Source organism: Triturus cristatus, chromosome 6 (assembly GCF_964204655.1).
Source record: "Triturus cristatus chromosome 6, aTriCri1.1, whole genome shotgun sequence".
Lineage (NCBI taxonomy): Eukaryota > Metazoa > Chordata > Amphibia > Caudata > Salamandridae > Triturus > Triturus cristatus.
The window spans coordinates 852,727,145-852,799,233 of NC_140589.1; positions in this window are offsets into that span (position 1 = coordinate 852,727,145).

Consider the following 72,089-nt stretch of genomic DNA (forward strand, 5'->3'; position numbering starts at 1 on the left):
GTTTTCACATTAGTGCCAAAACGAAATTTCTTTGCCAATTTGAAAGCACACTTACTGCTCTTTTTTTTTTGGGCCAAGTGAAAATCTCTTTTTACACTTTGAAATCACTTTTACAGACTGACACATTCTGAAACCTTTTTTTTAAATTTATTTAAATGCACATGTCCAAGCTGTTTTTTTTTTTCAGACCACCACCGTGTGTATTCTCTGTGACTGCCTACACTCCAGCAGGGGCAACCAGCCTTAGTGATGCTGAATGTATTTGCATTACAGACTTAAACCTGAAAACCCCACTCGCTTCTAATTACTGTGCATGACTATACATGGCAAGCACATGGGTGTGTGCTAAGCCTCTGCTTCTTCCCCCAAAAATTCGCTCCTCTTTTCCATCTACTGCAACTGTGAAATCACCAGAGCAAGACGCAATAAATTTCTGCCTATAATTCTTCTATGCACACAGAGTCATGTTTTCACATTAGTGCCAAAACGAAATTTCTTTGCCAATTTGAAAGCACACTTACTGCTCTTTTTTTTTCGGGCCAAGTGAAAATCTCTTTTACAGACTGACACATTATGAATCCACCATGTGTAACTACAACAAAAACAATTCCCATTTCTATTATTCATTTCTTAAGTTACCACATACATCCCCTCTCAAACTGTAAACTCACCTTTAAAATTAGTTAGTTGTGAAAGAAATGTGACACTCAAACAGCAGATTATCAGAGCCAGGATCTCTGTTGTGTTCACCTCTCTCCTCTCAGCAGAACCAGATAATGGCAAACTTTCCCTCTATTTTTCCACACATATACATGTAAGTTTCAAATCTCAGTGCTTCCCCCTTATTTTCAAATGTAATGACACATTTCTATTGGTTGAAAACCAACCCTTTTCCAAAAGTACCCTGCCCCCAACTTGACTTCTGCCTAGTACCCTTCCCCCAACTTGACTTCTGCCTGCTACCATAGCAACAGCTCATGGAACACTGCTGTGTGCAGTTAGGTCAGAAGTTCGACACACAATGTTTCAATTCCACAGAGCAAGAGTGCTTGACTTTTCAATCCTAACAGCAAATCCATAGTACTGTTCTTTGGTTACACATTTTTTTGTACCAATACAAAACATGCTTCTATTAATTTTCACATACAGCCTAGTTTTTTTTCTAGAATGGTATGAAACAGCCAATCAGTTCTTTTTGTTTTGTAAAAAATATGTATGCCTCCATTTCCAAACTGTCTTTCTTTTCATATTGCCATTCTACTGAAAGACACCTCCTGAGTGCATCCAGTTCTCCTTTGAAGATGTTCACAGTGTGGATTGTAGGGCACAGCTATGTCTTCTGGAGTGAAAAGTTTGCAGAGAAAACAGATATGGTGAGAGACCTTGCTTTGCCAAATGTAGACATTAAATGGATTGGTCAGAGAGGGTTAAAGTGGCACCAATTGATGCCATTGGTGAAATCCTTCATGCAAATCCAACACCCTGACCTCATAATAGTGCACTGTGGTGGCAATGACCTAGGCACTTTGACTGGGGTAGGTCTGGAAATGCTTATGAAGGACACCTTTGCACAACTGTTTACACTTTTCCCTAAAACTGCCTTTGTGTTTTCCAACATATGCCAAAGGCAAAAATGGAACTGGTCCAATCATTTCTGTCCACAGATTGACAAAGCAAGAAAGCACGTCAACAAATCTGTTTCTGCTTTCCTCCGTGACTATGGTATGGGTGCCATTTACCACAACAACTTGCGTTACGACATGCAAGACATTTATAGAGGAGATGGTGTGCACTTCAATGATGAAGGGAACAGAGTCTTCCTCTTGAACCTTAGACTCTGCATCGGTACTTACTTGTAGGTACCACTAAAAAAATGACTCCATAAACACAACAGCTCTTTTTAGAGCTCCCTAATTTCTAAACTCTTAAATCTGATTTTCATTTATTTATTATTTTTTTTTACCGTACGCTTACCGTAAGCTTACCGTACGCGTACCCCGTGATTTTTTTTAAAATCATTAAATGTTTTTTTTGTACTTTTCTGTCCTTCTTTGACCCCCTTACAATTGTTAGGGGGTCTGTAACTCTCCTCATTGCCCCCTTTCCTTGTTTTCACTCTTTTTTTTCAGAGTGAAATACACAAAATGGCGGCCGCCGCTTCCTGGTTTCGGCCGATTCGAATGTTTACTAAGATCTAAGAGCCAATCAGAATCGCGCTCGCGCACGCCACCGTACGCTTACCGTAAGCGTACGGTAAGCGTACCGTAAGCTGGCTCAGATATATATATTGATTTAAAGGCTATTTTCTCAGGAACTACTGAACAGATTTACACCAGACCTACAAAAGGCACTTCCTTGACCTAGGGACTACCTCTCTGCCAAATTTTGAGTAATTCTGTTCAGCCGTTCGGGCTGTAGCTCGTTCTAAAGGTCCTATGGAAAAATGCATGGGAAAAACGCGTTTTTGGACCCCCCTTTTATCTCAGCCCCCGCTTGACGAATCCCCCCGAGACTTTCAGGGTAGGAGCGGAGCGTAGCGCCCCACCTATTTTGAGAAGGATTCATTGACCGGCGCCAAAGTTATTCAAAATAGAATGTTGAGGTTTTCCTATGGAAACGTGGTCCTAACTATAACTACCTACTGGCGACCGCCAGTAGGTAATATATATATATATATATATATATATATATATATATATATATATATATATATATATATATATATACATACATATATAAACATTACGGGCCCGATTCACAGAACTAACTTAAGACAAAATCCTAAACTTACTACCATTTTGGTATTCACAGAAGGCACTTACTCATTTTGGTATTCACAGAAGGCACTTTCTCATTTCGGTATTCACAGAAGTTAGGAGTCATAACTTTAGGACTCCTAAATGCCTTCTGTGAATACCGAAAGTATTAAAATTAGGATTTTCTCAGTTTAGTAGTAGTATAGTTAGGACTCCTAACTTTAGGACTCCTAAATGCCTTCTGTGAATACCGAAATTCTTAAAATTAGGATTTTTCTCAATTTAGTAGTCCTAAATTTAGGACTCCTAACTTTAGGACTCCTAAATGCCTTCTGTGACTACCGAAAGCCTTAAAATTAGGATTTTTCTCAGTTTAGTAGTAGTATAGTTAGGACTCCTAACTTTAGGACTCCTAAATGCCTTCTGTGAATACCGAAATTCTTAAAATTAGAATTTTTCTCAATTTAGTAGTGCTAAATTTAGGACTCCTAACTTTAGGACTCCTAAATCGCTCCTGTGACTATCGAAAGCCTTAAAATTAGGATTTTTCTCAGTTTAGTAGTAGTATAGTTAGGACTCCTAACTTTAGGACTCCTAAATGCCTTCTGTGAATACCGAAAGTCTTAAAATTAGGATTTTTCTCAATTTAGTAGTCCTAAGTCTAAATCCTAATTTTAAGACTTTCGGTATTCACAGAAGGCATTTAGGAGTCCTAAAGTTAGGACTCCTAACTTCTGTGAATACCGACATGAGTAAGTGCCTTCTGTGAATACCAAAATGAGTAAGTGCCTTCTGTGAATACCAAAATGGTAGTAAGTTTAGGATTTTGTCTTAAGTTAGTTCTGTGAATCGGGCCCATATATAATCTTCGTATCTATATAAATACAAATATAAATGCATGCATATACATATACATATATGCATACATATGCATGGTATGTACATGAATGTTTGAAAAACACTAATAAAAGCAAAGTTAGAAAGCCATCTAATTACAAACAGAATTGCTTTAACTTAGACGAGGGCGAGACCTATTGCATTTTCAATGCTTGTTTACTTTGGTTCCATCAAGAAGGCATTCAGATGTGTCACACATTTGCCATAAATTCAGAATGTTAGCACTTTAGTTGCTGATTAGATCACTGTAGTAAAGCTACTGCTCACCAGGGAAGTCTGCTGCTGGTATTCAAAGTGCATGTTTCAGTCTGCATGTCAGAATTTTTTCATGAAATAGAAGAGGATTTGAGAAATCACTCAAAATGTGCCCTAATTCTCTTTCTGCAGCATTAATCATACTTTCTATGGCAAAATGAACCCCCTCATTGTGTTCCTTTTTAAATTAAATGTTTTAAGAGTTACCATTTTATTCCAATCAAGATGGCTTCAGGTGTGCCATACGTTTGTCATAAGTATGACTGTTAGCGCTCTAGTTGTTCTTTAGAACACTCATGGAAGCTGCAGTAGAACACAAAGGAATCAACTGACACTCTCTATCCTTGTTGGATGTACATATTTTACTGAGAATGTCAGATTTCATTCTCACATGACTGAGAAAGATAATGTGAATTTACAGAAAATATGCTCTCAGCTTAGCTTATAGATCACCTTCCAAACCTCTGTGGGAAAAGCATAAGAAAATATTTTTCTCTCAAACATGATTCATGATATCCCAGCAGAAGACATTTACACATGGTAAAATCACGTTAGAACACACCAGAATTCCTAAAATGAGTATGACACCATCAACAAATGATTTATAACGTAACTAAAGTCTTAAAACCTTCTATTAACTGCAATGCTTTTTGATGAGGTGCTATCATGTATGTTGGTCCCAAGATGGCTGCCAACACTTCTTGGATGAAGTGCTGACAGCAAATCAGATCTCACGATGCGATGTGTGGTTAGGCTCCGCCCAGATATATATGAGATTTTGATTTTGATTTTCTCAAGAACTACTATAGACACCATTTAAGCAAAAGGCATGAGTCTGAACTGAGGACTACCTCTTTGCCAAATTTGGTGTAATTCTGTTCAGCAGTTCGGGCTGTAGCTGCGGCTAAAGGTCCTATAGGAAATTGCATTGGGAAAACACGTTTTGGGACCCCTCTTTTTTCTTGGCCCCCGCTACAAGAATCATCCCGAGACTTTCAGGATAGGAGCGGACCGGAGCTGGCCAAAAGTTTTGAAAATTTCGCGAAGTATCGTCAATCGGCACAAAAGTTATTGGGAATAGAATGTTGCAGATTTCCTATGGAAAATAGGTCCTAACTATAACTACCTACTGGCGACTGCCAGTAAGTAATGTGTGTGTATATATATTTTTCTTTCAACGTACATGAATACACAGTAAATTTAGGTATACTTTATACTTACCTTCAAAATATGTTAGCCCAAAATGTTTAGCCAAAATATTATGGTAGCATGACATTTCAGAGTTCATATTAAGGTACAATACTGCTGGGAAGCATGTGTTCTCAAATGGATTCATGGTGGGTGTAGAAGGACAATGAATGACTTTTATGTTGGAGATTCCTTTGTATTGCCAAGGAGCATTTGGGAATCCAGCCAGACCAATTTTTATCTATGTCAACTTGACACGGACTGCTCATCTGAAATGGAGGACTTTCCTCTTTACTTGAATAAACACTTTCATAGAGCTACATACTACATGCCCTCACAAGTGGAGGAAGGGTGCTGTTGGCATTATACCATGCATTGTGTGATGCTGTATCTAGGACACCACTATGGACGCAAAATAAATGGGAGAGGGTCCTATGGCATTTTATGAATGATGTTGAGTGGAACATGATCCTAGGGTACCATAAGGAGGCTACAGGTGATGCTAGGTTTCAATGCAGCCAAATAGAATTTCTAAATAGAGCTTATTATGCTCCTAAATCTTTCATGGAATTTAACCATCACAATAGGTGCACGGCCCCAGATGTCAGAACAGTGATGCCAATTTTGTGCAAATAATGTTGAAATGCTGAGAGTTAGGAATTAACTTAAATGCACTAGCGATCCTTCTCAAGAGTCTCTTTTAAAATATTTTTACACTTACACCAAAATACTGTTTTGAAGGGGGTGCACCAGAGAACAAAGTAGGGAAGAAATGCAATGCAGAATAATCAAAAGACACATTGCTTTTCACTGGATTCATGAATTCAGGCCTTTGGCTGATAAAGGAAAGAAAGGTTAAGATATCTGAATGAAAGCCGTTCACAGAGATTATAAGCTGTCAGAAGATCCACCTAGTTGGAGGTTTAGCATGATAAAACATGGGAATAGGAGGGCAATGGTAAGGTTTGAAAAGTCTATGAAGACATATATGCTGGTCTTTAAATGCTCCCTTTTGACCCCCTTTTGCGTCTTTGTAAGAAATTGGGTTATGAGTTGAGGGAGGTGTGAGTCCCACTCAAGTAATAAACACAATTTTTGTCAGCGTGAAACACAAAAGTCACTAAATAAACTGGTACTTACCCCTATGGTAGCTTGGCACAAAATCAGTCAGGCTTAACTTAGAAGCACTGTGTGAAGTATTTATGCAGCACTCAAGCAGTAATAAAGTGAAGACACAATGCAAAAATAAATCCCAAACAAATTTAAAAAATATAGTAAATTTTAATAAATAAAACAACACCAAAACAAACACCAATATCCAATAAAAAGAACCAGAGTTATGAATGGTAAATGTTTTACATTGAATTTAGCACCTAGAAGCACAAATTGCCAATCGCGATCATCTAGTCCCACGGGACTGGGTCAAAGTCAAAAGCTCAGCCCGACCACAATGCAGTGTGTGTGGCATACAGTGGCCAGGTTTGTCCCGATGGAAAATTTACCTTCTAGCTCAGTCGAGTGCCACATGAGGGGCCTCAGTTGGAGTGTCACATTTTGAGGGACTTCAATGAGATTGTTGTCAAAGCCTGTCAAAGTTTGGCCTCAAGGAGATAGTTGTTGGTACAAAGAGCTGGTAGCCAGTCAGAGCTTTGCATTTGCGGGAAAAGTGGGGCAGTGGTTGCCTAAGCGAAGAGCACCGTGGAGGAGAAATCCAGAGATTGTAACCAGATACGTCTTGTTGATATTGTGAGACTATGATGGCTCTGGTGTTGAATACGCCAGACTCTCCACACCCTTTCAAAAGAAAAACTACAACAGACACTGTGGGTTTCCGTCGTTTTTTGATCCATTCTACGCAAACTCTTTTACTCTTTTGCTCGTTCTGGTAGGACCACAATCCGTACATTGATCCTTTGGGGTAACCTATCTACATTTTCAATGGGACCTCTAGTCTCCTTACACACTGGAGGCCCTTCAAAGTTGTATGCAGCTGGAAAGTTCATTCTCTATTTCCTTAGCTGCAGTTTGCACCTTGTGGGTGTGACAAGTTTTACATGACAGCGTAGGCCAGGTTCAGATCCTATACGAATGCATTAATATAGCCTTATAGCCCGCTGCAGCGTTAAAGGCCCGAGCCGAAGGCAAGGGACTTTAACAAAGCAGAGGGACTTTAAAAGCCGGTATAGCCCTGCTACGAAGGGCTATAAGGATGTTAGAACATTCTGCCACTAGAGGGCAGAATGTTCTAACGAAACAAAGCCTTCAGGGAGCGCGAGGGGATTCAAATCCCCTCAGGATCCCTGAAGCCTTTGTTCACAGCCAGAGCTGTGAACAAAGACACATTGGAATGTTGGTGCTCCGGGCTTATACCAGCCATTATAAGCCTGGAGCGCTCCATTGTTTTCAATGGAGCTTCCAGCATCCCAATGTTCTAATTTGTCTTCCAAGGAGGTCCTGGAGTCCCCAGTGAGTGATCGCACCTGTAGATTATGCAGCATTTGAAACGAATGAAGTTGTGTGTGGTGATTCTACCTTTTGGCGAAACTTCTTGCATATTTATAAATTGTGCTTGTTTTGGTTACTCCACAATTCAGGGTGCCCCTGAAAGCACTTTTGTTTTAAAATTTCAGTTGTCGTCCAAGCCATAAAGTCCTTTTAAGTAAACCTTGTGCTAGCCTAATAAAAAAAGCCAATATTTAAATATAGTGAAGTTTGCAGTTAAGTTCACTTTTCTCCATTGTGACATTGAAAGTATAAAGCACTACTCAAGAGAATATTCCAGAAACCTGCAGCATCAGACAGACCTTTGTTTCCGTGTTCGACAAGATGATGTGTATGTGGACACAACAAGAGAATGGTAATGACACAAATGAACAACAATCTTTGTGAAGCATGGCGCACTACTTTATTTCTTTCTGACAAAAAGGTTTAAAGTGAAAAGTCTCTGAGAACAGAGCACGAATCCAGTTCGACGGGCAATCGATAAAGACTGAAATTGCAGTTTGTCTCAGTATAACAAGGGGCTAAAGAGAAGGCTTAATGGCTGAAGAAATGTGGTGGGTATTAGTGAACCACTGGACCTTTCTGCGCGGGATCCGGACCTCCTTTTATATCTGCTCACCGCCATGCACGTTCTCTCCTCTAAATTAAGGCGTTAGGGATTAGTAACCTGTGAACTGTTTGTTTGTTTGGAATTGCATTTTGAGTTTAAAATAGATGGGAGTGGATCGCTGCTCTTCGGTACCAAACAGTAAAAAAAGGAACTGGCCATGAATATAGCACAGTTTTTGCAAGTCCTGCGAGAAAGAAAATGGCGTTGTACACCTCAGAAAATGCAAGAGAGCGGTCGAAGTAGGGAATTGTCGATAACTTTAAAACCATCGTGAAAAAGGGTAATTTGAAATTGACCTGACTTCTGAACATGCAGAGAATTATATATTTTATCAAAGTTCAAACTTTGATTGAAGTTGAGTAAATAGAGAATAGTTTCTTCTAATCAGCGAGGTTTTCAGAAGAACCGATTAATATAGTAAGTAGCACTTGCTGACTCATAAATATGACTCTAATATGATTTGAAGGTTATATCCTTATTCATTCGCCATCTTAATTCACTTGCTCTGCCCTAAAATGGCCTGGTTGGTACGAACAGTCATGGCCGTCTCTAAATCATTATACAGCAAATGACAGCTTTCTTTAGAAGAATCCATTACTTTAAGATATGGAATGAGACTGTTTCAACATGTCTGTGTGAGCACTTCATTAGAATGAGAGACTTCCTTTCACTCTTTGAAGACGAGGCCTCGATGAGGTTTTGAACCTGGTTTTCTTCATTTACCAAGAAACAATAAATAAAGTTAAGCTGCGATTGGTTTTACATATGTAGGTACGGAACCTAAAGTCGCCGAGCTGACTCCCTGGAACCTGGAGATCGAATTGCTTTAACTTATACAGTTCAATTTAGTTTGAAAGATGGAGGCGGCGTTGACCTTGCCTGGATGGAAATGTCTGGCAAGGGAACGTCCGACTCACAGATGAATCTCATGAGCTGCAAATATTTACTTTGTTTGGATTGCGGAGAATTATCAGGGGCATCCTGGGTACTTAGACCGGAATTTCTGAAGTTGGAAAGGTTGGCTCCTTATAAAAGATTGAAAGTGAGATTCTGTATCTTGTACTGTTATATCATGCAGTAGTTGGAGAATTACATTTTGCTGATGTATGCATGGTACAAAATAACTAGCGGTGGGCGATAAACTCCGCTCTGCCGGCGGACTTCGTGGAGTTTGCCCACTTCACATCCCACTTCAACGCGAAGTTCTGGCAAAACTCCGTCAGCCACAGTGTCGCAGAGGTTTTTCTTGCAACGTTAAGTTGCCAAGCATGAATTTGCGTCCCCTAGTGTGATTTCTTGGCTGCTAGAAAGCCACCCAGCAAGATTTTCTCAACGTGGGCAGTCGCAGCAGGTTGCGTCTGTTCGCATTGAGAAAGCTGCCGCTCGAGTAGAAAATCTACTTGAGCGGCAGAAAGAAACAGCACCTACAAGCGTGCCACATGGTCCCATTCATGCTAAGTTTTAACGCAAGACAAGGTTCTGACGCTAACATTCAGAATTTGTATGTAACTCTGCGAGTTCCGCCCACCTCTAAAAATAAGACTAACTTTTGGTGCTATGGTGGTTAGGAGGGCAGCAGATAGTAATGGAGCTTTTCTTAATGTGACTAGATTTTAGGGTAATTTGAATTGATGGTAAACGTATACATTGTTACACAGTTTAAAATAACAGATTAAGTCGATATGCAATTTATACTTATGTGGTCATTTGGTCCCATGATTCAATGCTAAACTATGTGTAAATAGTATTTGTTTTTCATTTATGCAAAGTTTAGCAGTTGGCCTTATTAAGAGCTGATTGGAAATTGCACTTACTGTTGTTTTTATATCTCACCTAAAGACAGCTTTAGTTTTAACTGCCTGTGTCAAGGACCTGTCCTCACTCACTTGCTCATCATTAGAATGCTATTTTGTGTATCTCCATTCGGTGCTTCTGTCTTGATGGTTTTTTCGCTTTATTTTTGCTTTTCTTTACCATTATTTTATGGTATAATCAGTATCCTTTCACTGCTAACACCAGGGAACTCGTTTTCCATATATTTCAAATTTGTGTAGCACTCCTAGGCAGGGTAGTGCTTTCCTCAGCCTCTGTCCCCTTTCTTCTTTCAATGCTACATCCTTCTTCCCAACGCTCACCTGTTGATCCCCTGCTTCATTGTTTCATTTCTTTCTTTTGCTAGGGTCTGGCAGTTATACGCAGTAAATTGGCAGCTCACTCATCTATTTCTTACCGACCTCTCCCTTTCCTGCCTCATGTTATTTTCTTTTAATATTACTTTTATGAGGGTCCGATAGTTGTTCACTGCAACTGGGCTGCTTTTTTCCATGCTCATACACTTCTCCACCACCTCTTCCATTCCCACCCCGCTTTTTGGGTGTTTTTACATTTCTAAGAAAATATTTTGCAAAGGCATGGAAACTGCACTTTGGCTCTAAGCAGCTCACCTTTCTCTATTTGAGTAGCACCCCTTGCATACTTTATTTGTGAACAAAAGAATTACCTTCAAGTTCCTCATGGATGCCTACAAATCCCTTAACAATGCTGGACCTGCATACCTCAACAACCACTTCTGCTTCTACACACCCACCAATCATCTCCGCTCTCCCCAAATGGCCCAGGCCACCATCCCATATTTCCGCAAGACCACTGCTGGAGAAAGATCCGTCTCCTAACTCCTGGAACTCCCTGCCTTTGCACCTCAGGTAATCACCGTCATGGCTGCAATTCAGGAAGGACCTCAAGACCTGGCTCTTAGATTGAACCGCAGACCCCCTCCCCCCCCACTCAGTGCCTTGAGACCCTTACAGTTAAGTAGTTGGACTTCATAAAAATACTGATTGATTGAAGGCAATGGAGCGGGGAAGAAAGGCTCAAATCTTATCACTTCAAGAGAGACTTGCTTTTGACTTTGGTGAGTCCCTATATATAAGAGATTTTCATGCACTATAATAATGCAAACACAAGCAGATGATGGATGGAGCGCTGAGACTTTTCAGACACTCACCCCCAGTCACAGATCTGGATTGAATCCATCATCATTCTTTCGCTCACTACACCATCCCAGTTCAAACACGGCTATATGTAAATCAGACTTGACCCTGTGTCTCATGGGAACAGTCCAGCCCCAACTGCCAAGCCATGTCTTCCATTGACCGGAAACAAGCATCCTGGGACCGGTTTCGCGCTAACAGCCCTCATCAGCCAGGCTAGCTTGCATCCAGTGGCAAAGTGAGAAAGGGACCCACGTCTGGGCATACCCTTCCAACTAAGGGCAAACAAAGCAAAGACAAGGAGATGATGGACGGAGCGCTGAAACGTTTCAGACACTCACCCCCAGTCACAGATCTGGGTTGAATCCATCATCGTTCTTTAGCTCACTTCACCATCCCAGTTCAGACCCAGCTATATGCAAATCAGTCTTGACCCTGTGCCTCATGGGAACAGTCAGCCCGAACTGCCAACCCATGTCTTCCCTGGACCGGAAACAAGCATCCTGGGACCGGTTTCTGGGTAAAACCCTTCATCAGCCAGGCTAGCTTGAATCCAGTAGTAATAGTAGCAAGTCGCATGGTGTCAGTCATGGAACCCGAATCACTTAAAGAATTATACAGTCGCGTGAGGACAGGGGCGAGGACAGGGGTCAGCAGTTTATAGAATTCTGGAGGGTAGCCATCGTGCCCTGGCACCTTCCCATTCGGTAGGTGGGATATTACTGTGAGTACCTCAGTTAAGCATATGTCTGTCTCCAGCATGAGGGCATGTTGGTGGTCTAACTTGTCTATGGGGGTGTGGTTCAAGTATGGTTCTATGTCGGCATTCGAGAGTTTTTCTGCTGGATATAATTACTTATAGAAAAGGTGGAACTCTTGAGCTATCAGCTCATCCCGTTCCAGGCTCTGCCCCTGGGCATTCACAATTGCGGACACCCTCTGACTGTTAGTCCATGTGTGAAGTCGCTGAGCCAGGAGGTGTCCTGACCTGTTCCCTCCCATGTAATACTTTTGCTTTAGCCACAATAAAGCATATTCAGCTCTATCCATATCCAGAGCCTTAAGCTCTTTCCTCGCTATGTTTAATCTGTGGCACACCTGGTGTGACCCTGTTCTTTTATACACTCCTTTCAGTTCCTTGACCCTCCCCTCAAACACATACCACTTCTCCCCCCCTATTAAACCGGGCCATGATGCTAATAATGTGTCCCCGCAGTACTTCTTTCAGAGTGTCCCATAGGAGTGCAATTGGGGTGTCCGGTGTGTCAATTCCTTCCGAGAATGCCTACGGGGTGCCTCCTGTACCTCATCAAGGACATTTTTGTATGTAAGTATTTTAAGGTTCAGGCGCCAGGTGCGTTGTTTGGAGTGTGACGTGGGGAAGTGTAGGTCAATGTAAATGGGCGTGGTGCGGCAGTGCTGCCACCACGATCTCCACTTCTTTGGTGAAAGGTTTGCGGGAGCTTGTAGTGAGGAATAGATCAATTCTTGCGTGCGAGCAATGTGCTGCTGAGTAGTGGTAGTAGGATCTATCTGTAGGGTGTTGTTTACGCCAGGCATCCACAAGGTTATATGTAGCCATCTGGTGCAACCCATGTGGCGGTAGTGGGCCTGTGTTGCCCACCCTTTGTGCTGAGCGATCCAGCACCACATTAATCACAAGGTTAAAGTCCTCCCCATGAGGATGTGTACATCTATAGTTTCTATCACTCACCCTATCACATCTAAAATAAAGGGCTCTTGATGGTCATTGGGAGCAAAGACAGAGGCAACCGTCAAGTAGTATGACCCGCATGTAATACGAAGAGAAAGGAGATGCTCTTGGATTTCCGCCTGTGTACTGATAACTTTACCCTCAAAGTGCGTGGTGAGAAGGATGGCCATCCCACCTTTCACCCTCCCCCGCTGAGAAGAATTGGCGATCGAACCAGCGAGAAAGCAGTTGCTTCCAATCTGCAGGGAGCAAATGCATCTCCTGAAATAGGCAAATATCACATCTGGATTCCTTGAGTAGAGACAACAAGGCCAACCTTTTTGCTTGCGCATTCAATCCCCTGAAATTATAGCTAACATTTCTAATCATATCCCACCAGTCGTGGTAAGCTAAGGGAAAGGCAGTGCGGTGCCATCCTGCGTTCCCCCTCTAAATGTGCGCCATACGGAGCCCCCATGAAAAACAATTAGGCACAATAAAAAATAACTGAATAAGAAGAAAGAGAAGAGAGAAACATGAATCGTAAATTATACTCATCAAAAACTGTATATACATTCCCCCACTGAATCGTCCATTGCATGAAGCAACAGGAATCATGGATCCGGCGTGCAGCTCAGGGTACCGCAAGTTCTCAGTCCCTGGGCCCCGCCGCCCAGCCAACCATTCAGTGTCTCACAATGGTGGGGGCATCCTCAGGTCAACACTCCTGTCCAAGGAGAACTGTGCGTGTAGCTCCTTCTGCTCATCTGCAAGTAGGATCCCATTTCTCCTTAGACGCTGTTTACTTCCTCCGGTGCCTCCTGGTTCTGCAGTTGTTTCAACAGCACTTTTCTCTCTGACTGGCTCTCAGAGTCCGTCGGCTTGCTCAGCTTTCTCCCTGTCAATCGGAGGGATTGCGGATTCTGGGGTTTAGGTGATTTGGCTCTCTCTTTATCTCCCTCTGGGGCATCACCAGGGTCGGGGGGCATCCACCCCCACCAGGCCTTTTGCATCGTCCAGGCTTCGGACAGAGTGGGTTTCATTGGCCCACAGGAAGACGAGGCAAAAAGGATGGCCCCATTTCTATTGGATTCTTCTGTGAGGGGTTTCAGCTGGCGCCTTCTCTGTAGTGTGAGCGGGGATAGATCCTGGCACAACCCCTACTTGAGGCCCTCAAACTCGATTGTGGCACAAACTCTGGGTGCCTCCATAATGGTTTCTTTTTGAGTGTAGTAGTGCAAGCATGTACAGGTGTCTTGCGGCATCCCCGGCGTGGTAGCGGGTCGGCCAGCCCTGTGTGTGCAATCCAGGATAATATCTTCCGGTGCCAGGGCAGGGGCCACATGATGGAACAGTCTGCAGATTAATTCCTCTAGTCCCGTGGCCGTAGCATGCAACAGAACTCCTTTTATATGGATGTTACCTCTCCTGGAGAGGTAACAACGTCTTTCATCCTGTACTGGAGTCCAGAGTTCTGCTCTTGCAGGTCTAGGTTCTCTTTGCGATGAGCGTCCAGTTCCTCCTCTCTTGTGTCACCCATATGCTCCAGTGAGTCCACTCTCTGGCCGATATCCCCCACCTCCTTCCTGATCTCTTTAAACTCAGCCACTATGTCTTGCTTGAGAGCCACAAAGTCTGTCCTCAGCACTCCAAAGAGGGTTTCCAGGAAGGTTCTAGTCACCGGAGCTTCCGCCTCCTCTGGGTCTCCTATCTGCTTATCTGGGCTAGTATCTCTCCCCGGTTGTTTCTTGGGGGTAGGCTTAGCGAGCAGGTCCTTAATGCTGCCGTCCTTCTTGGTGGACTGCTTTGAGGTCACCATATCCTTCTTCAGGTGGGAGGTCGGCACACGCTGTCCGCTCTGGCTTATAGACCCCCGCGTAGACCCAGGCGCGCCAAACTGCTAATGTGGGCTTCTCACTTTTCCCCTGCTCCAGGAGGAGCCGGTATGGGCCCCCCTGCAAATGCACCAATTGCTGGTTCCACCATCTCCCACCTGGCACAGTTCAGTCTCTCCACCTCTCACCCCCCTGCACATTGCACTCCCTGCAGACGTGAAGAAAAAGAAAGGGGTGAGGGGGAACTCCCGAATTGCTGCCGCAAACCGCAGACGTGACCCTCACTTCAGATGCTTCATGAGGGCCCTGAATGCTCACCGGCCTTCCCCAAAGTAGGCCATGTAAAGGCGTGGGCCCTACACCCCTCTGCTCACCACCTCACATTTATAGGTGCATCTGGTGTCTATCCGCTCTCCCCGGGGGTCAGTTCAAATACGACCAAGCTGGCATCATAAAGCGGCTGTCTCCAGCACCGCCGGGTCAGTTTTCACTGCGGCCATTCAGTGGACCAGAGTCCTGCGCCGAGGCCCACTCACCACAGCTCGGTCCCACTTCAAAGATGGCGGGTCCACGGCGCCTCACAGCTAGGTCCGCTTGCCATCCTCACTCCTATTGTCCCTGACCACCAGCACTGGAGAGGGCCTGGACCACATCGTCTGCCAATTCCTCCGGCCGATGCTTTCTCCCTTCACTCCCGGGGCTGGCGGGTCCTCTCAGCCAGCATGGGCCACCTACTACCGAAGAGCGCCATTTCCAATGTGGCCTCCTGCAGCGATCGGGGTAACTGCGTGCCTTTTGCCGGTCACATCCTGTGAACTCCGCCTCCGAGGACCCCTACTGCCTCCCAGGAAACCGGAGGGGCTCCGCTGATGCTGGAGACTCGAGGACAGCCACTAGCTGTAATAAATCGGTGGAGGGCGGCGGAGCTCACAGAGTTTGCTACTGCTCAGCTGCCATCTTGGCCACGCCCCTTTATTTCTTTTTATAGTGCTGCTCATCCGTATGTAGGGTTTCAGAGCACTTTAGATCACATGTGCACATATATTGACAATAAATCATGAGTGTGTAAATCAATGTACAGGTTGTGTTACATAAGTGAGTGAGGGTTACAAGGTTTAATAGTTGCATGTTGTTTATAGCTCACTGTGCTATATTAGAAGGAGTACAATTTATGAACTGTAAATAACAAAATGAGCATTGTGTTAAAACCAGTAACCCATTTATCCAGCTGCATAAAATAAAACTCTGTCAACTGCATAATACATGATCGACTTTGCACGAGACATATTAGCCATTGCAAGTTTATTTAAATGAACTCATGAGTTATGACACTAGATCTGCAAAAAAACTGTGCAACATGCTAAAATAATTTAAAAAGCAGCATATTTAAACAATGCAAACATTGCAAAAATAATTTAAAAGTACAATAAAGAATATTTCACACTTCCCTTATAAGGCTGCTTCTGTCTTAGTAAGTCAGCCGATTGATGGTGTCAATGCTGGATGCTGGCTGCGCCTCTCCTGTTGCTGTCCTGTCCAGCTTCAGTCCAGAGCAGCTACTGGTTCAGAGGAGCTGAAAGTGAAAGCTCTACTCTGTGCAGGATACATCATGTGACTCCACATCACAGGGTCATGAGTTAAGTCTCATGACTCCATGACATAAGAAAAAATGCTTAAAGCGTTAAAAAAAAAAGTTACTACAATAATCAGTGCATTGATTATTGTAATAACAAAAAAAAGAACCCTACCTTTCCCAACTCGTTATAGAAGTGGGTGGGGTCAGTTATGCTTGAACCCACCCCATCCAGTGACGAGTGTTCAAAGGGTGGGGTGAGGGTGTTGTCATTCCTTGCCCAGCTTGAGCTGAGCCTGTAATGCCGCCTCGGGCTTATACTGTACCCGCCCGAGGCTGCTGTGGAATTATGACGTTGCCTGGAGTCCTTTGTGGGCGTGCCCCAAAAGTGCCAAACAGTGACTACCAGGCTTGCACCATGTCAGCCCAGTTTGTTATTGTAGTTTTGTGACACATGCGCAAAGTAAATGTGTCACTAATGAGCCCACAAATTGTCTGAATGACTCCAACTGTCTCAGGCAGGCAAGCAGCAGGACTTGGCAGTCGGGGCACGCTTCTGCATTGGATTTAAAATGGTAAGTAACATTGCTGTTACTTAGCATTTTAAATCAAATACGCAGTTCAGATGCTGGGGGACCAACGGTGCAAACCGCCACTGATACATACACACGCACACACGCACAGACTCACGCACACACAATAACAGGTACACCTTTGTTTTGCAAAGCAAGTAAATTGAGTAGATCTCACTAACACATAGTTATAATAACAACGATAACAACTCAAATGTGCTTATATCGACACAACTAGCATATACTTGACTGTGATTCTGTACTCCTTCATTCCCATGCACACATTTGATCGTAAACCTTAAATTAAATACATGTTAACAAGATGGAGCAGGATAAAGATTAGTCCCCTCTAAAAGTAGAAGTTGTAGTTCTCACTGGAGAATATTTATCAAAGGATGGACTAAATGTAGAAAAGTACATCTTATAAAGCAAATGAACTACAAAATGCACACAAATAGAATAATATTTCTAATTGGTGAGGGTGAAGATCACACAATTGTAAATGGAGAATGTTACTTAATTGGTTGCATCCTATAAAAGCCATATTTAAAAAGGGCTGGACTAGGGCCCATGGCTCTAGCCCCTTGGTAGAACAAAACCAAGACCAGATGTACCTATGCAAGGGCATTCATTGGTTAAATTAAAAACCCGCTTCTTGTCCTTTGAATCATTCTTATAAGTAGATTCAAGCATTTTCATGACAAAACGGATACTTTGTGTCCCAGCACATGGACTTACACACAACAATAGCTCGTTCAAAAAGCAAAATTAAGTTGCGCTATGTGTGCCAACTTTTATCAAACTTATCTAACATAATTTAATTGAACAATGAACATAGACCAGGCAATGGGCTGCTAAGGTAGTTGCCATTTTTCATAAAAAAGCTGTAGGTTATCCTACAACACATCTGCAAAATACACTGGGAAGCAGAAAAATTACTCAATGGAGCGGGAAAAGGAATGCCAGGAGGACAGGGCTGCTCTGTCCTCCTGGCATATCTTTTCCTGCTTAATTTTAGCCTGTGGTTTCCTGTGCTCTTTATTGCTTTCCCATGCCTGTAACCAAACGATTCACTTGGGTTTAGTCACTTTTTGGAAGGTTAGTACTTTATTTTGTACATTCTGAGTTGACTCTTTTTGTTTTTTCATTCCGGTGATCTGCACCCGCACTTAATTGCCTGAACTTAAATGCCTAAACCTGCATTTATGGCAGCAGTCGCATGGTGGTGCTGTTTGTGTACTTTAAAGATGAGCAGAAAAACAGTTGTTAATTCAATATACAGTAAAAACAACCACTACCTGCCACTCAATCCAATCTTAAAGCTTTGGCGGCCTCAAACAGTCTGAATTGTCATACTTGCAGCAGTGTGATGATTAGTAGTCATGTAAGTACAGTGTGTGGTGCAAACTGCGGTGGCCTCCAGACAAGGGCCCCGGATTTTTTTTTTTTTTTTACAAATTGTAAACGTTTGCAAACGAGCAGTATTCCTAGCAGTATGCTTCAAAATTTGAACCAGGCTCAGGCTTCTAGAAATAGTACTTGGAAATGCATGCATAATTTTTAAGACTAGCCATTTTCCTAATGTACAATTACACTGTGGAAAGGCAGCCCAATATGTAAACACATTTTTCTTTGAATCTCTATTTTCCATGTAGACAAACCACTTTACCTACAGCTCCAGGGCAGCAACTCCCCATGAGGGTGAACTCCCTTTGACTCCATGGAAGAGAAGTCTCTTAGACCCTTTTCTAAAAAGTAACGCTGATCATATCCTGTGTGGGGATAGGTTTGATAGGAGTTTGTTAATGCTAACTTGCTTTTGGCTTCGTGGGCATTCACAATCTGACAAATCAAACTACACATTGCTCTTCCAATCTCTTGTGTAGTGTTTAGTACAATGTAATTCTGTGCACTCGGGGTGAGAATCATGCTGTAGTAATACTATTTACACTAGCCAGCCGCGGTCGGTAGTAGGAGTACCTGCAGGACGGTGACGTGGGGAGAGGGAGGGGCAGGGTGGGGGGTAGTAAACTATGGATTACGGAGGTTTACAGGTAAGTTAACATATAAATTAATAAAACGAATTTCGTTGCGTGCACTGCATCCCCAAATGCGATGCAGTGCGCGCAACGAAATTCGTTTTTATTAATTTATAAGTTAACTTACCCGTAAACCTCCGTAATCCATAGTTTACTACCCCCACCCTGCCCCTCCCCCTCCCCACGTCACCGCCCTGCAGGTACTCCTACTACCGACCGCGGCTGACACTAGGCAGATATCCTTTTGTGAATAGCTCTCAAGCCTAAATGGAGATATCCAGAGGCATAAGTGTAGATTAACAGCCACAAATGGGTTTGTGAATTGAATTGGGTCAACAATGATTTGAAACATCTTTTGATAACAGGAGAAGTGGCTCATCTCACATGAATAACAGTGAAAAAGTAAATAAAAACATGGACAGTTCACTGAGTATGGGTAGGACACAATATGGTAAAGGAAAAAGGGCCACATTGGAAGTTTCCCATTTTCTTACCACAGCAAATCATTCAGACTTAATATGGCACAATTTCTTGTTGTGAGTAACACTATGACTCAGTTTGTCTATTTTCCTCATCACTGTCCTTACTCAATGAAGATGAAAGAAGCTGTACCTGCTGACCAATGCCAAAAAAATTACAGCACACCAATCACTTGCAGCACACATGACGTAAAGGAAATTACAACTGAACAGGTCCAAGGACTCTTGAAATATTTGGGGTATAAGTAAACAAGTGGCTTCGCTATAAATCTCAATTAGTGGAACCACAAGGCTACAGCCATGACCCTGTCATACCTCCTGTGGACTGGCCCTTGATCAATTCTGGGATATTGTAGGCTTTATTGGTAAACAAGCAAAGTTAGTCACACAGGGTAATGGTTGGAGTCAATGGTTGCTGTTTTCCATATCTGTGAACTGATCTATGAGTAACAAGCAAAGAACCTGAATTAGAGAAGTGCTTGGTTTGCTGCATACTATGCATGTAGCATATGCAGTACATGTAACTTACCTGATGATGGGAACTTGAAAAGTGAAGAGGACGCAAGATTCTGGTCCTGCTCAGAACAAGAGAGCACCTTGGAGTGAAGCCCATGGTAGAACTGTAGTGTCTTAGAAGAATACCAGTAATGTGTTTCTAATGAAAGAAGAGCATGCCACTATCTATCTGACTGTCGCTGTCATCTGAATCTTCCTGTGCACTCTCAGGAGTAGGGAACTGGAAAGGATTGGATACCAGACCATGGGAAGCCATGGGAATGAGAGTTCTTTCACATCCACTGCCAACTTATTCCAAATGTCTGTACAAAATCCAGGTAGAGGGGTGCTCTCTGGAGACAGAATTAGGTCCCTCCATGGCTGCCTCACCTCCTTGCATGTCTTCTGAAACATTTCCAGCACAGTTGTTGCTAATATCAGCAATTTCATCTCTCCTCCAATATTGTAATTAAGGTTTGACCACTTGATTGTCCAAGTGCACAAGAACAACTTTCTTCCAAGTAGTTGACAAAAATGCCTAAATGGCTCGCTGGATACCACATCTCCTTGCATTTGGATGACTGTTAGGTCTGAACAAGAGACTAAAACTCTTGTAATTCCAAGCCATTCGAGGACCTACCAGAGCCACAAAAGCTGGTTTCTGTGATAAAGACAGTTTACTCAGGCAGGGCACAGAAGACCCCTTATGAAAAGATGAGATAGCTTCAGCCCCCAAGTTAATACTGACCTGAGCTTCATGGAAACTGCTACTGAGGCTAATGGTCATCTGCCTCCAGACTTTAGTGAGACATGAGACAGTTGTTCAGAGAGTTGATAAGTATTCTTCTTCATAGCTCTGTCCCTGTGGTAGTTGTAAAGAGGCCCCCTACCTGTGTTGAAGTAGACTGCCAGGACTGACAGTTTGGCTCAGAAGGCTGAATTATGATGTTGTAGATAATCCTTCAAGTAGTACTGATACACCTGAAATGTGGCCACAAAGAGCACCTATTTCTGAAATGGAAAAGGCTGCACTTTTCTACAGTTTATTAAAAAATGCCAAGTGAGCCAATTTCATGCATACCTTCTCCTCATCAGGAGTGTGAAAAGATTAACAAGTCAGCAAGGTTTGGATATTGTATTCACCCTCCACACCTAGTGAAGCCTCCATTAGCACCAATATCATAGTGAATACTGAGAGAGCCTTATAAAGTCCGAAAGGTAGTACAATAAGCGAAATGTAATAGCTATATACTGATAACTTGACTGCTGCTGGATATGGATCTCACACAGCATAATACATCATTCAGAGTGCTTGGAGCTAAGGTCTAGAACCTCTAGGTAGCACTCAGTCTCACACAACACAGACACACACACATAGACAGACAGACACACACACACACTCACACACAACCCCACATGCAACACACACACACACACACACACACACACACACACACACACACACACACATGCAAACACACACACACGCACACACACACTGTGTTGAACCAACTGGGACCTGCAACAAACCCAATAATATAACTAATCGTCATGCAACATCCCAGGTCCCTCACATTTATTCACATGGTTGAGTAGAGTATCTCAAAAAGTATGAAACCAAGTGGATGAGCTGGTTCAGGGAGCAAACTAGGCAATCAGGTGCTAGAGCAGAAGCCAGAGTGGATAATGTGTTGTGTCTTATTTGCTACAATACATGCAATACACGTACAAGTTTAATGATCTTGAGTAACAACATTAGTTGATTGTTTAGATATCTATGCATCTGCTGCAGAGCAAACAACAGAGGTTAACATAGTACATCATTTGCTGACATTCTGAATAATACAATTGAACGTTTGCAGGATGTAAGAAGATATTTTCAATCAAAAATGCAATAATAAACTCATCTTCGTGTTACTTCTTGAGGTCCGGTTCAAAAAGAATTGGAGAGAGTTGATGTTTTGAAAGCACATTAGACATATTGTTGTCCAGAATATTGGATGAACATGTTTATATTACTAGTGAAAGACTTTTGTAATATAGTAAATACATTAATTGAGAAAGCTATTAAGAAGATAGTGCAAAGCTAATTCCAGTTGACTATGTGATTTGAAGTTTGGGGTTTGAGTTACCTATTAGGTTGTTGTCAGCAAAATAATGACATTAATGTATTATTAATTTTAGATAAGCTGTTTAAGCACTATAAGAGCTATTTACAAAATATTTAACTTTAATTATCAGTACTTCTGATATCCCTGCTATGATCAAGTCAATATTTCGCACAAAAATTATTTTGTGCATGATCATTGATCAATGCTACCATCTGCCCCTCTTTTCAGTGAGTAGCATCACACTGCGTCCTGGTATTAATAATAATGTTAGCACATCTGAGTATACATTTGTAACTCCCGGCAGGACCTGTGAACCTCACATTTAGGGTTGGTGGTATTCATTATGCAATGCCAAAGAATGAAGATTCCTTTTTGCATGCTTACAGGTCCTTCAAACTCTCTGAAATCATGTCATTGAGGCTTTCATGTCATCATGCTCATTCATACCTTTCTCCGGGTTACTCCACAATATCCAAGGTGGAGAGAGTAGAGCATCTTCCACTCCACCCGGTCCCACCTTGCGTTTAATGGGCAATAGTATACTATCAATAATGCTGGTTAATAACATGTAATTCTATGTGCTGGTTTGTTTAAAAGGAACCATTACGCCAACTATAAGATTATGCGTTCCTTCATGAAGAAGCCATGTTCTTGCGTGGTATTCACATATGTGATTTTAATGTTTTTTTTGCACAGTTTGCAAAAATAGATCTACATTTTAGAAGGGAAACACACACACAATGTAAAGAAAGGGACTTAAAAAACAGCCACATCCCCTAGTTTTTATATCAGTTATAAAGAGCTCAATTACATCACAGTTGCTATTGTATCAAAGAACAAAGACTTTGCACCATCTACAACTAAATATAATCTTTTAACTGATAAAAACACTCAAAAATAGATGGAATACATGTCACATTCAGATTATAATGAATGAAATCGCTATCAAGCTGCCCTTTATAGTAATTACACTGTTCTCTGAATTTTCTAACAATAATGAGCAAATTTCATGACAGGATCAGATTGCAGAGAGCACAACATATGGCTCAGGATAATTGCGCAATTAACTGTGATGGCATCATTTAGAGGAGGTGACAGTCAAAGTGACATATTCGTTAGAAATGAATGTACATTTGGCATGAATATAAACTTAGTGTACAAAATCATTAGCCCCTTTACTCAGCAGCATATATATACTACATCACATTAAAAGCTATTGCTTCTGCAATAATTAAGGCAAATTTTGATCTTGTGAGATGTATAAGGCTTCAAACCTGAGGTACCAGTTATTGGAAGAGCTGGTGTGTGCTTCATTTTGAGCCACTTAAATAATCTGACCATTCAATAGGGTGCCCTGGAGTCCTCAGAAGAATGATATGAGGATCATCAAATACTGTAGCTACAGGTTTACTCCAGTAGTTAATTTGTAAAACAAAAATAAGTGTCGGCGCTCTCATCAGGAGGCAGCTTGCACCATTTCTCATGTTAGCGCCGCCTAAAACAGAACTAACTGCTAACTGTGAAGGTTAGCAAAGGATGTGGTGTAATGGCCAGAGCTGTCGCCTTCTGAGTTGGGGAATCAGGTTTTAGTCTCGGCATTGGGTCAACATCTTATGGTTCTGGGCAAATCAATTAATCTCTCCATGCCTACGATAAACAAATGCGACTTTAACTGGTGCTCATGAAAAGCGCCAGTGTTGATTATTAAGTGCTGGTGCTGAGCACTGGAAACCACCAGCTCAAATTAAGTGCTGCTTTTACTCAGATAGACATTTTGGCATTGTGTGGGATGGAAGCAGTTTCCAGTGTCTCATCAAGCTGTGACTCTTCCTACCAGATGCTTACACTTTTCCTGTTGCTCCTGCTGCAGTTCGGTATCTGCAGTGAAAGCAGAAAATGAACCGAAGGTGGAACCAAGTTGATGGCGTTTCTGGTTTTTGCTGTCTCTCCTTCTCTGAATCCAGGGCCGGACTGGCCGTAGCGGGCACCGGGCAATCCCCCGGTGCACCTCACGGGAGAGGGGCAATTTTGGGCCTCTGGGGGCCGTTTTTGTTACAAGGCCGTTTTTGCAGCATAGCAGCAAAATCGGCCCTGTAACAAAATCGGACGAAAACCGGCCTTGGCAAAGAGCTCAGCGGCACCCCCAACCCCCCCGCAGGGAGGGGGGGTGGTCGAGCACTTTGCCAGGGCCGGTTATGGTTCCCAGTCCGGCCCTGTCTGTATCATATAGAATGATGTATATTTTGCAGCTCAAAACAACTAAACATATGCACACTTTCCAGGTGCAACCAAACACCACCGCACTTATATGTACTCTTGAATACAGAAAAGAGCACGTATATCACTCTGTGGATAACCTGGCTTTCCTGGTATTTTGTAAGACTGTATTGCTGCTCTCTGTGCGTCTTTGGGTATATGCTTAAGCTGGAAAAATGACACAAGTGCAGGTATGCGTTCTTGAACAATGGCTGACCTGTACTCTGGTTTGTAAGAAGTTAGCTTGGGTCCTGGTATCATAATTTAATGCGAGCCCTGCGGAAGTTTTCTTTCTTTTTGCTGCATGGGATAAGCAGTACTTGTTTCAAAGTATTTAACAAATGTACTTCGGGCAAAGAGAAAACTTGGCATGTGGCATCATTTAATGGACTTGCCATGCAAGCTGAAATTTTATTAAATTAAAAATAAATGAATACTTATTGCTGAAGGGGAGTGGGGCCCAGGACAGCGATGGGCTGGGGATAGAGAGCTTCCTCATCCCCTCTTTGTCAAGGTACTGCCTGCGCTAGATATACTTGATCCATCATACCTCTCTTTGATAAATATAGGCATCTAAGCATTAAGTACTGGGGGGCAGATTTATGAGCCCTGCGCGTCACTTTTGCGCCGCTGCGTCACTTTTGTGACGCAGCGGCGGCGCAAAGCCAGCGCCATGCTGTGGCAGATTTACAACGTGACGCATCTAGGGAGATGCGTCACGTTGTAAAGCTTGCGCCACATGTGGGCGTACCTTCACAGGGGGCGGCGTTCCGGCGCAGGAACGCCTCCGAAAAGTGGCTGAGTGAAATCTACAAGATTTCACTCAGTCACTTTTCCGGCCATGCTGCGTCAAATCCCTGCGCCTGCTTGAAGCAGGCGTAAGGATTGACGCAGCATTGTACCAATAGGGCACCCCCGAGCCTTGCTGGAGCTGCGTCGCGCTTGCGCCATCAGATGCATCACGCATCTGTTTATCCTTGCGCCACGATGAGCTGCATTGTAAATGCGGCGCATCTATTGTGGCGCAAGGGTAAACTTGCGTGACGCATCTGTCCTGGCGCATCCATGCTGATTTGCAGGGATGCGCCAGGGAACATAAATCTGCCCCAGGGTATTTATGGTGAGAGTTAAAATCACAAACACACCCCACTACTAAAACCAATTGTATTGCTGGAATAATTAATTGTATGAGAGTAAGGGTCACATGAATAAAAATCAATTTTCCATTCCCTAAATAGGGAAGTTTAGATAATCACTATTTAAGGCCCATAGGTGCGAATGGTTTTGCATTACCTATTTTGCAATTATCTAACTGGTAATCGCAAATTAGGTAATGCAAACCCAAAGGTGCTCAGGAGTCTAAGGTCCCCCTGAAGAATCCCCCCAAAAATGTGCACATGTAAAGCACCCACATGCCCTAGAGGCATGTGTGTGCTTCATGGCACTTTGAAAAATGTAATTTTTATGCATTTTCAAAAATTGCACATGGTTACCATCAACTTGGAGTCGAAGGTAATATCCTTTCCTAAATGCCCAGTTGGCATGTAAGAAATGCTTGCTACATGTGCTTAGGGAATCGCAAATTTTGATTCCCTAATTGTAGTCACACTTTTAGGAAAGTACAAAATTTTAGCGAATACCTAAAATTGCGACTACAAAGCCTTTTATACTTCTTGAAAGGCTATTTTTCATTTGTAAATGGTCGAATTTGGCGATTCGCACCGTTTGAGAATACAGAATGGTTTCATACATATGGATTTAGGAATATTGGGCCTTATCTACAAGAAAGTGACTCTGCGCGGCTCTGTGAGCCATTTGACTTACTTTCAAAGCACCCGGATGCAACGTATTTACAATAATATGTTGCATCCTGTGCTTTCCCCAGCGCCTGGTGCACAATTAGCTGCCATGCGCCAAAGCAGGCACCCTTGCACCATGGTGCAAGGGTGTCTGGATTTCAGGAGACATTGTTTTTGTGCAGGAAGGGACACGTTTCTGCACAAAAACAATCATGAGAGGAGATTTCCTCTTTCTATGTTTGCTGCAGAATGCAGCACAAAACAGAAAGAGGAAAAAACAGAGAAATGAAAACATTAGTCCTCGTTGCACCTCCCTATGCCTCAGCATTCTGATGCCTTCCCAGGTTTACAAAAGGTTGCAAATCTTGGAATGCGGCAGAAGCCATGGGTGTTACATGCGAACACTCACAGCAACACCCATGGCATTCCTCTTTCACGCAAAGTGCAGCGTGAAAAGGGGACGTATTTACAAGGATAATAAAAGCCACGCAGAGTGGCTTTACATGTCCTTGTAAATATGGGACAGCAAAATGCGCCGCTGGTGTGTCACAAAAAGTGACTTACCGGTGGCGCAAGGAACTTGTAAATAAGCCCCAAAGTATCGAATCTTTTCACTCAGTATTGATGTATGAACTCATGAGACTGAGAGGAAATCAAGACTATCGTATTCGGGACAATCTCACAAAAGGTCAAAGACAAGCATTAAAGAACTTGCTGCAAGATCCCACCATAACCATAAAACCATCGGATAAAGGTGGCAACGTTGTCATAATGAATACCGAGGACTACAAAAACGAGGCCCTACGACAGCTAAATGACACGAACTGCTATGAAGTCATTAGTTGGAAAGAATACGATGCTACAATATCAAGATACCACAATCTCCTTATGATTTGGTGGCAACAAGACCTCTTGGACGATGACGAGTACAAATTTCTTAAAAAGGACAATCCCAAGATACCATGTTTCTACCTATTGCCCAAGGTGCACAAAAGCCTGACTAATCCCCCGGGAAGGCCTATTGTGTCTTCCAATGATGGTCTACTTGAGAACACATCCATATTTTTGGATCATTTTTTGGCTAGTTTTGTGAAAGATCTGAGATCTTATTGTAAAGATACCACTTCCTTCCTGAAACGAATTCATGATGTCAGGTGGGAGGAGGGTTTTGCCATGATCTCACTCGATGTATGCTCACTGTATACATGTATTGACCAATTGAAGGGAGTTCAGGCCTGCATGTATTACTTACAACGCCAACCATTGGGGATGCTGAATCATTCCTTAATGTTAAGGGAGATGATGCTTTTTTGTCTACAAGAGAATATATTCTTATTCGACACCACATTATATAGACAAAAAACTGGCACCGCCATGGGCACCTGTTTTGCCCCAAGCCTGGCAAACCTCTTCCTTGGGTGGTGGGAGGAGCAGGTGGTTTGGAGTGAGACATTCGACAAATTTACCAATCATGTTCCCTTGTGGCTAAGGTATATAGACGATCTTTTTATCATCTGGGACGGAGAAATAGACCTAGCACAGGAGTTCATTGAGGCATTGTCCATCAATAACTTAAACTTAAGTTTCACCCATTCCATCAGCAAAACCACATGCGATTTCTTGGATGTAAGAATTACTGTGGATAACATCAATCACAAACTCACCACTGCCCTTTTCAGAAAGGAAACATCGGGTAATACATTACTACATGCTCTGTGTTCCCATCCCCCCTCACTAATCAGAAGCATTCCTTATGGGGAGATTCTACGAGCTCGTAGGAACTGCAATACCGATGATGGGTTCAACATTGAGAAAAACACCATGATGAACAGATTCAGACAACGGGGTTACAAAGAGAAAGTTTTGACACAAGCTGTTGATAAATTGGCAGCCACCACACATAGTGAGGTTCTTTTTGGCAGCAAACAAACCAGTAATGAGGAACCCACCTCTGGTCCTCGTATGATTACTACATACAATGTAAAATCCGGGAAATTAAAATCTTTGCTCACCAAACATTGGGGTCTTATAAGATCTGATCCTATCATTGGGGATAAAGTGGGACATATTCCATCTATAACCTACAGACGACCACCATCACTTAGAGACAAATTGGTAAATAGCTACCAACCCATGGAATCTAACCAATCTTGGCTTCATGCCAGGGAGGGTTTCCATAAATGCAATTCCTGCAAAGCGTGTAAGAACACCGTAAGCTGTAGAAGCTACAAAACACAGGAAGGCAGGGACAAACCCATTAAAAAATTCATCACATGCACTTCAGATCATGTGGTATACCTTCTGGAGTGTCCCTGCAATATGCGTTATGTTGGAAGTACTAAACTCCAACTAAAAAAACGCATCCTTGAGCATTTAAGGGCTATAACCAATTTGGATTTTAACTACCCCGTAGCGAGACATTTCCACACAGCACATAACAGCAATAATGCATTGTTGAAATTTTGTGGAATAGATAAGGTCCTGAAGCACATACGTGGAGGAGACAGAGAAAAACATCTACGTATCTTAGAATCACGATACATAATTGATTTGAATACCAGGGCTCCTTATGGTCTGAACAGGGAAGAAGAACTTAACACCCATATTGGCCTCTAATTGAAACTAGACGTTCTGCAACCCTTGATATGTCCTTTTGTGTACATATAGGATTGGTTTTATTTTCTCATCATGCCCATCACGAGATTTAGGATGGGTACCCTGAGATGCATTGTATATTGTAAATATATTGACCTATTATATCATTTCATTTTTCACATTTTGATATGATTTAAATATTCATGCACAAGTTTGTGACTGGTTGGATGGGAGGGCTGGCACAGATATTGTTCTGTGGTTGTATTATCCCATGTTATTTTATAATATGCTCATTTTGATCTGTGTAGATCCTTATGATAAAGGGCACTTGTCCGTTAAATTCCGGATATTTTTCCTCACTTGTCCCCCATTTGGGGGTTTTGGATCTGATTGTTCCACAGATTATCGATGAGATATGATTTGGATATATCGATTGTACAACAAACACATCCCTCCACATATCAGTCCTCTCTTTTCTTTGTACCACACTCATACACATTCATTTTTTATATTTTTCAACAAACTTTATGTGTCCGCAATGCCGTTCTCGAATAGGAGAAATTATTACTTTGAAGTTGAAATGCCTTAATTGCATCTCCGTATTAGTTGGGACCTTAGATTGGATATAGTACATTTGATGAATGTAATTATAGAGCAGATTTCCACATATGATTGTGTAGCTGGACGGACTATATAGTCTTTTTTCTATTTCCATGCACTAGCAAGGGATAACAGCATTAACGGATTCTGCTCCAAATGTATTTGTATATATATGTATATTTCTTACAAACCCGAGAATTTATGTTTAAGTTTAAATTCATGATTGATTGTGTATCAGAGTCAAATACACATGGGATTTACGATGTGTGCTTTTCTTCTATGTCTATGATGACGTATTTTGCTTTAAAATCGGCCATGCGGAACTAACAGACAACTTGACAAAGGCCGCTCTACGGCTGAAACGCGTTGTTGTTTTGTGAGCGATTAAAAACACCTTAAAACACCAGGACGGTGTGCCGCCTCTTTCCTACCTGTGGATTGAATTGTACTCATTTTTGTGGTTGCCGCTACCACGGCAGGCACCGACGCTAATGTGCAGGTGTGCGGCGTTTAGCGGAGAAACCTTTCTACGAATATATATATATATATATATATATAGCAGCAAAAAAAACCCTGAGCCCAGAGGTTGTAAGAACACGCACTCACTCGGAATTTAAATGCAGTTTTGTGTTTAATCCAAAGCCAAATTCATCAGCAGACAAGCCAAACAACGCTGGCCCAACGCGTTTCGGTTCTCACTCGAACCTTGATCACGGGTTACCAACAAAATGACCAGACATTATTTATTTCTATTTTTCTATCACTTCCTGTTTCACAGTTTGCAAAGCATTCTGGTCATTGTAGTGTTTTAAATTACACATTGTGCTGGTGAAGTTGCAAAAAAAATTAGCATGTTTAAGTTTTTTTAGATTTTTTACAGGTTTGTCATTTATATGTATATACGTCTCCTCACTGTTATGGATTTATTAGATTTATCAAGGTATTCGTTTGTTGGTAAAGTACCCAAATCAAGTAACCAATGCAGTGTAGAAACAAGTATAAAAAAATTCAAAAATGTAAAAGATGGCCTGTTCAAGGATAACCATATCACATTTTCTGCTCAAGGGTATGGAGGGAGAGGGGATGAAACCAGAAAGAGGGAGGAAAAATGGGGGTTGGGAAGAAAACGGGTCAGAGGGGGAGGGGAGAGAAGATAAGAGTTGAAAGGACAAGGTATTGTAAAAATACACAAAATTATTTCATTTCATTTCATTTGCACATAATCTAGACAATTTTAATTCTATCCAATATTATGCAGCGGGAGGTTCAAATTAAATTCAACTAAGACCTATAAGATCCAACTTTTCTTTCTAGACTACACCAAGGATTCCTAGGTTGTAAATCTAATATAAAGAGTAAAGTGGCAAGTGCTTGATGTAAAGTACATTCAAACATATGGAGATTAAAGTGACGAGTGCCTGGTGCTTAGCATTCCTAAAATCTATTTTCAGAAGAATTTTTTCTTTTTCCAAGATCAACAGAAAATTTCACAAAAACATATTGCAGACATCTTGTGCAAAGTCGCAATTCCAAAAATGTCTCTCTACATAGTGTCTAATACTTCTAAAATAGAATTTTGTATATATTTATCCCATACTCCATTGGGGAGTCTCAACGATGGTCTTAATTGTTCCTGTTAAATCCATGATTTTACTCCTCCCAAACTGTACGTTGATCTTTACTTTTCTCTTTTGTCTTCAAATCTTCTCTTTTATTGCATGTTTACCTTTACAGTTTTTTTCTCTCCTACCCTCACCCACAATATTAACTTAAAGATATTATTCCTCTATGGGTGGATCTAAACCTCTATTTGATAGATTGTCTGAAAATCTCATGAGGGACCTTCATCAAGTGTTTTTTCTGCGTTTGTTAATTTATCGTTGTCAAGTTTGCAATATAAATTAATCTTACTTGTTTTTATAAATGAACGTGCAATTCAGCATCCAAGTTGTGCCCAAATGGTTTTTCTGTGCCTAACGTTAAAATGAATCTTGATTCAGCTCTTCTGAGGTCCATGGTTTTGTCCACTCCTCTTTCATTCTGTTTAACCATTTTGACTCATTATTTCAGTTCTTTGATATTTCCTGAATGTTTCTCTGAGAAATGTTTTTCCATTGGGTAAGATAGATCTTTATTTTTAATTGCTCTTAGATGCTGTAATATACGCAGTTTCAATTTATTGATGGTACTCCCAACATATAATTTTTTACACGGACATTCTAAAACATATAACACGTATGTGGATTCACACGTGATATGTTCAATAATCCTTTCCTTCTTTCCATTCTGCAGTTGATATGTTTGTCTGTTATATCCATGATCACAGGCCTTGCATTTGGAACATTTCCAAAAACCAGGAGTTGATAACCATGATCCTTTTTCTTTTTTGATTGTTTCCAGGTGACTGTGTGTTAGAAGGTGACCCAATGAGTAGGCCTGGGCTGCAAATTCCGTTCCGCTCGCGGAATTTGCCTATACACCTATGGGGGCCTGTCCTCTCAAGAGTTTCCAATCTTACGAGGTACTCGCCAGGGCTGCCCTCTTTCGCCTCTTTTATTCGCCCTCTCATTGGAACCATTCCTACATGCTCTTCAGTTACAAACCCAAATCGTTCCTTTCAGGTCAGGCAATCAAACACTAAAAATAACTGCATATGCCGACGATATCGCGGTTTACTCACAGGATATTGTGGCAGCACTTCAAGGCATAGTTTCTGAGGCCGAAAAATTTGGGATTGTCTCCGGTTACAGGCTCAACTTACAGAAGACCCAAATCATAACCAACTATACTCCTGCCGTCCCAGTTCCTGAGATTTGTAAAAGCGCCACCTATTTAGGTGTTAAGTTAACGGCTAAAATTCAAGAAATCAACAACATAAACTACAATGAACTAGTTAAATCTACCATCTCATTATTAAAAAAATGGCACAGATTACCACTGAATATCATCGGCAGAATTAACTTAATCAAGATGAAGGTATTACCCAAATTCATGTACTTATTCCGTTCTATTCCGTTGGCCCTAAACAATCTGTTTTTTAAACAACTAGATGGCGCATTTAGTAGCTTTATATGGGGCTATAAAAAAGCGAGGAGGTCATTGAACTCTTTGAAAAATAACATAAACTTGGGAGGGCTTAATTTTCCCGATTTTAAATTATATTTTTGGTCTGCTTTTGTTTTTCGTATTCGTTCGTTATTAAACCAAGGTGGAGCATCTTTTTTTCATTCTTTTATGTTAAAACAAGATGCTAATATGTTCTTATTACGAGTCAATGACCCCAATTACTTTAAAAGAGTAAAATTCAAGACCGCAAGAGATATTGCAAAGATATGGGCTAACATACTTATTTTTTGCAAAACTACTTTTTATCATTCAAAACTACTGTTGTGGGGGAACCCGGGTCTTCCGGGAATTTTTAACGAACACAATGCTCAAAGCTGGGCAAGATGGGGCAATAGGCATTTAGGGGACTTATACGGCATGCAAGGCTTTTTAGACTTTAATACACTTAAACTACTCTATGGCCTCCCGGAATCTATGAGATATAAACACCGACAGATACATGATTGTCTGGTGAACAAAAAACGAATATTTGAGACTACAGACTCTGATATCTGGACCCACTTTTACTCCTCAACAACTAAATCAGCAATAAGTAACACTTATAGTTTTTTAACCAACTTCAAACTAAACAACAGTTCCTAGTTTCGAATGTAGACAGACACTCGACAGCCAATTAGCATTCAGCGCGCGATCGGGAGGGTGTGTGCTCGATTTGGGGAGGGTGCGCTTACGGTGCGGGTAGGGTCCGCGGTAGGGGTGGGCGGAATTTGTGAAATCCACTTTCGCAAATTATCGCGAAAATGTTAAAAATTATCGCAAACACGCGGAAATATCGCGAAGATGCAGAAGTTTTTTTCCCGCATGTTCGCGAGATTTTCTGCATGGTTGCGGCTCGCCAACTTACCCATGCGGTTGCTCGCGGGCGGGGCCATCTTGCTTTCAGTTGTCTCGCGGTGCATGATTGCGAGAAGAAAGACATGATCGTGCGACGCATGACGTCACTGCGGGCGCGAACTGTCGCGAGACAGCGCAAATGGCTAAAAACAATACAACATCTCATGGAGAACGCGACCGGATCAAGAAAACTTGTCAGCGAATGCAGGGATTCAGGTAAGGCGATCGTGCGCGCGCGAGAATGTATTATTTTACAGCGCGAGCAAGAACCAAATTATCGCAGAGCTGCGGAATGCGGAAATTTTGACATTTTCACGCTTTCCGCGGAACGCGAAAATGTCAAATTATCGCAATTTCCGCGAACGGAACGAAATTTTAGCCCAGGCCTAGTCGGCGGATCCTCCCCGGCCATAGATATCACTAACTTTTTTACCCTAATTTTCTCAGGAACTAATTCACACCATTTATGCAAAAGGCATGAGTCTGAACTGAGGACTACCTCTTTGCCAAATTTGATGTCATTCCGTTCAGCGGTTCGGGCTGTAGCTGCAACAACAGATCCTATGGGAAATTGCATGGGGAAAACGCGTTTTGGAAGCCCCCTTTTTTCTCGGTCCCTGCTTTACGAATCACCACGAAACTTTCGGGGTAGGAGCGGAGCGGAGCTGGCCAAAAGTTTGAAAAATTTCACGAGGATTCATCAACCAGCACCAGACTTATTGGGAATAGAATGTTGCGGATTTCCTATGGAAAATAGGTCCTAACTATAACTATCTACTGGCGACCGCCAGTAGATAAATTATATATATATATGTGTGTATATATATATATACATACATGAAGTCAAGTAACTTGGAGACTAATTTAACTAAAGGTCAGCGTACTGCTCTACAACAAATTGCAAGTGATCCTGATCTGATCTGTAAGCCCTCTGATAAAGAAGGAAATGTAGTGTTAATGACACGAGAATATTATGTACAGGAGGCACTATGACAATTGTCTGATTTGAAATGTTATATCAGAATAACTAAGGATGAATATATCAGAGCATTAATGAATATCATGTGCTCATTCAAAAATGGGTGGATAAACATATGTTGGACGACAATGAATTCAAGTTTTTAACGTGCCCACATCCTCTTACAGCAACATTCTATCATCTGCCAAAAGTTCATAAACACAACCTTCGTCCACCAGGACATCCAATTGTCTACTCCAAGGGCTGTCTAACGGAAGCCATGTCCCAATACATTGATTTCTTCCTGGCAGAGTTTGTAAGGATGCAGCCCTCATACATATAAGACACTACACACTTTATCAAGAACATCATGGATACCCCCTGGGAACCGGATATGCTGATGATCGTCTTGGACATAACGAGTCTTTATACCTGTATCGTACACACTAAAGGTCTGCATGCCCTACAATATTTTTGGAAAGGTAGATAATTGCAATTTATAGAACACAATGTAATGTTGATTGAATTTACTCTGTTCTGTCTAACAAATAACATTTGTCTGTTTAACAAGCAACACTACCAGCAAATACAGGGCACGGCCATGGGCACCTGCTTTGCCCCCAGCTATGCAAACTTTTTTGTAGGCTGATGGGAGAAGCAGGTGGCCTGGGCGGAACAATATAATCATTGGGTTAAATGTATTAGTCCATGGTACAGGTACATTGATGATCTCTTTATATTGTGGAAGGGTTCCCAAAGCGATGCAGAGAGCTGCATTTCAGAACTTAATAATAATACCCTTAATTTACAATTCATTGGACATCTCAGTACAACAGAGGTTTATTTCCTTGATTTGAAAGTCTTTGTAGGGGAAAGAAAGATCTGCACCACCCTCTTTAGGAGGGAAACGGCAGGTAATTCCATTCTAGAAGCCCATAGTAGCCACCAGAAATCTTTAGAATAGTATACCTTATGTTGAGCTATTCTGCCTAAAAATAAATTGTACCCTGGAGAGTGATTTTCACACTGAGGCATTATCAGCAATACAGAGATTCAAATGATGTGGCTATTGCCCGGATGTGTTGGCCAAAACTTTAGTCAAAGTGAATAATATTCCCAGGCATTGCCTACTACGGACAAAGGAAAAACCTAACTCAGAAAGGGAAACCTTTAGATTTATTACTACCTTTTCAAATGAGACAGGCTCCTTGAGGAAAATATTGTGTCGTAATTGGCACATTTTGAAAACAGATGTGGTAATAGGAAAGACGCTTCCGGATTACCCACAGGTGACTTTTAGAAGGTGTAGATCTTTAAAAGATGCACTTGTGAAAAGTCATTATGAACATATTCCATTTGTTCCATGAATAAGTACACTCACAGGTGTTTTCCCTTGCTCTAAATGTAAGGCATGTAAACAGAGCTCCAACGTTTTAACATATAAAATACCAGGCATGAGAAACACTAGGACCATCAATAAATTCCTGACCTGTAACACGCCGTTTTGTGTGTACTGCTTGCAATGTCCATGTGGCAAGCAGTACATTGGGAGTACGATACACCCCACAAAGTGACGAATCTTGGAGCTTGCTAGAGCTATAGAGAATAAGGGTTTTACCTATCCCGTAGCGAGATATTTTGCCAAATTTCACAATAGTGACAGAAATTTACTGAAGTTCTTCTGTTTGGATCATGTACCAGCAAGTGATCGGGAAGGTAATCATGAGCTTAAATTAAGGCGGCTTGAATCTAGGTTTATAATTGACATGCAATCTACCTTCACAAATGGTCTGAAAACTGAAGAAGAATTGGCAATTTATTTGGGATAAGTACTAATGCCTCTATGCATTTCTAATTACCTGGGTAACTGTAGTACTATCATTCTAGTATCCAGTTTTGTCATGATGAGAAGAGTATATGAGTACATAATCATATATGTTCAATAAGATAGTTAGTGGATAACCGCTGCCTGGCCTACATGAGACTCCTGTAATTCGAAAATAGATACACGAAGCATCAATTTTGACTCACACAGAATTATTATTTTTCATGGCACTTTTTTGTTTTGTTATTATGTATTATTTGAAGGTGCACATCTGAAAAATAAGTTTGTAATTGGGATACCAGTACTTTGATTATGACTCAATCATGATGTGTGTTTTGGAACATGAAGTAGTCCTCCTAATGTTGATTTATGATGATATATCATCATAGTTAACAGTTTTGCCCATTCAGGGCTTGACTATAATGTTTGATAATAAGTCTGTGCAATAATTTTTCATTATCTTTTGAGGTATTGCCTGTAAGGAGAAATAAGACTGTGCAAGGAATTAATTGTTCCAAAGTAGGTGCAATGTACACTGATTATAATTGCATTTTTGCACATTTTTAATTGGTATCAATTACATGATGTGAAATGAATAACAATTCCGGAATTGGGATGTCAGTGCCTTAACTATGCCCATCTTGGGCGTAATAATTATTATTTGAGTTTTGAAATATGAGGTAGCCCTCGTAAAATGTAGTAATTGATTGATGGTTGAATGCGTTCTAGGGGACATCTTCAAAATGAATGTGATATACATTATGCCCATTCAGGGCTCAATTGTGCGTTATTATAAGTTTACCACCTTCAAGGTAGGTTAAGATTGATTCATGAATGAATTGTTTTAATGTCTGTCACACACACTGATTACAAATACATACAAGTAATGATTTTCAAGCTTTCCCTATATTCATTTGTACATATAATTATGGCGCCTCTACTGAATTTTTTGGAGTCTGTCATCTATGTTTATTTATTTTGCACCAAAAGCTCAATGTGTGGAACCAGATATATTTATGTTGAACCTAAGGCACTTTGTAAACAGTTGGAAAAAGGCACAAAGCCGAAACGCGTCCTGTCTTAATCTCGGTAAAATAAAATAACCGAGTGGAACCTTGAACGACTGCAGTCCGTTCATCATGTTGTGTGGTGAAATTTTGAACTGGATATATACAGTCCGCCTATGGATGAGTGGCGGACTGTGAATATATGTATAGGTGTATGAGTGCATATTATAGTACTGTATTGATGAGTAACTGCATGTATAAGTGAGTGGATGTGAGTGTAGACCTAGGAAATAGTGGGTGGCATGTACTATCTAGCATTGTTGTGTGTATGGTTTCAAAAATAGAAGTCTGTATTTTAGAGTGCGTGTATCAAAGTTTATATTAGGCCATCAGTATGTGCATCAGATTATCACATGGATGATGTCATCAGTGATGTCATCAGTGATGTCATTTGAGATGCCATCAATGATGTCATCAGTAATGTCACTGTCCATGTCATGAGTGATGTAATATGTGATGTCATCACCAGTGCATTGCGGGCGCGCGAGTTATAGTTAGCTTAACTCACTATAACAGGCGAATTTCTCTAGTTTTATATGAGTCAAATGTCCAACTAACTATAAAGTCCCTGAAACCTATGATTGTTCAGTGAATTTCTAAGGTTTTTTAAATGCTAATTTCTAACTATAACGTCGGTAAAACCTATGGTTTTTTTCAGTGAATTTCAAAGGTTTTTTAAATGTTAATTTCATATTTTAATATTTATAAAACCTATATTTTTTCTATTTTTTTTGTAATATTTTGCAACTCTATTATCCTTTTTTTTATTGAAAAATTATGTAATTGTTTATATCTTCCCAAAAACGTATGTATATATTTCTTTTTTTTTTAGAAAACGAGACTCCCGTACCAGTAGTGTACCAAGCTCCATCACCACGCGAATCCTATCCACGATATTGCGAAACTCGTTAAGGATGCGCATTGTGTATCCGACGGCTTCATTGTACCGTGTCCCCTCTAACATCATATACGTATAAGGTCGCGCCAGCTCCTAGTTTGGGATGCGACAGCTGTGCGGTACCAAAACACGCTTTACGTCATCAACGTACAGGGTCGACGCCGACTGCGTGTTCCGTATGCGATGAGTGCACGCTGCCAGGCCCTGTGTTACATCATAGATGTATGTTATCACACCGGGTACGCCATTCCCTCATTTATTTTTTTATGTCTCAAAATGATATCTAAATAAGTTTAAAGTGTATATGAGCGCAAGCGATAATCTAAAATATTTCCCACATTTATATATTTTTAACTGTAATAAACTTATATCATGGTAAATATATTTTCTCAAAATCGCTTCGGGTGCGGCCTCCTTGCGCGCTCTGTGCGCGCTTGCCATGTAATCTTAAAAAAAAGCTTTTGATTGGTTCATAACATTTCCCATTGTAACAGTTGGAGGACGCCACCCATTTTAGTCATTCTTTCTACAGCGTTTGATGAGAGACACCTCTTCTGCTTACAGAGCTTTTTTGAAAGCTTTTTTTACTGTGTACACATATCTTATAGTACACACAACATGCAACGATCATCTTGATCAATAATCATGCTCTGTACAGTAGCCTTCCATGTGTGATAGCCATGCATCTGAAATGTTACATCAAAAAACAAATGTGTGTTACACGATACCCCTGGTGTGTGTGTGCGCGCATTATTGTGCTGCCTTTCGGCCTGGGTATTGGTGGCTCGAAGGGGTATCATCAGCCACAGGCAGAGTGCACATCCTAGATCACATGTGACAAACAGTAAAGAGTAATGTGTAGATTTGTGTTGCAGTATGCTCTGTTGTCAGGCTTTACCAGTATAGTAGTGTGTCATATTTGAGACTTTCAGATTCACGTTTGACATGCATTGCTTGACTGTAATGAGCATTAATATTGTGTATGACGTAGCCTCACTGCTGATTCTCCCTCCATCTGAGCACATTCACTTGTGTGCGCTTCGCGATAGCAACACTTTCAATAATACTGCACACCATTGACATGCATGTCTGCGCATATCCACAAGCTTGACAATGACATGTGATACTGTCCATTCAATGTTTTCGGACAGCATCTCATTAGCGATAGTTGCCGCCCTCCTGGTACATGCTACATTAATGTAAATTGCGGATTGTGCGACGTCAGAACTGCAACAGGGACACACAAATAAGTACACTTCCTGCCCAGGCAGGAACTGAACACCGCCAAGGTCCCTGGAATAAATATTCACACCCCTACGCTGGCCTGGCGTACGCAAGCCCGGCCCACTTTGCATATGTATAAATAGGATAACGATGACGCCACATGTCCCAGTACTTCCATACTGCTTCAGGTGATATGGCCGCATCCACCTCAAATATCACAATGCGCAATAAAAAAAGGGATCCATGAGATGTACATCATCCTGGCAATCAAAACTACATCTGAATTGTGAACCCTGCTGTCTGTCGTGTCTGGACACAAACCAATTACAGCAGGTGAGCACTGGGGCCTGGGTGCACAGGGGCTGCAATTGAAGACGGTGCGGCAGAAGGGATGGGGTGCATCAGCCTGGGTGCACAGGTGCAAACAAGTGATGTTGCTGTGCATAATGATGTGATCTCTGACCTCATTCAGTTACATCTCTGTCTCATTTTAAGGACCTGCTGGACTGTACTGTAGGCCTGAGCCAGCGGGCAGCACTGCCCTACAGACACGTGGCGTTGGCTTTTGGGGCACTGTAATGAGCTGATTACTTAGTGTACATGCACACAGTCTTGCCCAACTGCATTGCACATGCACATTATCCTTCTAGCATGCGCTCTGTTCCTTTGTATGTGAACATTGGCATAATATATTATTATTTACCCTTGTGTATTCTCGTGCACTTCAACTCCTCTTTGAACCACGATTACCACTAACAGTTGGTAGATCGTACTTCAAGAAGGAAGGATGCACTCAACTGGTGTTCTCTCTTAAGCTTGAAATAAACCTTCATTTACCTCAAGACGTTTCCAACATTATATTATTTCTCCCTTTTGAGACACTGAGTTAGTTGCATGAAAAAGCACGCAGCAGGTGTTCAACCGGTGCTGATGCTCTGGCCCTTCTGATGCCTTCCATCGTGGCATCAAGACATCGTCCCCGACCGGAGACCTGCTGTGCCACCCTATGAGCGGCACTCCGGAGTTGGAGCTCGCACCGGCATGTCGTTGGACACACCGGTTGTGGCAGGTGAGCAGTGAAGCCTCGGTGCGCAGAAGCTGCAATTGAGCACAGTGCGTGGGAAGGGGCTGGGGTGCAGCAGCCTGGATGCACAGGTGTAGACAAGTGATGTTGCTGTAGATCATAATATAATCTCTGGCCTCATTCATATCTCTGTTTCATTTGAAAGACTTGCTGGACCGCACTGTTTCTCGTGGACCCCAGCATCCCAGACACACGGATGACGGGAGGTGAACAGTGAGGGCTGGGTGCAGTAGGCAGATGCTCTGTCTCCTCCTCCCTCTGTTCTTTTGACTCTCCCTCCCCTTCTCCCTTCCACCCACACGCTCTCTGTCCCATTCTCACTTTCTTCCTTTCATTCTGACTACCTGTCTTTTTAGGTCTCGCCTACGCAGCGCGCATGCACTGCTTAGGAGACCTTTAGTCGTCGTGCAGCTCTTTTTACAAAGCACATACTCGTGCTTGTGGCGGCATACGGCTTGCGGGAGTGCGCAGCCACGCACCACAATCACGAGTATGTGCTTTGAAAAAGAGCAGGATGCGTGATCAAGCACCCGCTCATCGCCAGCGCACTTACTCAAGCGCCTCTGAGCACCATTCGCGTGCTTTTTTGAATTTTCTTTAAGCGCGCATGCACACACAACTCCTGGACTTGTTATTTCATTGTATTTATTTTGACGTTTTTAGAGCGCCTAAGTGGCGCCTTACGAGAACTTCAGGACACGTGCTGGTATTGCCTCTTTTCTGATGCCAGCTCATGAGCGCGGCTTAAGGCTGCCTCTGGTCTCATGCGGTGAGCCAATGGTGATGAGTTTTAGGGATAGGAACCTTATACTGTGAGCAGGAGCCAGTGTCACTGGGCAGGGTGCCTTGAGTCAAAGGGCAAGGATCCTTTATTCTTGTGCAGAGGGCGCTTGCTTGAAACATACAGTGTGCAGGGCTTTAAGTGGGCCGGGTCCCTCCTGGTCGTAGACCTGCCAGCAAATAACAAGCATTTGCAATGTACTAGGTCTCGCATTTACGCAACTTTGAGCTATTGACAATGCAAATAACAATGCCTTTTAGTTTTGTTTTCGTTTTTAAAACATCAATAAAAGGCATTGTCATTTACAATGCCAATAGCCTGAACTCGCGTTAATGCGAGACCTATTGCATTGCAAATGCTTGTTCTCTTGGACATGGCACACATAGTTATGTTTCTTTTTTCTTTTGCAGGTTTTGTATGCTGCTTCCGGTGGAGTCCCACCCACTTCTTTCATGTTTTACTGTTGTTCGAATAAAGTTACGTTTCCATTTATTTGTGTTGTTTTAATAAAAGTTATTTTTTTTACCAATAAATAAGTGAGTGTATGGGTTTTCTTTTTCTGACAACACTTGTCTGTAGTTTATTGAGAAAATCGGCGGTTGATAGTAGGTTATGAGGGAAAACATTTTTCATTTTGCGGGGCACCTACCAAATATAAACCAACAGACTATTGCATAAATTAAGCCTGGGTAATTCTACAACGGCAAGGGTTCTACGAGTGTATCACTTTATAACACCATGCGTACTGCCTGTGTGATTTCAGGATCAATAAGGCACTGCCTAGGGCCACCGAGGCTTCAAGGACTGGCGAGGCCCACCCTGCATATTTAAGTAAAGCCCCGGAGGTTGCCGATCCCTGGTCTTGAGTTGGCCTCGAAGCCCCCCGAACAATTCGTAAACAATACGCCGGGAGGTGTCGATCCTCTAGTCTGCGAAACGTCTCTGTGCCCTCCCGCACCTAATTTACATGTGAGATTAAGGTCCCCAGTGCTGCAGAGACCCCACAATATAATAATAGGATTGGCCCAGGAACATTACCCACCAGTGGGCTCATTTAAATGAACGGGTGAGACCATCCGGATCTGCATTATTGAAGCGATACGAGGTTTTCCTTCTCTCGCTTCAACGAGGCAAACAAGAATTTACTATCACAAGGTGCAAGCAATGCTCCCGCCCTGTAATAGCAAACATAAATGTCCTACAGATGCACACCCCGGGCATTGTATGACCTGCGCATGGGAGGTGACACTCCATAGGACCATGATGCATTGGTTAATGCATAACTACAGAATTAGTATAAACGCATACTAACGCTACTTGCACACATGTAGTACAGCAACCAGAGTGTAGTGAAGAGGCAGAGGAAGCCCAAAACAGCTTCACCAAGAAAACGGATCTTCAGCAGAACGCAAGCAAGCTCAAAATCTTGGTGAGTGCTGCCTTCTTTTTATCTTCTCCCACTCGTCGCTAAATTTATGTAGTGAAGAGGAAGACAGCAGTGGATCCGATAAGTAGATTTATTGCAGGAAAAGAAGACAGCTTAAACAGCCACCAACAGGACCAAGGCAACCGTCTTCTCCATCACGTGTACAAATTCCCCAAGATTCCCCTCATGACAACCCTACATTCTAACATTTCATACTTACATTATAGTAGCATTACATACTAACATTCTGCTATGACTTACATTGGAATACTACACAGAGCACATGACTTTACAGCAATGAGCTCATGGTTTCATCCACGAGTCTTGACACCGGTAGGGGTCAGTAGTTCGCTTCCCACTCCCTGTATTGTATAAACACAAACTAACACTACTTCCACAGGTATGCTACAGGACCCAGAGCACATCACTTTACAGCAATGAGCTCACGGTTTAATCCCAGAGTCTTCAGACCAGTAGGGGTGAGTAGTTCGCTTCCCACTCCCTGTATAGTATAAACACATACAAACACTACTTACACAGTTATACTACAGCAGCCAGTATGCTACAGCGCCCACAGCCTATCACTTACAACAATCAGCATGGTTTGATCCCTGAGTCTTCACACCGGTAGGCGTGAGTACTTCGCTTCCCACTTCCGGTATAACATAAACGCACAGTAGAGGTCAGAAGTTCGCTTCCCACTCCCTGTATGGTATTAAAGACTACTAACACTACTTCAGCAGGAATGCTACAAACACCAGAGCACATCACTTTACAGCAATGACCTAACGGTTTAGACACTCGGTTTCATACCCGAGTGTAGCAGCCTCTCATCTCAGCACCATGTCACTCTGAGCAACACCGCACTTTCAGTCCGGTAGGAGTGACTACTTCGCTTCGCACTCCCCCACAGAGGTTACAGTGCTCCTATCCTCCTGTTTCCTACTCTATTCACCCTTTTTCTCCCTTACTCATTTCAATGGAATCACAAAATGGCTGCCAACACTTCCTAGTTGCAACCGCTCGCACCGCTCGCAGCCAATAAGCTGAAAACTCGTGCTCGTAACGCCTCAGCCAATAAGATGGCAGAATTCCCAAATATCGATATCTGTAAATATTGATATTTCTCCAAAACTACTGAACGGATTTACACCAAATAAACAAAAGCATGCTTTCTAGACCACGACCCTTCTCCCTGCCAAATGTGGGGTAATTCCGTTCACCCGTTCAACCTGTAGCCTTGTCTAAAGTTTCCTAGGGAAAATTAACATGGAGAAAACACGTTTTGGGACACCCTTGTTTCTCAGGCCCCCCTTGACGAATCACCCCCAAACTTTAAAAATAGCAGCTGATATGAACAAAGAATTAGTTTAAAAAATTTCATAAAGATTCATCAAACGACGCTAAAGTTATAAGCAAAACAAAAAATGCTCTTCCTATGGAAACTTATCCTAACTATAACTACCTACTGGCGACCACCAGTAGGTAATACGTATATATATACATACATACATATATATGTATATATATATATAAATATATATGTATATATTCTGTGAGTCTGTGTGTGTAAATCTATATATATATACATATATTCACTGAAAAAAAACATAGGTTTCAGAGACGTTAAAGTAAGAAATTAGCATTTAAAAAAGCTGTGAAATTCACTGAAAAAAACATAGGTTTCAGAGACGTTATAGTAAGAAATTAGCATTTAAAAAACCTTAGAAATTCACAGAAAAAAACATAGGTTTCAGGGGTGTTATAGTTAGCTGGCCATTTCACTCGTACAAAACCATAGAATTTTCTCTGTTATAGTTAGTTCTGCTAACTATAACTCGCGCGCCCGCAATGCACTGCTGATTATGTCACATATTGCATCATTCATGACATGGTCAGTGACATCACTGATGACATCAATAATGACATCTCAAATGACATAACTGATGACATCATCCAGTGAATGTGGGTTAGTTTGAAATTTAAATATGTATTTTATATTTACCAATCTGTATTGAAGATTGAGTGGATATATAACTGTCTGGATGGAGGATTTAGTAGCTGTCTGACTGTCTGTTTAAGTGAGTAATTAAAAGTGTCTCACTTGATACATGGATTAGTAACTAAACTATGTGAATGTGTGCAGCACTGTCTCTGTTGTTGTATACCATGCTGCATCAGTTGGTCACTAACTACATGAGTGTGTATATTAGTTATTGATTAGTTGGGTGAGTATTTGTATGGGACACTGAGTTTGTGTGTGGTTCGATGGGGTGTGTGTAACTCTATGCATAGATGTGTGAATGGTTGATTGACTAGGTATATAGCTTTAAGAGTGCATGTGGAAACAGCTGTTTGGGTGACTGAGTGTATTTGTTTGTGTGCTGGTGAGCGAATATATGTTTTAGTTGTACATCTTCAACAAAGTAAAAAAATAAAAGGCACTGTATGCGAGAGTTGGTGTATATAAATAAGTATGTGTAAGAGTCAGTGATTGTGAGAGTAACTATATGAATGAGTGTATAACTGTAATGGTGCTTTTATAACATATTAACTATGAGTTACTATGTATTTGAATAAATGAGGTGTTGTTGGATAATTGTGTAAGTGAGTAAATGTAAGTGTGATTAATTTTCTTCATGAGTGAGTAGGATGACTGGATAACCGACTAAGATGACTGCTGATGTGTCAATGTCTATATATGTGGATAGTGTTCTATTAATTAGTGACTGCATGTATAAATGATTTTGTTGTTGAATGGGTAGTTGTGTGTGTGACTGTTCCCATGAGGCACAGGGTCAAGACTGATTTGCATATGGCTGGGTTCAAACTGGAATGGCATGGTGAGCAAAAAAACGATGGATTTAGGCCCAGATCTCTGTACTGGGGTGAATGTATGACATTGTTCTACATTCTGTCCACCAATTGTTGTTTTTGCATTTGTCACCCAGAGTGGGACGGGTATGCTCAGACGTGAGTCCCGTGCTCTCCATGCCACTGGAATCAAGCTATCCTGGCTGACGAGGGTTGAAAGCCCGAAACCGGTCCTAGGATGCTTGTTTCCAGTCCAGGGAGGACCTGGCTTGGCAGTTCGGGCTGGACTGTTCCCATGAGGCACAGGGTCAAGACTGATTTGCATATGGCTGGGTTCAAACTGGAATGGCATGGTGAGCAAAAAAACGATGGATTTAGGCCCAGATCTCTGTACTGGGGTGAATGTATGACATTGTTCTACATTCTGTCCACCAATTGTTGTTTTTGTAGTTGTGTGTGTAGACTTAGGAATCAGTGAGTGGGTATGTAGTAACTGGTATTGGTGTGTCAATGGTTTCAAATATGGTACTCTGTATTTTACAGTGAGTGATGAAAGGTTATACTAGTGTATGATGAGGTGTATCAGATTGTCACGTGGATGATGTTATCAGTGATGTAATTTGAGATGTCATCATTGATGTCATCAGTGATGTCACTGACCATGTCATGAATGATGCAATATGTGACATCATCAGCAGTGCATTGCGGGCGCGCGAGTTATAGTTAGCAGAACTAACTGTAACGGAGGAATTTCTATGGCTTTGCATGAGTGAAATGGCCAGCTAACTATAACACCCCTGAAACCTATGTTTTTTCTGTGAATTTCTACTTCTCACTCTCTACTACTCTCTCTACTACTCACTCTCTACTACTCTCTACTACTCACTCTCTACTACACACTCTCTACTACTTGCTCTCTACTACTCACTCTCTACTACTCTCTAGTACTCACTCTACAACTCACTCTCTACTACTCTCTACTCTACTCTCTACTACTCACTCTCTACTACTCCACTACTCTCTACTACTCACTCTCTACTACTCTACTACTCTCTACTAGTCTCTCTCTACTACTCTGCTACTCTCTACTACTCACTCTCTACTATTCTCTACTACTCACTCTACTACTCTCTCCTACTCTCTACCACTCACTCTCTACTACTCTACTACTCACTCTCTACTACGCTCTCTCTACTACTCGCTCTCTACTACTCACTCTACTACTCTCTACTCCTCACTCTCTACTACTCTCTACTACACACTCTGTACTACTCACTCTCTACTACTCACTCTCTACTACTTTCTACTGTCACTCTCCACTACTCACTCTCTACTACTCGCTCTCAACTACTCTCAACTACTCACTCTACTACTCACTCTCTACTACTCTACTACTCTCTCTTACTCTCTCTACTTCTCACTCTCTACTACTCTCTCTACTACTCACTCTCTACTACTCTCTACTACTCACTCTCTACTACACACTCTCTACTACTTGCTCTCTACTACTCGCTGTCTACTACTCTCTAGTACTTACTCTACTACTCACTCTCTACTACTCTCTACTACTCACTCTACTACTCACTCTCTACTACTCGACTACTCTCTACTAGTCTCTCTCTACTACTCACTCTCTACTACTCTCTACTACTCACTCTCTACTACTCTCTGCTACTCACTCTACTACTCTACTACTCACTCTACTACTCACTCTCTACTACTCACTCTACTACTCACTCTCTTCTACTCTCTACTACTCACTCTCTACTACTCTCTACTACTCACTCTACTACTCACTCTCTACTATTCTCTAATACTCTCTCTCTGCTACTCACTCTCTACTCACTCTACTACTCACTCTCTTCTACTCTCTACTACTCACTCTCTACTACTCACTCTTTACTCTCTACTACTCACTCTCTACTACACACTCTACTATTCTCTACTACTCACTCTTTTCTACTCTCTCTACTACTCTCTACTACTCTCTACTACTCACTCTCTACTCTCTATAACTCGCTCTCTACCTCTCTACCTCTCTCTCTACTACTCTCTACCTCTCTACCTCGACCTCTCTACCTCTACCTTTCTACCTCTACACCTCTACCTCTACACCTCTACCTCTCTACCTCTCTCTACCTCTCTCTACATGCACACATATGCACATATATATATATGCATATATATGCATATGCATTTATATATATGTATGTGTATATATATATACATACATATTACCTACTGGCGGCTGCCAGTAGGTAGTTATAGTTAGGACCTATTTTCCATAGGAAATCCGCAACATTCTATTCCCAATATGTCTGGCGCCGGTTGACGAATCTACGTGAAAATTTCCAAACTTTTGGCCAGCTCCGGTCCGCTCCTATCCTGAAAGTTTTGTGGTGATTCGTCAAGCAGTGACTGAGATAAAAGGGGGTCCCAAAACATGTTTTCCCCATGCAATTTCCCATAGGACATGTTGACGCAGCTACAGCCCTGAACTGTTGAGCGGAATTGCACCAAATTTGGCAAAGAGGTAGTCCTCAGTTCAGACTCGTGCCTTTTGCATAAATGGTGTAAATCTGTTCAGTAGTTCCTGAGAAAATTAGGGTAAAAAAGTTAGTGATATTTATGGCCTTGGAGGATCCGCGCACCCTACCCGCACCATAAGCGCATCCTCCCCGAACCAAGCGCGCACCCTCCCGGACACGCGCTGAATGCTATTTGGCTGTCGAGTGTCTCTCTACATTCGAAACCAGGAACTGTTGGCAGCCATTTTGTGCCTCGGTAGAAGCGAGGCTGAAGAAGTAAGGGGAATAAGTGTGTAAAACATATGAAGGGGGCAGAGTGGAAATACTCTGACCCTCTAGAGCTGCTTAGGGGGTCCCAGATGGATCCCCTGGGGCCCCCTTTTTTTTTTTTTAAACGGCAAAATGCGCGCAGGGTGCGCGCATTGTATCTCGTTGGGTGTACGGTTCCTAATGCGTTGGGTGCACAGATCCAAGGAAAAAAAATTGAAATTCATTTTTAAACATCAAGCTTAAGTGTTTTGTTGTTGAGTGGCTCGAAAAAGAGCCGTTGTGTTCATTGAGAGTTTTTGGTACTTATAAGTAAGTACCTATACAGAGTCTAAAGTTGTTGAGGAAGATTCTGTTTCCTTCATCAGTAAAGTGTACTCCATCTCTCTTATACATCTCTTGCATATGAAAGCGCAGATTTTTATTGAAAATGTACCCCATGCTATAGTCTCAGAGAAAAGCAGAAACAGATTTATACACATGTTTCCTAGCTTTCTCAATTTGTGGACAAAAATGATTGGACCAGTTCCATTTGTGCCTTTGGCATATGTTAGAATACACAAATGCAGTTTTGGGGAAAAGTGAAATCAGTTCTACAAAGGTGTCCTTCATAAGCATTTCCAGACCTACCCCAGTCAAAGTGCCTAGGTCATTGCCACCACAGTGCACTATTATGAGGTCAGGGTGTTGGATTTGCATGAAGGATTTGACCAATGGCATCAATTGGTGCCACTTTAACCCTCTCTGTCCAATCCATTTAATGTCTACATTTGGCAAACCTAGTTCTTTGTGAATGCCTTTGTTTTCTGCATACCTTTGGCTCCAGAAAATATAGCTGTGTCCCACAATCCACACTGTAAGCATCTTGAAGGGAGGTCTGGATGCACTCAGATGGTCTCTGTAAATGAATAGGCAGTTTGGAAAGTAAGATGTTTCTAAAATGGTGGCTAAGATGCAGTTTTGAAAAAAGACAAGAAATCATTGGTTGTTTGACAACCTTCTACACTGAAAGGTAGGGTGCATGTTACTGTTTTTTAAACACATGATTCTTATTGGTTAACAAAAACTGATTGAAAGGAACATTATATATGATAAGCTGATATGTTGAAAAGTCAAGCCCACTTGCTGTTTTGATTAGCAACATTGTGTGCTGAACTTGTGACCTGTGTGCTCAGTACAGTGTTCCATGACCTTTTCCTATGGTAACAGGCAGAAGGCAGATTGTGGGGAGGGTTCAAATGTATGTAATTTGGAAAGGGTTGAAATGTTTAACCAATAGAAATGTGTGTTTGCTTTTGAATTTATGTAGAAATGAATGTGGTTTGATGTTTACATGTATATGTGTGGAAAATGAGAGGAAAACTTTGCCATTCTTTGGTTTTGCTGACAGATGCACAGTGCAGAGATTCTGTATAAGAACATCTGGTGTGTGACTGATATACTTCTTAATCTACAAAACAACTTGAAAGGTGAATTATTTAATTGGGGGGAGGTGTATGTGGTCTATCATGATTTTAATCATACTAATGTATTTCAGCTGCTAAAGTGCAGGGAGTATCTATTTTTGTCTACAATCTTATTGACAGTGTGTGTGTGCATGTAGAAATCATTTTGTGATAAGCATTTGTGTTTTTCATGTGTTTGCAGGGAGATAACTGTGCTGTTTTTATATTTTGGTACAATTAGAAATCAGTGATTATTTATGAATTTGCAAAATGAGTCATGTTTCTACACTAAAATGTAGTACTCCTAGATGAAGAAATGTGTTTTGGTATAGTGGAAGGGATAGTGTTGTTTGTCTTGAATCACACAGTGTGTGCATTTGGGAACCACTGTGAGAGAAGCATTTGGTAACATCATGTATTTGCTGACAGATAACTCTTTTGAAACCTGTCATGTTGTCAAGTTTTAGTAGCATTAGAAGCCAGTCTTTGCTTATGCATTGATAAAATGAGTCATGCTTTGACACTAATGTGCAGTGCTTTAATATGTACATTGTGTGCAGTCCCCTTACCCCTTCCATAGTAGTGAATGAGTTTTGGTAAGCTGCTAGGGATAGTGTTGCTTGTCTAGAATCACACTATGAGTCTGTGTGCATTCGGGTAAGGATTGTGAGAGAAGCATTCGGTAACATTGTGTATTTGCTGACAGATAACTGTTTTAAAAACTGTCTTGTTGTCAAGTTTTAGTAGCATTAGAAGGCAGTTTATGCTTATGTTTTGATTAAATGAGTCAAGCTTTGACACTAAAGTGCAGTCCTGAAATATGTAGATTGTGTGCAGTCCCCTTTCCCCTTCCACAGTAGTGAATGAGTTTTGGTAAACTCCTAGGGATAGTGTTGCTTATCTAGAATCACACTGTGAGTCTGTGTGCATTTATAAACCACTGTGAGAGAAGCATTTGGTAACATCATGTATTTGCTGACAGATAACTGTTTTAAAACCTGTCATGTTGTCAAGTTTTAGTAGCATTAGAAGCCAGTCTTTGCTTATGCATTGATAAAATGAGTCAGGCTTAGACACTAAAGTGCAGTACTGAAATATGTAGATTGTGTGCAGTCCCCTTACCCCTTCCACAATAGTGAATGAGTTTTGGTAAACTCCTAGGGATAGTGTTGCTTGTCTAGAATCACACTGTGAGTCTGCGTGCATTTGGGTAACCATTGTGAGAGAAGCATTTGGTAACATCATGTATTTGCTGACAGATAACTCTTTTGAAACCTGTCATGTTGTCAAGTTTTAGTAGCATTAGAAGCCAGTCTTTGCTTATGCATTGATAAAATGAGTCATGCTTTGACACTAATGTGCAGTGCTTTAATATGTACATTGTGTGCAGTCCCCTTACCCCTTCCATAGTAGTGAATGAGTTTTGGTAAGCTGCTAGGGATAGTGTTGCTTGTCTAGAATCACACTATGAGTCTGTGTGCATTCGGGTAAGGATTGTGAGAGAAGCATTCGGTAACATTGTGTATTTGCTGACAGATAACTGTTTTAAAAACTGTCTTGTTGTCAAGTTTTAGTAGCATTAGAAGTCAGTTTATGCTTATGTTTTGATTAAATGAGTCAAGCTTTGACACTAAAGTGCAGTCCTGAAATATGTAGATTGTGTGCAGTCCCCTGTCCCCTTCCACAGTAGTGAATGAGTTTTGGTAAACTCCTAGGGATAGTGTTGCTTATCTAGAATCACACTGTGAGTCTGTGTGCATTTATAAACCACTGTGAGAGAAGCATTTGGTAACATCATGTATTTGCTGACAGATAACTGTTTTAAAACCTGTCATGTTGTCAAGTTTTAGTAGCATTAGAAGCCAGTCTTTGCTTATGCATTGATAAAATGAGTCAGGCTTAGACACTAAAGTGCAGTACTGAAATATGTAGATTGTGTGCAGTCCCCTTACCCCTTCCACAATAGTGAATGAGTTTTGGTAAACTCCTAGGGATAGTGTTGCTTGTCTAGAATCACACTGTGAGTCTGCGTGCATTTGGGTAACCATTGTGAGAGAAGCATTTGGTAACATCATGTATTTGCTGACAGATAACTGTTTTAAAACCTGACATGTTGTCAAGTTTTAGTAGCATTAGAAGCCAGTTTTTGTTATGCATTGATAAAATGAGTTAGGCTTTGACACTATAGTGCAGTACTGAAATATATAGATTGTGAGCAGTCCCCTTACCCCTTCCATTGTAGTGAATTAGTTTTGGTAAACTCCAGGGATAGTGTTGCTTGTCTAGAATCACACAGTGAGTCTGTGTGCATTTGGGTAACCATTGTGAGAGAAGCATTTGGTAACGTCATGTATTTTCTGACACATAACTCTTTTGAAACCTGTCATGTTGTCAAGTTTTAGTAGCATTACAAGCCAGTCTTTGCTTATGCATTGATAAAGTGAGTCAGGCTTTGACACTAAAGTGCAGTACTGAAATATGTAGATTGTGTGCAGTCCCCTTACCCCTTCCACAGTAGTGAATGAGTTTTGGTAAACTCCTAGGGATAGTGTTGCTTGTCTAGAAGCACACTGTGAGTCTGTGTGCATTTGGGTAACCATTGTGAGAGAAGCATTTGAAACAGGCACTCTCCTTGCAGTACTCTAACCATTCAGTCAGTACCCAAGTACTCATGCACTGTGCCAGGCCTTAGCACATGGACAGCTTCAAATGCCTATACACTATACATGCAGTCCTTTAACCACCTACACACTTGTCTGTCACAACTTCAATGCCCCCGTCAGTATACATACACTTCCAGCAAACTCTGTGTCTCCTCTTGCACTCCTCTAGTGACCCATTCAGCACCATGTACTAATCCATTCACTGCGCCAAAACCCAAACACTTATAAATTCACCCAGGCACTCTCTGCAGTACTTTGATCATTCAGTCAGTATCTAAGTACTCATGGTGCGAACCAGGCCTTACAACATGGACTGCTTTAAACCAGTATCTATATATTTGAATAAACATCCTGTCACTCATCTTTCACTCATCCAGTGACTGATTTAGTACCATGTACTATTCTCTTCACTGCACCAAAACTGAACATTTTAAAGTTTTACCCAGGCACTCTCCTAGCAGTAGTCTAATGATTTAGTCAGTTTACAGGTATTCATGTTGTGAGCCATGCATTACCACATAGACTGCTTCAAAATGTCTGTGCAGTATGCATGCAGTTTTCTAACATACTATACACTTTTCTTTAACAGCTTCAATTGCCCAGTCAGTATCCATGTACTTCCAGCAAACATTCTGTCACTCCCCTTGCACTGTTCCAGTGACTTATTCAGCACCATGTAGTAATGCATTCACTGTGCCAAAACTGAAACACTTATACATTTATCCAGGTAAGCTTTTTGCAATAGTCTAATCATTCAGTCAGTACCTATGTAGTAATGGAGTGACACAGGCCTTAGCACATGGACTGTTTCAAATGCCTATGCACTATGCATGCAGTTCTCTAACCACCTACACACTTGTCTTTCACACCTTCGATTCCCCAGTCAGTATTCATGCGCTTCCACGTAGTTTTGGAGTGATACAAGTGTTACTCTATGGACTGTTTCAAATGTCTATCCAGTATGCATGTAGGTCTCTAGCCACCTACACACTTGTCTTTCAAAGCTTCAAAAACCCAGATAGTATTCATACAGTTACCGCAAACACCCTGTCACTCTCCTTATACTTCTCCAATGACTTATTCACCACTATGTACTAATGTTTTTACTGCACAAAAATAAAAATACTTATAAATTCATCCTGGTACTCTCCTTGCAATACTCAAAACATTCAGTCAGTATCCAAGTACTATTGAACTGAAACAGGCCTTAACATATGGATGGATTCAAACACGTCCACTATGCATGTAGGTCTCTAATCACGTACACACTTGTGTTTCACACCATCAATATCCATGTCAGTATTCATACACTTCTAGCAAACACCCTGTCATTCACCCAGTGTGTCTCCCTATAGTACTGTAATCATTAAGTCAGTTAGCATGTAGTCTTTTAGTGAGGTAGGCTTTAGGGCATGAACTGCTTCAAAGTAGTATGCACTTTGCATGTAGTGTCTTAACCATTGTTACAATTGTCCTTCAGGGCTATAGTTTCTTAGTCATTTTTTATATAAAATGTGTTTCTACAGTAATAGAGTAGTATAAATTTGTAACTTATTATTATACATTTTTTTGTGATTCTTTTTTACAGATACTGTTTTTCAACGTTAAAATAGAGAAATCATGCCAGAAAAAAAAAGAAAAAGAAAAGAACAGAGACAGGAGAATTACTTGAAGAAACTTCAACCACAAGTATTGAATGTACAAGATAATGTGGCTAAAAGGAAAATATCTTCTGGTAAGATCACAAAGCAATTTATTAAAAATGTTTGAAGGACCAAACAGAATGTACAGAACGCTGGAACTACTGAGAATGCTTCAACTAAGAAAACAATTCAAAATAAGAGGAAAAGCAAAAAAGCAAATGGTCAGTCAAAGGAGACAAAGTATGGTAAAAGAAGGCAAAATCAGTATAAGGAATTACGCAAAAAATTATTTTACAAGAGAGTAGTGCATAATTTGCTGAAAGATGTGAAGAAATATAAAAAGAGAGCTCTATTTTATAAAAAGAAGAAGCATATTGAAAACATTGTTGAAAAGGCTTTTGAAGTAAAAATGAAACTATTCATTTTATTATTAAACAGAATTCGATCACTAGATAAACCAATCCATGTAATGAAGGCCAAAAGTAGGAGGAAAAGAGTAATTAATAAAAAAAAATTGTGATTTTTTTTGGGAGAATGGAAACACAGTTCCAGTTCAGAGCCTTTTTTTAATGACGAGAGTTATTTACAGAGTGAAATGTTATTGTATGCGGTTGACACCAGTGGTAGAGGTTATGAGGTTAGAGATGGTTGTCCAATTGAGAAAGAGAAAATGGTTGAAAGAAATGTAGAAGAAGTGATAGCTGATGAAGTTTTAGGGAGACGTCCTAAACACCCTGTGTACACTTGGGCTTGCAGTAGTATTTGCATTGTACGACAGGAATCCATTGAAAAATTATGTAGTTTTTTACGAGCATATACTAAAAAACGTGTTAAACAAAAGAATAAGGTGTTGCAAGGACTAGACCTTTGCAGAGTGAGAAAAAATACTGGTTTGCAAGGTCACTCTCTGGCTTGTCTTTCTAGGAAAGTTTGTCAAAGTGTTTTTCACCATTTCAGGATGCTGGCAATACATCATAATCAAATGCGGAAGTTAGTGAGAAGATTGTATTATGCAAAAAGTCCAGCACTAAAGTTAAATGAGTTGAACAGTGCTCTTTTGCGTGGGTCAGTATCAGATGTGAAGAAGGTTTGTGATGATATTGAGTTTTGTTACTGTCGTCCTCAGCAAGAGAGTGCAGAAACTGACACGTTAGTAGAACAAAATGTTGAAGACAATATAGAACCCGTAATTACCAAAAAATTTGAGGATGAAATCACAAAGTTTAAGGTAATTTCAGGTGAAAGACCAAATGTTTCTTGTATTTGTTGTCGGCGAAGTCACTATAAAAATCAGACTAGTGGTGTCAATCTGTATTTAAAAAGTGAAATAGAAGATAATGATAAGTGGATGGAATTTACAACTTATTTGTTGGAAGAGGATTGTTTTGATTTGGGATCTGAGCAGCGTACTTGCAAATATTGTTATAACAAATTAGATGAGAATAAAATGCCTGCTAGAGCTGTTCATAATAATCTAGAGTTGGTTGCTATTCCTCCAGAGCTGATAGATTTAAATACGTATGAGTCTATTCTCATTCAATGTGTTCATCCGTTTCAGGCTATTGTTCGTATGGAGCCTAAAACAGGTAAATTACCTCCATCAGAGTTGCAAAGAGGATTGAAAGGAAGAGTTGTGTATTTACCGTTAGATTTTAGGAAAAATATTGAAACTATTGGTGTAGACCATGCAGAAAATGAGCCACTAGTCATTCTAGTCAATGGTGTTCCTACTAAGAATAAGAAAATCTGGCAAGAGTTAGTGGATGTTAGAAAAGTGCAAAAGGCGTCATTGTATCTGTTAACAAATAATGAGTACTATAGAAATGTGTTTGTTGGAGAAGAAGAAATAGATTTAGCAGAAGATACTGAAACATTAAGTGGACAAATAGAAAAAGTGGACATGTCCAGATGTGTAGAAATCTATGAACATTACAGTGTACATCCACTTCATTCTAAAGAGGCGATGGGGAATACGAATGAGTTGTTTCAAATGAAAAAAGCAAGAGGAAGTCCCATGATTATATGGGAAGAGAGCTTGGAAGCTCGTTGTTTCCCGCAGTTGTTTCCAACAGGAAAAGGTGGACGATATGATGAACGTCCTGTGCAGATTCCTGCATCTAAATATCGGACAACAAGATTATATGCAGAAGATCCAAGATTTCGACAATGTATCCCTTATATGTTTCATCTTCTGTTTGAAAGTGACTTGTCTGGACTTTCATATGCAGTAAATCACATTTTAAAAACTGGAATGCATCTTCAAAATGTAACTGCAAAGGATTTTATGGATAAAGTGCATCAGAGAGATGATCATTTAGAATCTCAGTTTATTAATCTGATGGCATGTCAGCGTGGGACTAATGAATATTGGTACCGTCGACATGGAGAACTGAAATGTATGCTACGGAACTTGGGAACTCCTACATGGTTTGTTACACTAAGCTGTGCTGAGTATGCTTGGGATGATTTACTTGAATTTCTTTGAGAGGCAAATTCCAATATAAAAAATATTGAATAGAAGACACCTGGAGAATTGTTCTCTTTGGATCCTCTCAATGTATGCAGATATTTCAATCATAGATTTGAAGCTATGATGTCTTTCATCTGCAATAAAAAGAATCCTCCTCTTGGCGAAGTTGTGGATTTCTTTTGGAGAAAGGAGTATCAAGCAAGAGGTGCTCCTCATATACATATGTTGTTATGGATCAAGGACACCCCCAAATTTGGAACAGATTCAGATGAAACTGTATTGTCTTTCATTGAAGATTATGCTACATGTGCTGTACACAATAGCAGAGAAGATAAAAACTTAAAACAACAAGTCTTACGATTCCAAAGCCACAGGTGTGGAAAATACTGTCGACGAAAGTACAAGTCAAAGGATAAGTTCTATACTAAATGTCGTTTTGGATTTCCACGTACTGTATTATCCAAAGGAAGAGTGAACAGTTTTATGTCAGCTATGCGACATACCATCACAAGAAAGTCTCCGAAAAATACCTACAACTTAAGAAGAAGCGAAGAATCGAAATACATAAATGACTACAATCCAGTTATTTTATCCATGTGGAACGCTAACATGGATATTTAGTATGTTGCGGACAATTCCATTGCTGTTGCTCGATATGTAACGTCCTAAATTACTAAATCAGAAAAGACTGAATTGAAAGAAATGTGGGAAGAGATTTCTCACGAGAAGACTCTTAGTAAGAAATTCTACAGTTTCAGTTTGAAGATGTTATCGCATCATGAAATTGGAGCATATGAATGTTCAGATCGGTTATCATCTGCAAGTCTATGTTCCAAAAGTAGAAGAATCATTTGGGTGATTCTAGGTCTTACAGGAATGCGAAATCGGGTACTGAAATCTGTTCAAGAAATTGAACATTTAGCAGAAAAAGAACAAGAAAGTACAGATATTTTGAAAACGAATATGTTGGACACATACTACCCAAATAGAAGTCATCATCTTGAGAACATGTGTCTCTATGAAGTGCTTCAAAACTACACTTTTAAACGGAATACTACAGAGAACATCAACGATGGAAAATATGCAGTGATTGGTTCCGAACGATATCTGGTGAAACAAACGAAAGGAAATGTAATTAATCACAGGAAACGACACTGCTGACAAAAGGGAATTTTACTATTTAGCCCTTTTGCAAATGTTCAAACCATGGCGTTCAGAACTGGAATTACTACTGGATTTTCACAGCTATGAAGATTCATTTAATGCTTCTAAAGATAGCTTTTGCAAATTATTTGAAAATGTTGAATGATGAAATTGATCAAGAAGCTACAATTGCAGCTGAGATTGCTAGAGACTGTTCTCAAGACAGTCAAAGTTCTGCTGCACTGAGTCAAGATCCACTAGGACAATCAATTGTTGAAAATGAAGCAGCAATTGCAATCAATGAGGTGGAAATAGCAATGTATCTAGCTCAAGAAGATGTAATACAGTTAGGAAACTTGGAAGAACAACTAAATGTTGAACAGAAACAAATATATCAGCAAGTGAAAGAGCAGATTGACCATGGATTACTTCATGAAAAGAGAGGGTGCTCATGTACATCATTTCAACCTATCCGAATGTATATGAGTGGTCAAGCTGGAACAGGAAAAAGTGTCTTAATTAAAGTAATTGCAAGTTATCTGCAGAAAACAACTGAGTCGCATTTGTCTTGTGTTGTCATTGCTCCAACTAGGTTGGCAGCACATAACATTAAAGGAATTACTTTACATTGTTTACTAATGCTGCCAGTAGAGCATGAGAACAAATTGGAATACCACAAGCTATCTGGAGAAGCTTGTTGTGAAGTTTCAAGAGTCCTGAAGAAAATGAAACTTCTCATTAGTGATCAGCTGAGCATGGTTTCAAACTTGATGCTTGCCTTTGTGCATTTAATAATGCAGCAAATTCTTACAACAGAGTATGACGTGTTATTTGGAGGAAAAAACGTCATAGTTTTTGGAGATCTACTGCAACTGACTCCGGTAAAAGGACAAGCGGTATTTAAAACACTTGCCCATGAAGATACCAGAAAGTCTCTTGGCAATGTTGGTAATGTGAACATTTGGAGTAATTTTGAATACAAAGAACTGACAACAAATATGCGACAGGCAAATGATGCTGAATATGGAAGTATTCTTCAAGATATAATAATTGGAATTCTTTCAAAACAAGGCAAACAAGCTTTTGAGAGTCGATTACTTTGCAATGTGTTTCCAAATGAAAATGCAGTTCCTGCAAAAGTGTACATGAAAATTGCTCAAAATAAATCAGTGATTTGCTTAATGACAACACTGCGCGAGTGTACAATATTCAACGAAGAACTATTGAAACTGGAAAATGAAGAAATTGTAAAAACGGGAGCCATCGATAAAATACAGCAAGGAGGAATCACTATTATTTTGACGGAAAAGTTGAAAAAAAACTGGATTGTTTAGAAAAAAAATATATAAAACAGCTGGTTTAGAAAAGACACTATATGCGTGTGTAAACTGTCGGGTAATTTTAAGGCGTAATTTGGATGTAGATAAAGGTTTAGTTAATGGCGCAATGGGTAAAGTGGTGGATTTTGTTAATTATCAGAAAAAAGAAGGAATTGAATTTTTAAAAATTAAATTTGATCAGATTGAAGAAGTTAAAGAAATTGGTCGTTGTTCAGTTCGTTTTTTGCTTGTTAAAGATTTATATGTCCGTAGGAAACAAGTTCCATTTTCTCTGGCAGATGCAGTGACTATTCATAAATCTCAAGGATTAAGTGTAGACAGTGCTTTGGTGAACATTGGATCTACCGTATTTAAAGAGGGTATGGCATATGTTGCTTTGTCGCGAGTCAGAACATTATATGGTTTGTTTTTGATTGATTTTGATGAGACAAAGGTTACTGCAGATGCAAACTGTGTAAAAGAGTATAATAGGTTAAGAAGGGTGTATGCTCCAAATTTAGGTCACTATCCTGTATTTGAAAAGCATGTGGTTGGTCGAAAAAGAAGGTTTGAGAATATCTGTTCTGAAGGTGTCGAGAAGGGAAAAGAACAAGATATTGTTGTTGCAAGTAAAAAGAAATTGGACACTGTTGAAGAGATTGTTGGTTATCAGTTTGAAAATAGTTCAGGTGTCAACTGCTATGCTAATGTAGTGGTCAATGTTGTTTTTTATCTTGAAGGTTTGCAAGAACAAATTATGCAGAATCGGCAAAAAAGATTTTGTTCTCTGTTGCATTCTGTTTATGATAAGTTGACAACAGATACAAGTAAAATACAATCTGTTTCACATGTTCGTAATCTTTTGGATTTATGTTCTGGTTCTCCACAATTTTCACAAAATAGCCAACAAGATGGTCAGGAATTTTAATGTATAGCTTACCATTTTTGAAAATGAAGGTGTAGAAATAGAAAATATTTTTGGCCTTTCTTACAAATGGGAACATTATTGTGAAAATTGCATGTATACATGTAGCACCAATGTAGACACTGAGATATTTCTGTATTTAACATTACCAGACTGTAAATCAGTGTCTTTCAATAAATTAGTTAAAGGTGCAAATCAAAACATGGAGTGTAGCCTATGTAAATCAGAAATGTTATCCACATTATTTTTAACAAAATATGGCAAATACATAATTTTAATGATGCAACGTTGTACAGCTGATGGAAGAAAATTGGATACTTTAATAAAGAAATGTGTAGCAGCACAACTATCAATATCAGGAAGGAATTTTGTAACAATTGCTATAATTTCCCATGATAGTCCTTCCACCACATCTGGACATTACACTGCCTATCTAAAATGTGACAAAGGCTGGACACTTTGTAATGATGCCCAGTTGGTTTTCAAACAACGTTTGCCTAGGGAATTACAAAATTCCTACCTAATATTTTTAAAGTCAAAGTTTTAGGAAGATAATTCATTCTCTGAGGAATTTATTATTATAATTTAATAGGACTACCATTGGACAATTTACATAAACAAGGAGTGCAAAAATACCATTTGGCCTCAAGGAAAGGCATATGTTTGAATTATGGACTTTTTGGTGGTCATTGATTAGGTGAATATTTTAAAGCGGCAACATTTACAGTTTTTATTAAGGGTGGGCGTAGTTCGCGAAGTAGCACTTCGCGAAGCTACGCAAAGTGAAGTTCGCACTACGCGAGCTACGCGTAGCACTTCGCGAACTGCGAAGTAACATGTTCGCACTGTGCAAGATGTTGTTTTCAATGATTGCACAGTGCGGACAAGCAACCGGCACTGTGCAATCATTGAAAATGGCATCTTGCACAGTGCGAGCTGTAGTTTTCTGCTGCTCGAGTAGATTTTTACTCGAGCTGCAGCTTTCTCAACGCGAACTGGTAGTTTCTCATCGCGAGCGGTCGCGAGCATACGCGACCCCTCGCAATGAGAAACCTGACCTTCTCGCGTTGGGAATCTCGCCGGGAGGTTTATTTTCCATGCTCGCGATCGCGAACAAGGAAAAAGTCTCGCCAGGATGTCATTTTGCTTGCTCGCAGTCGCCAACTTGACGTTGAGGACCGCGAGCAAGCAAAAAATGACCGCAGCACTACGCAACACTACGCTACGCGTGTTCGCACTGTGCTACGTGCAGTTCGCGTAGTGCGAAGTAGCGCGAACTTCGCAAACTACGCGAGCGTAGCGTAGTGCTTCGCCCAGGCCTAGTTTTTATAAGTTAAAGTTATAAAATGTTGTTAGCCGTAAGCATTTCATATATGTGTGATTTGTATTTTCTGGTATTTTACTGAGAATAGCATGTTGTTGTTTTTTTAACAATCTTTCTGATTGTTTTTTTTTTGCCCGCTGTAAAGTGATGAGTACGATTGAAATCATTATTTCTAGTGAAATTCAATATATTCTGAGAACAGCATAAAAGGCAAACAAATTACTTTGTGGAAATTATGCTGTGTTGTAAAAAATGTATTATTACATGTGATAAGTATTTTTTTCTTTTCTTTCACAGATCATAATTTAAAAAAAAGCAATTTACTTCAATTTAGATTGCAAAGTAAATCTGAAAAAAATGTATACCATTTTTTATTTCTATTACTGTGAAGGTAATTTTAACTAAGTATCAATATGGAGACTGGAGAGATCTGCAAGAAGCTACAAAGTTTAAACACGTTTTTAAAAACACTCTGTTTTTACCTATGTAGTTTTGAAATCTGACCGTAATCGGATATCATGTGACCTGCAAAAAAAGAGATTTTAGGGGTTCATAATATTTCCCATTGTACCTATTGAAGGACCGCAATCATTTCAATCATTCTTCTTTGAACATCTTTGCAGACAAAACTCTGTGCTTACCTTCTATAATTCGCAAGCAATTTTAAAAACAGAAATATGTCACTTTTTGTAACATAGTTATTGCGGCTGACACTCTTTCATATTTACAAAGAGAGGAAAAGGCACTCTGTGCACTTTTTCTACTCCATGCAAATACAACCTCATCATACACACCACTATGCGTTGCAAGGGTGTTCTATAAGTGTTGTTGTGCATGATTGCACTGAATACTCATAGAACAAGACACATCTGTAGATTTATCAGAAATCATCAATCTCGATATGTGTGTGAATGCTGCACCATTCTAAAATTGGTGTAGGAAAGCACAACAAGGAGAATTGTTTTCATTTCTCCACATTGTTATATCTTCAATGCATGCTAAAATGTTCAGCATACATTAAAGGAGAAAAATGCATTTTCTCATTGTTTTTGTGCAGGAAGGTGTGTCTTCCTGCACAAAAACAAACAGCACATGACACAGATATCCTTGCACTATAGTGCAAGGGTGCCTGTGTCACCACATGGCTGCAGTTTAAGCAGCCGTGCAGAGAGAAGCATAGATTTGCAACATATTTATGTACATATGTTGCATCCCTGTGCTTCAGAAGTACTACAGCACACTGCAGTTAAAGAGGTTACTGTGTGATGCTGCAGCACTTCCTCATAGTTCTACACTTATACATTCACCATACGCTACTAATGCATTCATTCAGTCATTTACATACTACACATACATCCATCTAAACTTTCACACACTAACAAAGAAATATAGCTCCAGGAAACTTAGTTCTTAGAAGAACATTTTTTTTTCTTCTTTCTTCTTTTATATTTTTTTTGTTGAGTTTTCTGAACAATTTAATTTTTGGGGGGTTTTTGTGGAAAAAAAAGGAAACAACAGAACAGGAGGAACAAAACAATGAACTTCAGGGGAAAAAAAATAAAAATAAAAACTAGCAATGGTGACTTTCTTGCCTACGGCAGATCAGATCGACAGACTGCTCCCCGTAGCATAAAGTCGCATTGCATTTAATGCAGAGCACTTTCAAAAATTGAAATTGTGGACGCATGTCCAAATTTTGTGTTGAAGGATGCACTCTTGAAGTGCTCGGCTGCGACGAGTCGGAAGGAGCAGGAGCGACTCTCATCCTTCGGCATTCCTCCCGAGCAAGATTTACCAGATGAAGGATCCTTAGATGTTTCATCATGCCAGCTGTTCCGCATGAATATTTTTTGTTAAGATCCCCTCGAGACCGCACTTTCTGGCAGATCTTGCACGTCACCAAGGTGGCATTGGTCTTTGTTTGCCCCTCAGGATAGGTAAAAAATTTCCACACCACAGATGAAAAATGTGGTGGGCGTGGTGGCTCTTCCAAAAAATCATCCTCAGATGTATGAGGAGTTGCAGGAGATGCCTGCTGCCCTGAAGCCATTGTTTGTTCTGAAAAAAGTTTGAGCTAAGTAAAATCTTAGTCAAAAAAGCTTCTTCTCTGCAAAGAGATGCTCTTCCAAAGAAGGTCAAAGAAGAATGATTGAAATGGGTGGGGTCTTTCAATAGTTAGAACAGGAAGTGTAATGAACCAATCAAATATCTTTTTTTACAGGTCACATGGGATCCGCGCACCCTGTGCTTGCGCAGCACGCACCCAGCGCGCGTCCGCAAAATTGAATTTAAAAGGAATATAGGATTAGATGTAAAAATATATTACTTTTAAGAGTAGTTTAGAGTGTGTATTCAATTAATATTCAAATGAAATACATATATATATGTTTTTTAAAATGTTAAATATTTCGCGGGATCCACGCACCCACCGCGTCATACACACATATGACACATCGCGGAAGCGTCGCATAATGTACATCGTACGTGTCGCGTATAGGCTTGGAGTCACGTACCGGTCGCATTGCAATCGCGCATCAAACACGTACCCAACACATACCGTGCGTGGATGCTTTTGCGTAGGCATCGAGAACGGTGCGCATAGGGTGTGTGGATCCCAAAAAAATGGGAAAACAAATACAAAATAAAGTTTTGAAAATATAGATTAAAAAATATTTTTAAAGCTATAAAAACATATTTTTAGAAAAACAAAAAAACAAATATTTTTTAATTTTTAAAAGAATTAATTGAACAAATAAGTAAAAATAATGGTGATAAAAAGTATTTTAAAAAAAGATAATTAATGAAATTAACACACTGAAATAGAAAAATATAGAAATCCAATGAAAATCATTAAACGTGATATCTTTAGAGATAAGTTATACATAGGAATTAGAATTTAAAAAACCTGTACAATTCACTAAAAAAACCATAGGTTTCAGGCACGTTAGAGTTCGGAATTGGCATTTAAAAAACCTTTGAAATTCCCTGAAAAAACCATAGGTTTCAGGGGCGTTATAGTTAGCTGGACATTTACCTCGTACAAAACCCTAGAAATTCCTCCGTTATAGTTAGTCTAGCTAACTATAACTCGCGCCCCCGCAATGCACTGCTGATGACGTCACATATTACATCACTAATGACATGGTCAGTGACATCACTGATGACATCACTGATGACATGTCAAATGACATCACTGATGACATCACAGATGATGTCATCCAGTGAGTCTGTGTTTCTGTAAAGTTTACATATGTTTAATATATATAGGGAAAGGCCTATGGAAGAATGAGTGGGTGTATAAATGTGTGAATGGATGATTTAGTAGGTGCGTGACTGACTCTATAAGTGAGTCATTAAATGTATCTTACTGCAGACTTGTGACTAAACTGTGTGAATGTCTGTATCTGTCTGTCTGTTGGTGTATATGTGGCTGCATGGTTTTGTGAATAGCTATATGAGTGTCTATATGGGTTATTGATTGGTTGTCTGAGTATCTGTATGGGTGCCTGAGTGTTTGTGTGGGTGGGGTGTGTGTGACTCTGTGCATAGATGTGTGAGTGGGTGAATCTATGGGTACATGGTTTTAAGAGTATGTATGTAAGAGTGCATCTGTGATAGACTGTATGGTTGGGTGAGTGTATGTATGGGTGTGTTAGTGATTGAATGTATATCTCAGTTGTACATGTGACAGTAACTACATATGTGAAAGGCAGTATATATGTGTGTAAGAGTATATAACTGGCTATATGTGAGAGTGTGTGATTGTGAGAGTGGTTGTATGGATGAGTGTGTGCTTGTATCAGTAATTGTATAAGAGCGTAAGAATGTGGTAGTATTTTTATGAGTAAGTGAACTTGTGTGAGTATAACTGGATAGATGAGTAAATGGGAGTGTGGTTAATTATTTGCATGACTGACTAGGTGAGTGAGTACCTCTATGGATGCTTTGTGGTGGGGAGTGTCTATATAGGTGTATAAATGCATATGATAGTCCTGTACTGAGTGACTGTAAGTATGAGTGACTGTACAGGTGAGTGAGTGGATGTGTGTGTAGACCTAAGAGTCAATGAGTGGGTATGTAGTTATTGGTATTGGAGTATCTATGGTTTTGAGAATGTACATCTGAAATTTTCATTGGGTATATCAAAGGGTGTGAGAAGATTCACTAATTAATCACATGGATGACATCATCAGTGATGTCATTTGAGATGTCATCAGTGATGTCATCAGTGATGTCACTGACCATGTCATGAGTGATGTAATATGTGACATCATCAGCAGTGCATTGTGGGGGCGCGAGTTATAGTTAGCTGAACTAACAATAATGGAGGAATTTCTAGTGTTTTGTACGAGGGAAATGTCCAGCTAACTATAACGCCCCTGAAACCTATGGTTTTTTCAGTGGATTTCTAAGGTTTTTTAAATGCCAATTCCTAACTATAACGCCCCTGAAACCTATGGTTTTTTCAGTGAATATAAACATATATATATATATAATCTGCATATCTATAAACATATAAATGCATGCATACATATAGATATACATATATGCATACATATGCATGTTATGTACATGAAAGTTTGAAAAACACTAATACAAGCAAAGCTAAAAAGCCACCTAATTACAAACAGAATTGCTTTAACTTAAACAAGGGCGAGACCTGTTGCATTTTCAATGCTTGTTTCCTTCGGTTCCATCTAGAAGGCATTCAGATGTGTCACACATTTGCCATATATTCTGAATGTTAGTACACTAGTTGCTCATTCGATCACTGTAGTAAAGCTACTGCTCACCAGGGAAGTCTTCTGCTGGTATTCAAAGTGCATGTTTCAGTCTTCATGTCATAATTGTTTAATGAAATAGAGGAGGATTTGAGAAGTCAAAATGTGCCCTAATTTTTCTTTCTGCAGCACTAATCATAATTTCTATGACAAAATGAACCCCCTCATTTTGTTCATTTGCAAATTAAATGTTTTAAGTGTTACTACTTTATTCCAATCAAGATGGCTTCAGGTGTGCCATACTTTTGTCATAAGTAAGACTGTTAGCGCTCTAGTTGTTCTTTAAAACACTCTGGGACATTCTGTCATTGGGCTATAATTGGGCTACATCTGGGTGATATTTGTGCTACATTTGGGCTCCTTTGTCTCTGGTGGCCATCTTGGGAGACTTATTTGTTATGAAGTTTCCTAATTTCCACATTTACTACAGTCTCCTCAATAGGACTACTTTCAGTTTTTTACTTTGATTCCATCAAGAAGGCATTCAGATGTGTCACACATTTGCCATAAATTCAGAATGTTAGCACTCTAGTTGCTCATTAGATCACTGTAGTAAAGCTACCGCTCACCAGGGAAGTCTGCTGCTGATATTGAAAGTGCATGTTTCAGTCTGCATGTCAGAATTTTTTAATGAAATAGAAGAAGATTTGAGAAGTCACTCAAAATGTGCCCTAATTTTTCTTTCTGCAGCACTGATCATACTTTCTATGGCAAAATGAACCCCCTCATATTGATCCTTTTTAAATTAAATGTTTTAAGAGTTACCACTTTATTCCAATCAAGATGGGTTCAGGTGTGCCATACGTTTATCATAAGTAGGACTGTTAGTGCTCTTGTTGTTCTTTGGAACACTCTGGGAAGCTGCAGTAGAACACAAAGGTATCAATTGAGAGTCTCTGTCCTTGTTGGATGTACATGTTTTACTGAGAATGTCAGACTTCATTCTCACATGACTGAGAAAGATAATGTGAATTTACAGAAAATATGCTCTCAGTTTAGCTTATAGATCACCTTCCAAACCTCTGTGGGAAAAGCATGAGAAAATAGTTTTCTCGTAAACATGATTCATGATATCCCAGCATAAGGCTTTTTCACATGGTAAAGTCACCTTAGAACATACCACAATTCCTAAAATGAGCATGGTACCATCAACAAATGATTTATAATGTAACTAAAGTCTTAAAACCTTCTATTAACTGCAATGCTTTTTAATGAGGTGCTATCATGTCTATTGTTCCCAAGATGGCTGCCAACACTTCTTGGATGAAGTGCTGACAGCCAATCAGATCTCACAATGAGATGTGTGGTTAGGCTCTACCCAGATATACATGTGATTTTACTTTTGATTTTCTCAGGAACTACTGAAGAGATATACACCATTTAAGCAAAAGGCACGACTCTGAACCAAGGTCTACCTTTCTGCCAAATTTGGTGTAACTCCGTTCAGCAGTTCAGGCTGTAGCTGTGGCTAAAGGTCCTATGGGAAATTGCATGGGAAAAACACGTTTTGGGACCCCCTTTTTTTCTCAGCCCCCGCTACACTAATCATCCTGAGAGTTTCAGGATAGGAGCGGACCGCAGCTGGCCAAAAGTTTTGAAAATTTCGCTAAGATTCGTCAATGGGCGCCAAAGTTATTCCAAATAGAATGTTGCGGATTTCCTATGGAAAATAGGTCCTAACTATAACTACCTACTGGCGACCGCCAGTTGGTATTATATATAAATATATATTCACAGAAAAAAAGGCTCAGATTTTACAAAACCAGTGCAAGTTAGCAGTCATAGTTACCCGAGCTAGCCATAACTTATACCCCCGCAATGCACTGCTTGTGTCCTCACATATTGCATTACTCATGACATGGTCAGTGACATCACTGATGACATCTCAAAAGACATCACTAATAACATCACTAATGAGATCATCCAATAAGTGTAAGGGTGATAGTATTTCTAATATATGTCATCTGAGTGGCACATTTAGTAATTAATGTTTCGCGATAGCTATTTACTAATACAGTGTTTAAACTTGTATATTTGTAATAATTTTTAATGTCAAGCACTTTTAAATTGTATTTTCTGTCTTCTCAACGACTCTGGTTTTCATTATGACGTCGGCTTTGCGAAGATCATGCGACTATGGAAAAAAAAGATTTGATTCAAGAAGACAGTTTTTACTAATCTTCAAAGGAAGTTCTCACTCATCTATCTCACTTGAATTGTCCTTTCATTTTTGGATCATTCTTTGGACCTGTCCTGTGCTTTTAGTACAGTAATCTGATTAGAATGTTTGATTTGTCACTTTTTAACATCAAAATGGCAACAGGAGATAGTGAGCAGCAGGAGTGTGCCACAGCAGCTAGAGGAGCAGGAGGTACAACAGCAAGACTCTGGTGATAAGGGGCCTGTACCCAAAAGCACAGTATTGCTTTGGACATTTTAATGATCCCCTCTGGGGAGTCCAATACTGTGGTGACATTCGTAAAATATGGTTTGTGTTAGAACATCCTCTGAAGGGGAACCTGCAAAAATATTCATGTGTTACAACTTACATGTTGTACCATTTGAAGACTCACCATCATGACAGCTTGAAGAGGACATGGAAGGAGAGAGATGGGCCATATACATCTATGACTGCACCATCTGTCCCTGGGGAGAGAGTCAACTGAAGGGGAGAGGTGCTGTCCATGAATTGCACCAGAGTTTACACATGTTGCCATGACTGCAGCGCTACCCTCATAGCTGGTGAGCAGTCTGTTGATGCCATCCTTTAAGCTTTCAAGCAACAGGCAATAAACTTGTTATTTGTTTTATTTATCCCAGTATTTACACTGTTTTTGTGTTTCTGGTTACAATGTTTTACCCTCCTTGTTGCCACTTTGTTTAATCCCTTCGCTGCTAGGCCTTTTCCCCTCCTGTGCTAAGCCTTTTTTGGGCTATTTGGGGTAGTGCGCACTTAGGCCCCTGTAACTTTTTGACCACATTAGGTATCCACGCCAAATTTGCGTCCTTTTCTTCCAACATCATGGGGATTCTAAAGGTTCCCAGGGTTTGTGGATTTCCCTGGAGGGGTCACAGAAATTAGTCAAAATACAGCAAAAGTTTGGTTATTTTGTGGAAAATGGGAAAAACTGCTGCAAATGAAAGTGTCTGGGTTTTTCTCTGCAAATGGTATCAAAAAAGGGGTTGTGGGGCTGAAATCACCATTTCTCCAGCTTTTAGGGAATGACAGATTTTTGTCATAAATCCAACATTTTTTACACAGTTTTGGCATTTTTCTGGGACATACCCTATTTTTGCTATTTTTTGTGCTTTCAACCTCCTTCCAGTTAGTGGTAGAAATGGGTATGAAAGCTATAATGGATCCTGGAAAGCTATACATTTTTGAAAAGTAGACAACATTCTAAATTCAGCAAGGGGTCATTTGTGTAGATCCATCAAGGTTTCTTTATAAAAACTAACAGTTAAATATAGGAAAAATTAAAAATTTGTTGAAAAAAGCAGCCTTTTGTGTCAACGTTTTCACCTGTAACTTCTTCTAATTATGACATCTCTTTGAAAGCAATGTACCGTTACATCCGCTGGACCGTCCTGGTTGTGGGGATATATAGGACTTGTAGGTTTACCAAGAGCCCAACGATCCCAGAGTAAAAAACTGAGCAGCATTTTTCAATGGTTTTTTATTATGTTCCGGGTATATAACAATTATTGTGGGAAAATGTATACATGGAAAAATCGGTATGAAAGACACCTATGTATTTCTGTAATGGGAACAAATTACAGAGTTTAGAAACAGTGCATATTTGCACATTTTCAAAATTGGGAATACTCATACTAGCATGAGAATTATTGGTAATTTTTCAAAATGACTTTTTTTTACACAATGTCTTTCATTTGGAAGGGAGAAATGCATCAAAAATTAATAGGTAATAACAGTTGCTTTACAAATCTGAACTACCCTAAGTCTCCCGATTAAAATGGTACCTCACTTGTGTGGGTAGGCATAGTGCCCACAACAGGAAGTGAACACACCACATTTTCACAACGCGAAGAGTCTAGCTGTAGTTTTTGAACCCTAGCTCTGCCGGCACCTAGGGAAACCTAGCAAACCTATATATTTTTGAAAACTAGACACCCAGGGAAATCCAGGATGGGGTGACTTGAGTGCTTCCCACCACTGTCTGTTACCCAGAATCCCTTGCAAACCCAAACAATTGTAAAAAAAAACACATTTTCCCCACATTTCTGTGATGGAAAGTTCTGGAATCTGCGTGGATGCACAAATTTCCACCCACCCCGTGTTCCCCAAAGACCTACGAGAAAACGCAACGTGGTCAAACCTCAATTTTGCAGTGAAAAATGACCCTTTTTTGGCAAAGTGACTAGCTGTAGGTTTTTAACCCTAGCTCTGCCGGCACCTAGGGAAACCTAGCAAACCTATATATTTTTGAAAACTAGACACCCAGGGGAATCCAGGATGGGGTGACTTAAGTGCCTCCCACCAGGGTCTGTTACCCAGAATCCTTTCCAAACCTAAACAATTGACAAAAAAAACACATTTTCCCCACATTTCTGTGATGGAAAGTTCTGGAATCTGCGTGGATCCACAAATTTCCACCCACCCCGTGTTCCCCAAAGTCCTACGAGAAAAATGGTACCTCACTTGTGCGGGTCGGCCTAGTGCCCGCGACAGGAAACGGCGCAAAACGCAACGTGGTCACACCTCAATTTTGCAGTGAAAAATGACCCTTTTTTGGCAAAGTGACTAGCTGTAGTTTTCGAACCCTAGCTCTGCTGGCACCTACGGAAACCTAGCAAACCTATATATTTTTGAAAACTAGACACCGAGGGGAATCCAGGATGGGGTGACTTGAGTGCCTCCCACCAGGGTCTGTTACCCAGAATCCCTTGCAAACCTAAAAAATTGACAAAAAAACACATTTTCCCCACATTTCTGTGATGGAAAGTTCTGGAATCTGCGTGGATCCTCAAATTTCCATCCACCCCGCGTTCCCCAAAGTCCTACGAGAAAAATGGTACCTCACTTGTGCGGGTCGGCCTAGTGCCCGTGACAGGAAACGGCGCAAAACGCAACGTGGTCACACCTCAATTTTGCAGTGAAAAATGACCCTTTTTTGGCAAAGTGACTAGCTGTAGTTTTTGAACCCTAGCTCTGCAGGCACCTAAGGAAACCTAGCAAACACATACATTTCTGTAAACTAGGCACACAGCGGCTTCCAGGGAGGTATGGCTTGCGTGGATCCCCCGACGTTTCTTTTCCCAGAATCCCCTGCAAACCTCAATTTTAGCTGAAAAAATCACTTTTTCACACATTTTTGTGTGGGAAAGTTGTGCATTGCCGGGCTCACACAAATTTACCACCACCCAGCGTTCCCCCAGGTCTCCCTGTAAAAATGGGGCCTCACGGAACGGAAATTTAGCGCAGGCCTACCGGTGATGCCACAACTTTCCCACACCAAAATATGTGAAAAAAGTGATTTTTTCAGCTAAAATTGAGGTTTGAAGGGGATTCTGGGTAAGGAAACGTTGGGGGATCCATGCAAGCCATACCTCCCTGGAAGCCGCCGGGTGTCTAGTTTTCAGAAATGTATGGGTTTAGTAGGTTTCCCTAGATGGCAGCCGAGCACCGGGCCAAAAACCCAAGTGACCCTCCTTGCAAAACCAGGTGGTTTTGCGATAGGCCATTTTGATGTCGCCTCACTACGTTTTGGGCCCTTACCTGCCGCGGGTACTTGGGCCTCCCACACAAGTGAGGCACCATTTTTACCGGGAGACCTGGGGGAACGCTGGGTGGTGGTAAATTTGTGTGAGCTCGGGGATGCCACAACTTTCCCACACCAAAATTTGTGAAAAAAATGATTTTTTCAGCTAATATATAGGTTTGCAGGGGATTATGGGTAAGGAAATGTTGGGGGTCTGCTGAGCACCGTGCCAAAAACCCAAGTGACCCCCCTTGCAAAACCAGATTGTTTAGACATAATTTTTGTTTTGTTTCTACAGCGTGAGAATTTTGGAACAATATTGCAATGAAAACGTGACAGACATTTTGAGGTTTGAAGGACATAGGTGATAAAAAAACTTTTTGAATTCACAAGAGAGACATCACCATGAACTCCCATGGGTTTTCGACAATATCTACAGTTGGTGGGTTATTCTTACATGGAAAGTACACCTTGGCAGAGAAACTAAAGACAAAGATTCCTGCACAACCATCTATTCCTCAAACACACACATATACTGGTTGGATTTGGCACGAGGGCAAGTCATGGTCCAGTGTATTA